The 72,089-nt window shown below is 40.3% G+C and overlaps 1 long non-coding RNA gene across 1 annotated transcript; it reads left to right on the top strand.

Moving 5' to 3' along the window:
* Positions 1 to 43,959: 43,959 nt before the first annotated feature.
* LOC108946309 (uncharacterized) lies at positions 43,960 to 46,809 on the top strand. The gene is made up of 4 exons (XR_011408467.1): positions 43,960 to 44,229; positions 44,310 to 44,852; positions 46,434 to 46,483; positions 46,573 to 46,809. It is a non-coding gene; the product is annotated as an uncharacterized lncRNA (long non-coding RNA).
* The last annotated feature ends 25,280 nt before the right edge of the window (positions 46,810 to 72,089 follow it).

Raw genomic sequence — 72,089 nt, 5'->3', positions numbered from 1 at the left:
ACCAATTTAAGCTCGGTGAATATATGCAAGAATTCATAGTGGATTGGTCTTTAGGAGAACCTCTCTTGGTTATCCTCCGAACTAGGTCTAAACAATAATTCAACTAGCCTCTTTCGATTACTAAGAAGAATTAATGAATTCAACCAACAAGATAATGCAAAGATATCACAAGTATGCCTCTCTCGATTACATGAACATGTGAATATAGATGCAACAATTAAAACACCCAAAATTATTCAATGCATAAAAACTAGAGTTAATATCCATAAACAAATAGCAATACATCAAATCGATCAATCCCTAAAGAGAACTACTCCATAAATATGGATTAATTCATCACAAATATAAAGAAAAATATAAAATAATCCAAACTCTTGTCTTGAGTGAAGATTGAATGATGAATCCCTTGTGCTTTCCCTTATCCACCTTATCTATAGCCTCCTTAGTTCTTAGATGTATCAAAAGTCCTTATAATAACGAGTTTACATGTATTTATACTAAGTAGGGTCGGGCCCAGATGAAAATACCTTTTTCTGCATGAACTGGGATAATAACTCTGTAAAGATTGCACAGGCACGCCGCATGGGGCGACGCACCATGCGGGGCGGTTGTGGGAAAGTTCAGAGAGTTGAAATCTATCAGGCAGCCGAATAATGTACAGGCGCGGCATGCCGCGGGTGTACACCTTTCTCAGAGTACGGCTTTTTCTTGCTTTTTAGCTACCCCGACGTGGTTCTCGACCCCCGAAATCGATCCCGGCTTATTCCCTTGGGCTTTTACTCATACTTCAATGCTCCAACATCAATACTCCACACATAAATCATTGCTCGTCCTCGAGTAATCAAACTACACTTCATATAGACATGACCTTTTTAAACAACTCTCATAACTCATCATACCAAGAATACTTAAAATTGATTAAGCACAATAACGTAACATCATAGCCTCAAAATTCGACTCAAAAGCACCAAGCATTATTTATAACCTGGTCAACTACTCTAACGCTGAGGTCAATGACATTACCTTTCCTTTATGAATTAAGTGCCCTCACATAACAATAGAGAGAAGTTCCGCACACAATCAAATTTAAGAACAATTAGGAACTTAAGATAGAAAGAATTCACTCACTCACATAAACAACATTCATATGCCACAAAATATGTACCATAGGCTTGCCCGTAGTGTACTACTCTACTAATTGAGTTTATTCAGTAAAGGATCAAGTACGACTTTAACTGGTTGTAATGTAGGCTGCGGGACATGTAGGATATATTTAGATATAAGAGTGACTACACCTCTCTAAGCACTTTAATACATACAATTTAACATTAAAAACCCCACACTTATGTCAAACTATACTCCACCTTAAAATCATTATACATTAACTCCCACTTCTTCAAGCACAATTACAGCAAGAGTTACTACTTATCAAAGAATATTTTGCACAACAAACACTTTTTTTCTTTCTTTCTTTTTCAATTCAAGTAGCTCTTACTTTTTCAAAACATTGCACCTTTCTCCTTATTTCATTAGTTCCACTCAAAAGTCAAACCAACAACCACACACTTCAACTTTTACAAAGTTCATAACAAATTCAAGTGCTCAAGAGAGGTACAAGGTTCAAATAGATGGTAAATTCAAACAAATGGGTAGGGCTTGCAATGTGGTTTCCAAAGAAACAGGATTACAGGCTCAACGAGGTTAACTACTATACATAATAATTAGGTGGATAATAACATATAATTGGCTCAACAAAGAAATGTCTATATAACTTCCATCGCCTTTGGTGCTATTTAATAAACGTAAAATAGTATTTCATTGATTATTAAATATTCTTGGAAGTCTTATTGAAGTTTAACGTCAGAGGATAGAATTGAACATAACACTAGCATAGTTGAATTACGTGGGGTTTATTTTAATATCACATGTATATAATATTATTTAAATAAGAATTTATGATTAATAAATAGTTTCCACTAAAGTGATCTATTTATTTGGAATCATTGGACATTCCTAGAAATTTATACATGTGAAAATTATTATACATGGATTGAGATATATGTTTAATAAATAGATTCCACCATAAGTGGTCTATTTGTTTGAATCATTAAAATATTCTCAGTATATCATGTCTAAATTGTCCTTGAAAGGATACATTAGTATTTGAGGTTATTTACCTTTTGATACTAGTAAGATATTATGTTTCTACCCGAAGAATGAAGCTTAATATCTTGGATTCTCATCTATATAAAAAGATAAGGAAAATATTTGTTGTAAGAGGAGGTTTTGTGTCTCTTACCAAAAGGAAGGATATAATGTATGCCTTGGACTCTTGAATAACATCGGGAGGAGGTTTTGTATCTCTTGTCTAAAGGTGAGGATACAATGAATGCCTTGGACTCCTTGATTTTTAATAGGGGAGATAGTTGCATCTTCCATCCAAAGGAGGAGTGTAATGGATGTCTTTGCCTCTTTTTATTTATATATTCATGCCCATAATTTTATGTAATTTTTGTGTTGTTCCCCTGTGGTCCGGCCCTTTTCGGACCCCGCACATAGCGGGAGCTTAGTGCATCGGGCTGCCCTTTTATGTTGTTTGCTTATACATATGTTAACAACATGACTACTTAGTTGAATTACATTGAAACTCTAACTAATAGCAACTACGAAACAGGATGTTGAAATAATGTTAGGCCTGATGGACCTGGACTTTGCATGGAATGGACAGAAACCTATTGAACCTGCAAATAGTAGCGCTGCTAATAAAAAGGCTAACAACCTATCCCACTAGTGATATTTTTAGCTTTGAGCCTAGGCCTGCATGACTTTAAGATGTGTCATTGGGGTCTAAGGCATGTCTACTTATATACCCAGCATCTCTCCCGTAATTTGTCGATGTGGGATTCAACTAGGGTGTCACATACACCCCCCTTAGGGACTCAGCGTCTTCGTTGAGGTTTGCCCCGCCACCGTTCTAGGTTGCATGCAGAGTGACGTTTATGCCATATGTAACAGCACAACCCACTAGTGATTATGAGGAATGGATGATGACTAATAAATTGAGTCTTATGATCATAAAGAGATCCATTTCTGATCACATAAAAGGTGCAATAAAGGATAATGGAAATGTGAAGGATTTCTTGAGTGCCATTGGATAAAAATTTCTAGAATCTGATAATGCTGAGATAGGTAGCCTGATTGATTCCCTGTCTACCATAACATATGACCTTGTAGGTAGTGTCGGTGATCATATTATGAAATTGATTAATATTACTACCAAACTGAATAATTTAGGTGTAACTATTGTCGATGATTTTCTTGTTCATCAATCCCTAAGGTCCTTTTCTGAACAGTATGATTAGCTTAAGACAAAATATAATTCACAAAAAGATAAGTGGAGTATTGATGAGCTTATCACCGTTTGTGTGGTTGAGGAAGGGAGGATTCGAAAGGAGAAGGTTGTTGTGAACCTTGTTAGTTCATCTAGATCAGCTGATTATCCCTCTTGTAAAAGAAAAGGTGGACCCTAATTTTATAAAATGAAACACTATCAGTCTCATCATCCAGGTGGTTATAGTGTTCATGCTAATAAGCCTGGTGGTAACCGGTATCAGTCTCATAATCTTATTGGTCCTCAAGCTGTAACTAAGAAAGAAACCAAGTGCTAGGATTGCAAACAAGTAGACCATAAGAAAGCTGGTTGTTCTCTGAAAAAAACATCCGGTAATCTTTTGTCTTTTGTCTACTTTGAAACTTTTCTTGTTCATGTTCCTTTAAATTCCTGGTGGTTGGATAGTGGTGCAACAACTCATGTAACCAATGACTTGAAGGATCTAGTAAGCAGGCGGAAGCCAAAAGAGGATGAAGCCAGTATTGTTGTGGGATATGGACTCAAAGCAAAAGTAGAGTTTATAGAGACTGCTATTTTTCCTTTTAAAAACAATTCTAGTATTCGCTTGCAAAATAATGTTTTTGTACCGTCTATGAGACGAAAATTAGTTTCAGTTTTACTTTTAGACAAATCTGGTAATTCATTTCAACAAAATAATGGTATTATTAAGATTTCTTATAATTTACAAATTGTTGCTGATTCTTTTTTATGTGATGGTCTGTATCACTTGAATATGTTAAATAAAAAAAATTCTGCAATTCACGTTGAAAATATTGCTCACAAAAAGTTTGCTATGAGTAAAACGTCTTACCTACTATGGCATAGGCGTCTTGGTCATGTTTCTAAAGAAATAATTGAACGATTGGTAAATGAAAATATTTTCCATGTTCTTGATTCAAGGGATTTTAAAACTTGTATGGATTGTGTTAAAGATAAAACGACCAAGGTTAAGAGAAAGGGTTCCACTAGGAGCTTTGAGTTCTTAAAAATTATTCATACTAATATTAGTGGACCTTATGTACCTACTTTGACAAATCATAAGTATATTATTACTTTTATTGATGACTTTTTAAGATATTTGTAATGATTCGGCCAGTCGTTTTGAGTGTTGTAGCCCCTTTCCCCCATTTACTGCCTATTTTATGCTCAATTTCTGATATGTGACTTGCCGGGGTAGTTGGTTTGGGTCCAGGGATGTTGCGGAATGAATTGGGACACTTAGTCCTAAGGTTGGAAGCTTAAGTTGAAAAGGTTGACCGGATTTTGACTAGTGTGTAAATGACCATGGAATGGAGTTTTGATTATTCTGATAGCTCCGTAGAGTGATTTTGGACTTTGGAGTGTGTCCGGATAGTAATTTAGAAGTCCGTAGTTGATTCTGGTTTGAATTGGCAAACATTAGAAAAATGGAAGTTTGGAGAGTTGAGAGGTTTGATAGAGAGTTGACTTTGTGGTTACCAGGTTCAGATTTTGGTTGCAAAAGTTAGAATAGGTTCGTTAGGTCAATTTTGACTTGTGTGCAATATTTGAGGTTAATCGGAGTTCATACGTTGCTGCATCGATTGTAGAAGTTTGAATTTCTTAGTTTTTGTTAGGCTTGAATTGAGGTGTGATTCATGTTTTTGATGATGTTTGATGTGATTTGAGGCCTCGACTAACTTCATATCATATTTTAGGACCTGCGAGGTCGCAAATGCGGCGTATTGGGTGCAGAAGCGAAGCTCAGTGAGGAGGCTGAGGAGCGCAGGTGCGGAGGAAGTTCCGCAGATGCAAACTCGCATCTGCGCATGTGTTAACGCATAAGCGAAGGCAGGGCCTTCAGGAGAAACCGTAGAAGCGGAGGAAATGTCCGCACTTGGGAGACGCAGATGCAGTTAAGTGGGTCGCAAATGCAAAAGCACTGGCAGTATACATTTCGAAGGATTTTCGAGATTTTATCATTTTGGACTTTTAAAGCTCGGTTGGATGCGCATTTTGCGAGGAATTTCGAGGTGGGTTTTGAGGTAAGTAACTTTTTATCATTTTTATGCCATAATATTGTTTCCCCATTGTATTTCCTACCTAGTTTGTGTGTTTTTGAGATGAAGTTTTGGGAGTTTTGGGCTAGGGATTTGATTGACGATTTGGTGTCGGAATTTGGTAAATTTGATATGGTTGGACTTGTGGTTGAATGGGCTTTTAGATTTGGTAACTTTTATTGGATTCCGAGATGTGGGCTCGGGGGTTGACTTTTTGACTTTTGATTAAGAACTTAGCATTTTCATATGGAATTGATTCATATAGCTTGAGTTGATGGTATCGAATTGGAGTAGAGATTTGCACGGTTTGAGGTAAGTAACACTTCTAAACTTGGTTTTGAGGGTATGGATCCCTGAAAGTACTATTATGTAATTGGTGTTGAGGTGATACGCATACAAGGTGACGGGCGTGTGGACATGCACCGTAGTAACTGTGATTCAGTCAATTCTGTGGAACCGTGTAGTTATCTTACCTGAATATTATCACTGTACTCTTTGTGTTAGAGAATTTGAGCTGTGATTTATGTTAGAAATCATGTTTAGGCTATGTGTTGGTGCTATTGGGACCCACAATGGTCGTTCTTTGCTGTTGAGTTATTTGCTTAATTGCAATTATGTACTCAGTCGCGTTCATCATTGCATATCATATATAAGTCTCTGTTATCATTGATTTGGGCTGCTTAGCATGAGTGTTGTGAGCCCGAGAGACTGGAGAGACTAATTAATGAGTGAGTGTTACGACCCAAAATTTCCCACCGATGGGACGGTGATGGCGCCTAATATTTCACTTGCTCGGCAAGCCAACGTTAGAGAATCATTTATCAATTCTTTATTTCCATTCAGTAATTAGCAATAATTAACTACGATGAAATATAACAAGTGCAGAATATCATAAATCTCTATTAACTACTACCACCCGGATCTAGAGTCATAATTCACGAGCATTCTAGAATTTACAACATGTAATAGTCTGAAACAAATACAACTGTCTGAATGAAAGAAAATAGTAAGGCATAAAGGATAGACGGGGACTTCAAGGTCTGTGAACGCCGACAGATCTACCTTGAGTCTCCGGACAGCGGACTAGTAGCAAATCTTGATCAACCTGAGCCGGTATTACTAAAGGAATCAGTTATATTGCATAAATTAAATTTTCCAAATTTTCCTCCAAAAATTAAAAAATTCGACCCCGGGCCCGTTTGGTCAAAACCCGAGGTTCGGACCAAAATCCTTTTACCCATTCACCCCCGAGCCCAAAGATGTAATTAGTTTTGGAATCCGACCTCAAATTGAGGTCTAAATAACTAAATTCCCGAAATCCCTAGTTTCTACCCTAACCTCTAATTCTACCATGAAAACTCTAGTTTTTTGGTTGAAAATTCACGAAATGTAATGGGTAATTGAAAGAAAATGGTTTAGAATCACTTACCAATAATTTGGGGAAGAAATGACTCTTGAAAAATCGCCTCTCACCGTTTGGTTTTTGAGAAAAAAATGAGTTTTTGGCTAAAATCCCGTTTTTGGGTTCTGTTAAGTGCTGGGCGACAGTGTTCATCGCGTTCGCGAGAGCACTGTCTCTTTCACGAAGTGCATGGGCTTCCAAGCCTTCGCGTTCGCGAGACAGTGATCGCATTCGCTTTTGCTACTCTTCCCTGGTCTTCGCATTCACGAGTCATTGTTCGTGTTCGCGATGAAGAAAAGTTGCATGCCCCTCCCCAGTGCCTAACGCTACGCGTTCGTGAAGGGTAATGACCCCATCGCTTCGCGTTCACGACCAAGCCTTCGCATTCGCGAAGAAGAAATCCTCAGCTGCTCAGTTTACTCTTCGCGTTTGCGAGAGTACCTTCGTGAACGCGAAGAAGGACATGCCACAACACAAATTCTGCAGAAAAACCAGATTTCTAATGTCCAAAACGTCCCGTGGCCTATCCGAAACTCACTCGAGCTCCCGGGGATCCAAACCAAACATGTACACAAGTCTAAAAATATCATACGAACTTGCTCGCGCGATCAAATCGCCAAAATAACACCTAGAACTCCGAATTTAGCACCAAATCGAATGAAATTCTCAAGAACACTTTAAAATTTCTATTTTCTCAACTGGACGTCCAAATCACATCAAATCAACTCCGTTTCTCACCAAATTTCACAGATAGGTCTTAAATATCATAATAAACTTGTAGAGGGCTCCGGAACTAGAATACGGACCCGACACTAACAATGCCAAACATCAATCAATTCTTAAAAATAATTAATTTTCAGACTTTTAATTTTTATCAAAAATTCATAACTTGAGCTAGGGACCTCCGAATTCGATTCTGGACATACGCCCAGGTCCCATAATTCGATAGGGACCCACCGGGACCGTCAAAATACGGATGCGGGCCCGTTTAAAAAAATATTGACCGAAATAAACTAAAATCAACTTTTAAGGCAAAAAATTTTATTTTTATTAGTTTTCAACATAAAAGCTTTCTGAAAACCTTCCCGGACTGCGCACGCAAATCGAGGAGAGTAAAAATGAGATTTTTAAGGCTTAAGAGCGCATATTCAAGTTCTAAATCATAAGATGACCGTTTTGGTCATCACAATCTCCACCTCTAAAACAATCGTTCGTCCTCGAACGGACATAGAAAAGTACCTGGCTGGTGAAAAGGTGGGGATATCTACTCCGCATATCGGACTCGGACTCCCAAGTAGCTACCTCAATAGGCTGAACTCTCCACTACACTCGAACTAAAGGGTAACCCTTTGACCTGAACTGACGAACCTGTCGGTCTAGAATGGCCACCGGCTCCTCCTCGTAAGTCAAATCCTTCTCCAACTGGACAAAGCTGAAATCTAACACGTGGGATGGGTCACCATGATATTTCCGGAGCATAGACACATGGAATACCGAATGAACTGAGGATAACCCTTGAGGCAACGCAAGTCTATAAGCTACCTCTCCAACTCTCTCGAGGATCTCAAATGGCCCGATATACCTAGGGCTCAACTTGCCCTTCTTCCCAAATCTCATAACACCATTCATGGGCGATACCCGAAGCAATATTCTTTCTCCAACCATGAATGCAATATCACGAACTTTACGGTTGGCATAACTCTTTTGCCTGGACTGAGCTGTACGAAGTCGATCCTGTATAATCTTGACCTTGTCCAAGGCCTCCTAAACTAAATCTGTACCCAATAACCGAGCCTTCCCCCGGCTCAAACCACCCAATTGGCGACCTACACCGTCTACCATATAATGCCTCGTAGGATCCATCTAAATACTCGACTGGTAACTGTTATTGTAGGCAAACTCCGCTAACGGCATAAACTAATCCCAAGAACCTCCAAAGTCAATAACACAGGCGCAAAGCATAGCTTCCAAGATCTGAATAGTACGCTCGGACTGCCCGTCCGTCTGAGGATGAAATGTTGTGCTCAACTCAACCCGCGTACCCAACTCACGCTGAACTGCCCTTCAAAAGTGCGAGGTAAACTGTGTACCTTGATCAGAAATGATAGACACGGGCACACCGTAAATACGGACGATCTCCCAAATATAAATCTATGCTAACCGCTCCGAGGAATAGGTAACTGCCACAAGAATGAAGTGGGCTGACTTAGTCAGCCTGTCCACAATAACCCAAACTGCATCCAACTTCCTCTGAGTCCGTGGGAGTCCAACAACAAAATCCATAGTGATACGCTCCCACTCCCACTCAAGAATATCTAGCCTATGAAGTAAACCACCAGGTCTCTGATGCTCACACTTTACCTACTGGCAATTTAGGCACCGAGCTACATAGGCAACTATATTCTTCTTCATTCGCCTCCACCAATAATGCTGCTTCAAGTCCTGATACATCTTGGCAGCGCCCGGATGAATAGAATACCGGGAACTGTGGGACTCCTCAAGGATCAACTCACGAAGTCCATCCACATTAGGCACACAAATACGACCTTACATCCTCAACATTCCGTCATCTCCAATAGTAACCTGCTTGGCACCCCCATGCCACACTGTGTCTCTAAGGACAAGTAAATGAGGATCGTCATCCTGCCGATCTATGATGCTCTCAAACAAAGAAGACCGAACAACTGTACAAGCTAGAACACGGCTGGGCTCAGAAACATCTAACCTCACGAACTGGTTAGCCAAGGCCTGAACATCCAATGCAAGCGGTCTCTCACCAACTGGAATATATGCAAGGCTACCCATACTTACTGACTTCCTACTCAAAGCGTAAGCCACCACATTGTCCTTCCCGGGATGATACAATATGGTGATATCATAGTCTTTCAATAGCTCCAGCCACCTCCTCTGCCTCAAATTGAGTTCCTTCTGCTTGAAAAAATATTGCAAGCTCCGATGATCAGTGAATACCTCACATGGCACGCCATAAAGATAGTGCCTTCAAATCTTCAGCGCGTGAACAATGGCTACCAGCTCTAGATAATGAACAGGGTAATTCTTCTCATGAACCTTCAGCTGCCGTGAAGCATATGCAATAACCTTGCCACCCTGCATCAATACCGCACCCAGACCAATACGAGATATGTCACAATATACTATATAAGATATTGAACATGTGGGTAACACCAATATCGATGACGTAGTTAAAGCTGTCTTGAGCTTCTGAAAGCTCACTTCACACTTGTCTGACCACCTGAACGAGGCACCTTTCTAGGTCAATCTGGTCAATGTGGCTGCTATGGATGAAAACCCCTCAACAAATCGACGGCAATATCCCGCTAAACCCAGGAAACTTCGGATCGCTATAGCTGATGTAGGTCTAGGCCAGTTCTGGACTGCATAAATCTTTTTAGGATCCACCTAAATACCCTATGCTGATACAACGTGACCCAAGAAAGCAACTGAACTCGACCAAAACTCGCATTTTGAGAACTTAGCATATAACTGGTTGTCTTTCAGAGTCTGAAGAATGATCCGAAGGTGCTGCTCATGCTCCTCTCGACTGTGGGAGTAGATCAATATATCATCAATAAACACAACCGCAAAGGAATCCAAGTAGAGTTTGAACACCTAGTTCATCAAATCCATGACTACTGCTGGGGCATTTGTCACCCCAAATAACATCACTAGAAACTCATAATGCCCATACCGAGTTTGAAAAGCTGTCTTAGGAACATCAGATGCCCTAATCCTCAATTGATGGTAGCCAGATCTCAAATCAATCTTTGAAAACACCATGGCACCCTGAAGCTGATCAAATAAATCATCAATCCTCGGCAATGGATATTTGTTCTTGGTGGTAACTTTGTTCAACTGCCGATAATCTATACACATCCTCATCGATCCATCTTTCTTGTTCACAAACAACACATGTGCACCCCAGGGCGAGACACTAGGTCTAATGAAGCCCTTATCCATCAAATCTTGCAACTTCTCCTTCAATTCTTTCAACTCTGGCGGGGCCATGCGAGATGGCGGAATGGAAATAGGCTGAGTTCCCGGAGCCAAATCAATGCAGAAATTAATATCCCTGTCAGGTGGCATCCCCGGCAGGTCTGCAGGAAACACCTCTGGAAACTCACGAACAACCGGCACCGAATCTATGGAAGGAACCTCCGCACTAGAATCCCGGACATAAACCAAATAAGCAAGACACCCCTTCTCGACCATATGCCGAGCCTTCACATAAGAGATAACCCTGCTGGTAGAATGGCCAAGATTTCCTTTCCACTCTAATCGAGGCAACCCCTGCAATGCTAAGGTCATTGTCTTGGCGTGAAAATCTAATATAGCATGACAAGGTGACAGCCAATCCATACCCAGTATGACATCAAAATCAACTATGTCGAGAAGTAAGAGATCTACACGAGTCTCAAGACTCCCAATGGTGACCACACACGAACGATAAACACGATCTACAACAATAGCATCTCCCACTGGTGTGGACACATACACAGGAGCACTCAAACAATCATAGGGCACAACCAAATAGGAAGCAAAATAGGATGACACCTAGGAGTAAGTAGATCCCGGATCAAATAGAACTGAAGCATCCCTACTGCAAACGGAAACAGTACCTGTGATAACAGTATCAGATGACTTAGCCTCAGGCCTGGCTGGGAAAGCATAACACCGGGGCTGGGGCCCACCACCCTGAACCACGTCCCTGGGACGACCTCTAACTGGCTGGTCTCCGCCTCTAACGGCCTGACCTCCACCTCTAACAGTCTGGCCTCTACTTCTGGCTACCTGACCCCTGCCTCTAGCTGGCTGAGTAGGTGGTGCAGCAACTAGTGCCGAAACCATAGCACGAGAACTCTGATGCTGTGAGCTGCCCGTTTCCCGAGGGAAAAATCTAGCAATGTGCCTCGGATCACCACAAGTATAACATAACTTCGGCTGCTGTGACTGCTCACCCTGAAACTGACCCTGTTGACCTGAATAACCACCCTGATAACTCTGGAGTGGAGGTGCACTAATAGGAGCTGGTGGTGCACCGTAGGCTAGCTGGTCGGAATAATGCATCTGGGGGCCACGACTACTTAAGGCACCGTGGGATACCTGGAGCACTGAATGAAACGACTTGGGAGGATGGCCTCTACCAAAAGTACTCTTGCTTCTAGATGAGGCACCACTGAACTCACCGGAATGACGAGGTCTTTTATCATACCCCTGACCTCCCTGAGTAAGAACTAGTGAAAAGAAATGGTGATATTAGCAGCCGCCTGAAAAGAAATCTCACTCCCCGTCTCCTTAGCTATCTGCAATCTGATAGGCTGAGCAAGTCCATCAATAAACCTCCTCACCCTCTCTCTCTCTTGGTGGGAAGCAGAAGAATATCATAACGGGCCAAATCCACAAAACGGGTCTCATACTGAGTAATAGTCATGCTGCCCTCCTGGAGACGCTCAAACTGACGGCGACGCTCCACTCTTAATGTGATAGGCAGAAACTTCTCTATGAAGAGCTGAGAGAACTCGTCCCAAGTAAGAGCAGGCGACCCAGCTGGTCTGGACAACAAGTAATCTCTCCACTATTTCTTGGCGGAACTCGTCATCTGAAATGCAGCAAAATTGACCCCATTGGTCTCCACTATACCCATATTCCGTAAAAGCTCGTGACAGCTGTCAAGATACTCCTGGGGATCTTCTGAAGGAGCACCGCTGTAGTGAACAGGAAAGAGCTTGATAAACCTGTCTAATCTCTATAAAGCCTCGGAAGACATAGCTGGCCCATCTCCGACCTGTGCCGCAATAACCGGCTGAACTAATCCGATTAGCTGAGCTGCTGGAGCCTGATACTGGGGAGCTATCTGCTCTAGAGCGGGAGTGGTAGGAGTTTGGGATCCTCCTCCAGCCTGAGAGACTGCTGGTGCCATGGGAAATGCGCCAGTTTAGGCCACACTCTCCATAAGGCCCGCCAAACGGGTTTGGACCAAAGCGTCTTGAAGTACTAGGGTAGCAATGAACCCCTCCGGAACCTGAGCTGGTCCGGTAGGAACTGTCTGGGCAGGGACCTCCTCGTCAAGCTCTATCTGAGGCTCCACTGCTGGGGCTACAGCTCGGGCCCTAGGCTGAGCCCTGCCCCTGCCTCGGCCTCGACCTCTGCCCCGCATAGGAGTTGTCACTGGACGCTTTGGCTGCTGCTCAGTTGAGGAAGCAATACGTGTTCTCGCCATCTGCGAGAGAATAAGTATTGAGAAAGCAAAATCGCACGACAGAGGAGAATAGAACTGAAACTTATTCCTAAACTTCATAGCCTCTGGAAGATAAGCACAGACGTCTCCGTACTGATCCTGCAGACTCTACTAAGCTTGCTCACGAATCGTGAGACCTAAGCAACCTAGGGCTCTGATACCAACTGTCACGACCCGAAATTTCCCACCGACGGGAAAGTGATGGCGCCTAACATTTCACCTGCTAGGCAAGCTAACGTTAGAGAATCATTTACCAATTCCTTATTTCCATTCTGTAATTAGCAATAATTAACTACGATAAAATATAACAAGTGCGGAATATCATAAATCTGTATTAACTACTACCACCCGGATATAGAGTCACAATTCATGAGAATTCTAGAATTTACAACAAGTAATAGTCTGAAAGAAATACAGTAAGACATAAAGGATAGATAGGGACTTCAAGGTCTGTGAACGCCGACAGATCTACCTTGAGTCTCCGGACAGTGGACCAGTAGCAAATCTCGATCAACCTGAGCCGGTATCAAAATCTGCACAGAAAGTGCAGAGTGCAGCATCAGTACAACCGACCCCATGTACTGGTAAGTGTCGAACCTAACCTCGGCGAAGTAGTGACGAGGCTAAGACAAGACACCCACATATAACCTGAACAATATAATCATGCTAGTGGCAACAACAATAAGTAAAGCAATAACGCAGAAATAATGGGAGGGGAACATACAGTGGGGGAATACAACATAAAGACTGAGAATAATGAAAAGACAGAATTAAACCGGAAATCCTTAAACGAATTGAGCAATTAATACAACAAGGAAAACTGTACGGCATCACCCTTCGTGCTTTTAGTCTCAACCTCACCAAATAACAAATAAGACTGCACGACAACACCCTTCGTGCTTTTAATCTCTTCCTCACAATATAAATAAATTATGCACGACATCACCCTTCGTGCTTTTCACTCTTCCTCACAATATAATTAAATTATGCACGACATCACCCTTCATGCTTTACACTCTTCCTCACAATATAAATAAATTATGTACGGCATCACCCTTCGTGCTTTACACTCTTCCTCACAATATAATTAAATTATGCACGGCATCACCCTTCATGCTTTATACTCTTCCTCACAATATAATTAATTTATGCACGGTATCACCCTTCGTGCTTTACACTCTTCCCCAAAATATAAATAAATTATGCACGGCATCACCCTTCGTACTTTACACTCTTTCTCACAATTCACAAAAACAATAACAACGGATAGAGAGAAGTTTTACAAGAAATCAATATTTCATAAATGATTACTTTCACAATTTAACATCTCAACCTCGAATCAATATTCACAATTTTATCGACCTTGGTTGAATCGGATACAAGTCTCCCAATATTTCAACGACAATAATAAGCATGAATAACAAGATTTAAGACTACAAATTTGCAAGAAATGGAATTTCACTCGCATGCTATGACTCGACCATGATGTATAGATGCTCGTCGCCTCAAATATACGTTGTATGCAATAACAAAACACGCAGCAAATACTCACACAATACCTATTCCCTCAAGCCAAATTTAGACACTACACTTACCTCGTTCCGAAAGTCACTTAATTCTCAATCACATCTTTTCCTTTGGAATTCACCCCAAACCACTCGTATCTATTCAAAAATGGCTCAATAATATCAAATATTACTAAAGGAATCAGTTATATTGCATAGATTAAATTTCCCAAATTTTTCTCCAAAAATTCTAAAAATTGATCCCGAGCCCGCTTGGTCAAAACCCGAGGTTCGGACCAAAATCCTTTTACCCATTCACCCCCGAGCCCAAATATATAATTAGTTTTGGAATCCGACCTCAAATTGAGGTCTAGATCCCCAAATTCCTGAAATCCATATTTTCTAACCTAACCCCTAATTCTACCATGAAAACTCTAGATTTTAGATTGAAAAATCAAGAAATGTAATGGGTAATTGAAAGAAAATGGTTTAGAATCACATACTAACAATTTGGGGAAGAAATGACTCTTGAAAAATCGCCTCTCACCGTTTGGTTTTTGAGAAAAAATGAGTTTTTGTCTAAAATCTCGTTTTTGGGTTCTGTTAAGTGCTGGGCGACAATGTTCTTCGCGTTCGCGAGACAGTGATCGCGTTCGGGTAGGCTACCTTTCCCTGGTCTTTACGTTCGCGAGTCATTGTTCACGTTCGCGATGAAGAAAATCCGCCTGCCCCTCCCCAGTGCCTAACGTTACGCGTTCGCAATTGGCTTGTCGCGTTCGCGAAGGGTAACGCCCCTATCGCTTAGGGTTCGTGGCCAAGCCTTCGCGTTCGCAAAGAAAAAGTCCTCAGCTGCCCAGTTTACTCTTCGCGTTTGCGAGAGTACCTTCGCGAACGCGAAGAAGGACATGCCAGAACACAGATTCTGCAAAAAAAAATAGATTTCCAAAGTCCAAAATATCCCGTGGCCTATCCGAAACTCATCCGAGTCCTCGGGGCTCCAAAACAAACATGCACACAAGTATAAAAACATCATACAAATTTGGTCGCACGATCAAATCGATAAAATAACACCTAAAACTCAAAATTTAGCACCAAATCAAATGGATTTCTCAAGAACACTTTAAAATTTCTATTTTCTTAATTGGACGTCCGAATCATATCAAATCAACTCCGTTTATCACCAAATTCCACAGACAGGTCTTAAATATTATAATAAACCTGTACCAGGCTCCGGAACCAGAATACGTACCCGGCACTAACAATGCCAAACATCAATCAATTCTTAAAAACAATTAATTTTCAGACTTTTAGTTTTCATCAAAAATTCATAACTTGAGTTATGGACCTCCGAATTCGATTCCGGGCATACGCCCAGGTCCCATAATTTGAAACGAACCTATTGAGATCGTCAAAACACAAATTCGGGCCCATTTACAAAAATATGTTGACCTAAATCAACTAAAATCAACTTTTAAGGCAAAAATTCTTATTTTCATTAGTTTTCAACATAAAAGCTTTCCGAAAACCTGCCCGGAATGTGCACACAAATCAAGGAGGGTAAAAATGAGATTTTAAGGCTTAAGAGTGCAGATTTGAGCTCTAAATCATAAGATGACCTTTTGGGTCATCACAGTGAGGCTGAGCGCCTGTTTATGACTGATACTGATGGGATCGGGTTGCACGCCGTAGCGGGTACTATTGATTCATGATGGGATTGGGTTGCACGCTGCAGTAGGTATTATTGATTCATGATATGATCGGGTTGTGCGCCACAGCGGGATTTATTAGTGTTTGGGTTAGATCCGCCCCTCCAGAGTTTGCACACCCACTGTGAGTGCAGTTGCTATTAATTCATGATCGGATTGGGCTATACACCACAATGGGTACCGTATAGAGCCGAGTAATTGAGTGAGAATTGAGACAGTCAGGTTGAGTACTTTGAGAGTGTGAGTACGTGAGGCTTTCATTATGTTGCATCACCTACGATATGCATATTGGCATGTAGATATAGAAATGTCATTTTCCTCATATCATTCAGACTCGGCATATTTTATCTGTATTGAGCTTAACTGTTAAACCTGGAAACATGTCTACATTCCTATACAGGTACCTGCAGATTATGAGTTTTTCTTTGAGATATTATTGTCATAATTTTTGTCATTTCTGTATTGCTTAATTCTGTATATGGACTAAGTTGTTCGACCTCGTCACTACTGTCAGCCCAAAGGTTAGACTTGTTACTTATTGAGTTGGTTGTACTCACGCTACACTCTACATTTCGTGTGCAAATCCAGGTATTTTCGGGCACGGTGGTTGCTGATTTCTGGAGCTTCAGCAGTCGGAGATTATCGAGGTAGCTGCCTTGGCATCCGCAGACCTTGACTCTCCTCCTATATCTTTTAGTTTTGTTTATATTATTTTACCTTCCTGGACAACGTTTCATTTGTCAGAACGTGTTATTGTATAGATGCCCATGTACTCCGCGACACCTAGATCTTTTGGGGCATTATGTATTGAGTTGTGACATTTTCATCCAGTTCTTATGATATTTTTACTTGCGTAAACCTATTTCAGTATAGTTTGAATTTAAGATGTTGATATGTGTGAGTTGTCGGTTTGCCTAGTATCATGATAGGCGCCATCACGACACTGGTGATTTAGGGTCATGATAAGTTGGTATCAGAGCCTAGGTTACATAGGTCTCACGTGTCATGAGCAGGTTTAGCAGATTCTTGCGGATCGGTACAAAGACGTCTGTACTTATCTTCGAAAGGCTGTGGAATCCTTAGGAAAAATTCACATTCTTGAATTCTTATCATGCAAAATGTTTGGTTCCAGAAACTAAACTTCTGTTATTCTATTCTCTCATACATGGTTAGGACACATGCTACCGGATTGGGCGGACGACCACCAGTACCACTAGCTAGGGCCATGAGAGGTCAGGGTCGTGGTAGAGGTCGAGGTGCAGCTCGTACAATAGCTAGAGCAGCACCTGTATACCCATTAGTTGCTCCAGCTCAAGAGCAAATTCCAGATGTGGGTGAGCCGGTGGGACCAGCTCAGGCACCAGCTATGCCTATTGTAACCCCCCAAATATTTTTGAAGTATTTAAGCGCTATTAAGAAAGTTGATGTGCGCTAATTATATTATTTTGTATGAAGACAAGGGATATTATAAGATTTTTATCAATTGATCATGATAATATATGTATGAGGTGCATTAAGAAGTGTTTATGGTCAAAGACGAGCCCCAAGGCTAAGTCAAGTTGAAAATTTTATGGTAGGATAAAGTTTCAAGTGAGTTCGCACAAGATCTAACTTTAAACAAGCATACCTCTCTTTATATGAAGATTTATATGGTTTATTACCTATCAAACAAAAGGTCTATGTATCTAGTTTCCAACCCTTCAAACCGTTTGTTATTTGGACACTGCTACAAGAAGTTATGACCAAATTACCAAAGGCTGGATCTACAATCAATTTCGCGACCGCAAAATGGTTCTGCGGACCGCATACGCATCACAAAGTGGAGCAGAGACGGACAAACTATTATGCTGCAATTATGTTGTCACATAATTGATTATACTGCAAGTCTGCTGCCCACAAAACGATTATGCTATAGCATAATTGCACCACATAATTGACTTCGGGGGTCATTTTTGAAAATTTTCATATCCGATCCAATTTTAATATAAGGTTTTAGGGGGTCATTTTAGAAGGTAAAATGTGATTTTGTAGAGAGAGGAGAGAGCTATCTTAGAGAGAGAAAGAGAAGACCTAGCTATTTTGTTCATCAATTCTTACTCAAGGCTTGAAGATTTCACAAGATCTTCATCTAATAGGTAAGATTCTACTCCCTAGACCTAAATTTCGGGATTTTGATTAAAAGTAGGTCATGAGTGTTACACCCTATATTTTCGTATGTAAAAATGCGTCGTAAGCAAACTAATGTAGGACAAAAAAATGAGATAATATTTAAAAGTATATAAAGTAAGTTAATCATGTTACCTCTGAGGTTACAAATATTGAAGATCATGAACAACAAGTACAAAGAGGGTTGGACAGTTCAGAAGCTAAAGCAATTAAATAAAACAATGTTTCATCGAAAGTCGACAAGTTGGGAATGTTATAACATGTACCTTTGGGGTGAGACTAGGGTGATTAACATGATAAAGAGATTATGTTATGATTTATATTAGTCGTATTACATCCGTGTGTTATGTTTTTAAGTCAAGCGAGTTGTGGAACAAAAGTCGATGAAAGTCATCACAAGTTACATTCATAAGTTTTACTGAAACTTTGGGTCAAATGTAACTGCAATTTTCTCCCAATATACTTAGAGTTATGGTGTGTTCCACACATCAAATTAAAGATCTATGAGTCTATTTTCCAACGCATTAAACCATTTGTCAATACGACATCGGAGTAGAGAGATATGTGCATTTTTGCGATACTGCGCAAGCTGCTAGGTGACAAGTAGGTGTGTCACCTACTTGCTTAAATGAAAGCCCAAAAATGGGCCATTTCGGGTCGTCCAAAGAGGCCTTTTAAGGGCCTATTTTCTTCATATATTAGACTTAAAATAGAGCATAATAACCAGACATAAGCTCTGCAAAGAATCCTCCCAAACATTTCCCACAAACCCTAATTGATTTTCTCTCCCTTTCAAGTTCCAATTGGAGGTAAAACTTAGAGTTTGAAGAACCAAGATAGGAGCTGAGTTATCCAACAAATAAGGTGAGTTTACTGCTCTCTTTCATCCATTTTTTCTTCTGTAAATTCATGGTAAGTCGTTCTATACTTGTAAGAACTCACGGGATGGTGATCGGAAGCCGTGAGTTCGAGTTATTCACTTGTAGCGGACTGTTTTGTGGACTGTTTTGTGTTGCTGTTGGGCTGCGTGTTTTATTACTATTTTGTGGAGTTTTGGAGGAGGAAGGGGGTTTATAAACACCATATAAATGTAGGGTGGTTGGCTGGTCGTTCGTCATAACATTTTCGGGTCGTTTGACACTACTACGGTGGTCGTTTTGTGTACGAAGAGATTGGGGTGTGTTGGGCTGTTTTGTAGTATTTGATGGTGTATATAGGGCTGGAAAATGATGTATATATGTTGTTATTGTTCTGTCCTTGTATTGTTGGTGTTATCTTGAAGTTGGAGGAAGGGCATATTATAGGGGAGATGCTGCCCGTTTTAATACAAAATAGGTTTGTCGTTCGTTGTGCGATAGTTGTACCTTTCGTAACTTAACGATAGTATTATTATCATTCTTGTAGATTAAGGTGCGAAGAGGTGAGTTCAACTTGGTGATTGAAAAGATTGTGATAAGGTATGTCAAGGCTAAGCCTTCCTTCATTTTGGCATGATCTCGTAGCTACATGTGTTAGTAATGAGACAAAAAGAGAAGTTCATATTCATGAATTTATTCACACTATTCTAGTCTCATAAGTTACAATATTATTCCTTATCGAGACTCTATATTCAATTTTAGTATTGTCTTCTTTCAGTCAAGAGAGCAGCAAGCCTATATATACAGTATTACAGTATTTTCATTACCATCGAGCTATAATCGATGGGCAGGCCCCTATTGGGCAACCTCTGATCAGATGGAAAGTTATATACCGAGCCTACTGTGGCCGAGCGCCTATGAGCGAGCCCAGCATGGTCGAGATACATAGCCTAGTATGGCCGAGCGCCTATAAGCGAGCCTACTATGGCAGAGCAGTTATATATACCGAGCCTTATAAGGTCGTACAATTATTTTACTTACTATATTGAAGGAGTTGAGTCAGTATCAGCAGGTAAGTATATCTCCAGATCATCTTTGACTCCCAGTTAATTTCAGTTATCATATTATCAGTTCAGTTTCAGATTTCAGTTATTTTATTGCCTTACATACTCGGTACATTATTTCGTACTGACGTCCCTTTTTGGGGGCGCTGCATTTCATGCGTGCAGGTTCAGACAGACAGACGGGTAGACCTCCTCAGTAGGTGTTTTCCGAGTTCCGCCTGATCGGTAAGCTCCACGTCTTTCGGAGTTGCCAGGACTAGAGTTTTGTGTACATCTTATGTATATCTGTATATATGTTATGGGTAGGTCGGGGCCCTGTTCCGATCACAGTACATCTATCAGTAGAGGCTTGTAGGCATATCCTGTTGGTTAGTGCAGTATGTTGGGTTTGTATAAATTGGTGGTTTGTCAGCTATAGTAGCTATGACGGCCTTGTCAGCCTAGCTTTATATTGATATTTAGTTAGTGCTAGTTTCCATTCAGTTTTATATTTTGCTTCGCAAATTATCTTGCAAGGTGGCCCCATGGCCAAAGTATGACATTATGTGTTCAGAGTCCCTTAGTCGCAATTTGGTACGCCAGGTTAGGTGAGGCACGGGGTGCTTGTCTCGCTCCTAGGTTCGGGGCGTGACAAACTTGGTATCAGAGCAGTTCTGTCCTAGGGAGTCTACAAGCCGTGTCTAGTAGGGTCTTGTTTATAGATGTGTTGTGCACCACATTATATAAGCAAGGAACTACAGGGCATTTAGGAGTTGGTTACACTTCTTTGAAATCTAAATCGTGCTATAGAACTGAGTTATAGGAAATTTGAATTAAACTTATGTGTTGGTGTTTGCATGCACAGATGACGGTGACTAGGAAGACTACGGCTAGCCAGAGGAGAGATACAGTAGTAGGTGAGGGGACCAACAGGGTACCCCCAGTAGATGGGGCCCAGTCTGAGGCTCAAGGGGAGACCCCTACTCAGCCATTACCGGCTCCTCCACCAACTACGGAGATTCCTAGGGAAACCGCACATCCAGTTCCCCCTCCACTTCCATCAGATCAGGACTTAAGGAGTGCGGTGCATTTGTTGACACAGTTGGTAGCTACCCAGCAACATGCTAGGGCATCAGCTAGTGCAGGAACTTCTGAGGGGTCTGGGAGTTCAAGGGTCCGAGAGTTTATTGCTTTGAGTCCCCCAGAGTTCACGGGGACAGATCAGAGGGAGGACCCGCAGGATTTCATAGATCAGCTTCACAGGATCTTTCGTGTTATGCATGCCACGGAGAAAGAGGCAGTTGAGCTAGCAGCTTTTCGACTCCGAGATATAGCCATCCTTTGGTATGAGGGATGGGAGAGGTCCAGGGGACGTGATACACCTCCAGCTATTTGGGAGAATTTTTCAGATGCTTTCCTTGACCAGTACTTACCGCGGGAGATCCGACAGGCTCGAGTCGATCAGTTTCTAGCCCTCAAGCAGGGTAATATGAGTGTTCGAGAGTATAGTCTCCGTTTTGACTCATTGGCCAGATATGCACCATCCATAGTTTCTACTATGCGGGACAGGATTCACAGGTTTATAGCAGGGTTAGCCCCAGAGTTAACCGAGGCATGTGCCACCGCTGCATTGCAGGATAGTATGGATATCTCCCGGATTCAGGCATTCGCCCAGAATATAGAAAGGGGTAGGCGTCGGCAGCAGGGTACAGAGAGGGCTGAGCAAGGGCAACGTAAGAGGATGAGATTTCCCAGGTCTCAGGAGCAATCTCAGGGTAGTTATAGGACCCAGTACTTCGGACGGCCACCTAGGCCTCCGCCACCTCAGTTACAGGGTTACGGGTATGACCGCTATACTCAGTCAGGACCAGGTGAGAGCTCACGGGCGTCGGGTTTGCAGCGACAACGAGGTTCTGCGCAGACATGGTCATTTCCTCCGCGGTGTGACATCTGTGGTAGAGGACACTTGGGTCAATGCCGAGCAGGTTCTGATGCTTGTTATACATGTGGGCGTCCGGGGCATATGATGCGAGATTGCCCAAATAGAGATTCTGGGGGAATGGCACAACCAGCGAGTTCAGCAACAGGATCGTCTATGTCTGTGCATCCTTCAAGGCGTGAGTCTCAGTCTTCGGCTGGTAGAGGTCGAGGCAGAGGTAGAGGTTCCAGTTCAAGTGGTAATCAGAACCGTATCTATGCTTTAGCGGGTCGACAGGACCAGGAGTCTTCACCAGACGTTGTGACAGGTATATTAACCATTTTCTCTCACGATGCTTATGCTTTGATAGACCCAGGATCTACTTTATCGTATATTACCCCATTTGTCGCGAGGAAGTTTGGTATAGTGCCTGAAATACTAAGTGATCCTTTTGCGGTATCTACACCGGTCGGAGAATCGATTATTGCTAGATGGGTTTACCGAGGTTGTACGGTGACAATTTGTAGTCGTTAGACCTCAGCTGACCTAGTTGAGCTAGAGATGATGGACTTTGATACGATCATGGGCATGGACTGGTTGGCAGCTTGCTATGCCACAGTTGATTGCTGAGCAAAGGTAGCCAAATTTCATTTTCCGGGTGAGCCAGTCCTTGAATGGGTAGGTAATACACCAACACCCAGAGGTAGGTTTATTTCCTATCTGAAGGCGAGGAAAATGATCGCAAAAGGGTGCATTTATCATATTGTGCGAGTTAGAGATGCAGATGCTGAGATACCTACACTTCAGTCTATTCCCATAGTCAAAGAGTATGCAGATGTGTTTCCAGATGAGCTTCCAGGTATTCCTCCAGAGCGAGAGATTGATTTTAGCATCGATTTGCTTCCAGGAACTCAACCAATATCCGTCCCTCCGTATAGAATGGCACCTGCCGAATTGAAGGAGTTGAAGGAGCAGTTAAAAGATTTGCTGGAGAAAGGTTACATTAGGCCCAGTACCTCACCTTGGGGTGCACCGGTACTATTTGTGCGGAAGAAAGACGGCTCGCTGAGGATGTGTATCGATTATAGGCAGTTGAACAAGGTAACTATTAAGAATAAGTATCCACTTCCAAGGATCGATGACTTGTTTGATCAGTTGCAGGGAGCTAGATGCTTTTCCAAGATTGATTTGAGGTCGGGGTACCACCAGGTCAGAGTTCGGGAAAAAGATATTCCGAAGACAGCCTTCAGGACCCGATATGGCCACTTCGAGTTCCTTGTCATGTCCTTCGGGTTGACTAATGCACCCGCTGTATTTATGGACTTGATGAATAGCCTATTCCGGCCATTTTTAGATCTGTTCGTGATAGTATTTATTGATGATATTCTGGTTTATTCCCGTTCAGAGGATGAGCATGCGGACCACCTGCGAGCGGTACTCCAAACCCTCCGTGATCGTAAGTTGTATGCTAAGTTTTCTAAATGTGAGTTCTGGTTGAAGTCTGTAGCATTCTTGGGGCATATTGTATCAGATGAAGGGATAAAGGTGGACACTCAGAAGATTGAGGCCGTGAAATCTTGGCCTAGACCTACCACTCCGACAGAGGTTCGTAGCTTTCTAGGCTTAGCAGGATACTATCGGAGGTTCGTAGAGGGTTTTTCTTCCCTTTCGGCACCATTGACGAAGTTGACACAGAAAGAAACTAAGTTTCAATGGACAGAGGCTTGTGAGCGGAGTTTCCAAGAGCTTAAGAACAAGTTGACCTCAGCTCCAGTTCTAACACTTCCAGAGGGTCTAGAGGGTTATGCCGTGTATTGTGATGCATCAGGTGTCGGGTTAGGATGTGTCCTGATGCAACATGGGAAGGTAATTGCATATGCTTCAAGGCAGTTGAGGAAGCACGAGAGGAATTATCCGACCCACGACCTCGAGTTAGCTGCGGTTGTCCATGCACTTAAGATATGGCGGCATTATTTATATGGTGTTCATGTTGATATATTTACTGATCATAAAAGCCTACAATATATTTTCAAGCAGAAAGAGTTGAATTTGCGACAGAGGCGATGGCTTGAGTTATTGAAAGATTACGATGTTAACATTCTCTACCATCCAGGGAAAGCTAATGTTGTAGCAGATGCCTTAAGTCGCCGATCTATGGGTAGCTTAGCACATGTAGAGCCCGAGAAAAGACAATTAGCTAGAGATATTCATCAATTGGCTTCGTTGGGGGTTCGGTTAGTAGATTCTGAGGATGGTGGAGTTGTAATCCAAAACACTGCAAAATCATCCCTCATAGCTGAAGTCAAGGAAAGGCAGTACGAGGACCCAGAGTTGGTCGAGTTGAGAGAGCGAGTTCCGCAGCAGAAGAAGCCATTGTTAGAGCTCAAGGGAGATGGGGTTCTCAGATACAAGGGTCGTTTGTGTGTTCCAGATGTAGCAGGGCTACGAGACAGGATTATGTCAGAGGCACATTATTCATGGTATTCCATCCACCCTGGATCGACGAAGATGTATCATGACATTAAGGATATGTACTGGTGGAATGATATGAAGAAGAACATTGCTGAGTTTGTCGCCCAATGTACTAGTTGCCAGCAAGTGAAGGTAGAACACCAGAAGCCCGGAGGGCTAATGCAGACTATAGAGATCCCGACATGGAAATGGGAGGCGATAAACATGGACTTTATCATGGGTTTACCTCGTTCTAATCGTAAGTTCGATTCCATATGGGTGATAGTCGATAGGCTCACGAAATCAGCTCACTTCCTACCGGTCAGATCTACATATACAGCAGAAGATTATGCAAAGTTATATATTAAGGAGATAGTGCGGCTACACGGAGTACCAGTTTCTATTATATCTGACCGTGGGGCTCAGTTTACAGCACATTTTTGGAGGTCATTTCAGAGAGGTCTAGGGACTCAGGTGAATCTCAGCACAGCTTTTCATCCACAGACTGATGGACAAGCCGAGCGCACAATTCAGACGCTCGAGGATATGTTACGAGTATGTGTGTTGGATTTTAAAAGAAGTTGGGATGAACATCTACCTCTTATCGAGTTTGCATATAATAACAGTTACCACTCCAGTATCCAGATGGCTCCGTACGAGGCTTTGTATGGGCGTAAGTGCAGATCTCCTATAGGGTGGTTTGATGTTGGAGAATCTGGGTTACATGGGCCAGACCTGGTTCAGCAGGCCGTAGAGAAAGTAAAGGTTATCCGGGAGCGACTGTTGACAGCTCAGAGTCGTCAGAAGTCATATTTTGACGTGCGGCGACGAGACTTAGAGTTCAGGATTAATGACTGGGTATTCTTAAAGGTATCACCTATGAAGGGCGTGATGAGGTTTGGCAAGAAAGGAAAGCTTAGCCCACGGTATATTGGGCCTTATAGGATCATTCGGAGAGTGGGCCAACTAGCTTATGAGTTAGAGTTGCCCTCAGAATTGGAGTCTGTCCATCCGGTTTTTCACGTATCTATGCTACGGAAGTGCATTGGCGATCCTACCCGAGTGGTGCCCACGGATGATGTACAGATTACAGAGGACTTGTCATACGAGGAAATTCCAGTTGCCATCCTAGACCGACAAATCCGCAATCTACAAAATAAGGAGGTAGCTTCCGTAAAGGTTTTATGGAGGAGCAAGAATGTAGAAGAGATGACGTGGGAATCGGAGGAAGAAATGAAGTCTAAATACCCCCACCTATTTCAAAATGAAGATATGGTTCGAGATGGGACGCTACAACATAGCTCTATGTAGGCTAGCAGGTCATCAGGTAAGCTTTTATTTTTCACTTTCAATATTTATGATTTACGATCGGTGAGGCAAATTGCTGCTATTTATAAAGATTGGCCATGTGTGGCATGCATAGTATGTTTCTGGCTACGTGCAGGTTGGTTTTAACCTAGTGTACGAAGGATACTCTGGAAAAAGTTTCCAAAGTCTCCAAGAGTAAACATTCGAGGACGAATGTTCCCAAGGGGGAGTGATGTTACACCCTATATTTTCGTATGTAAAAATGCGTCGTAAGCAAACTAATGTAGGACAAAAAAATGAGATAATATTTAAAAGTATATAAAGTAAGTTAATCATGTTACCTCTGAGGTTACAAATATTGAAGATCATGAACAACAAGTACAAAGAGGGTTGGACAGTTCAGAAGCTAAAGCAATTAAATAAAACAATGTTTCATCGAAAGTCGACAAGTTGGGAATGTTATAACATGTACCTTTGGGGTGAGACTAGGGTGATTAACATGATAAAGAGATTATGTTATGATTTATATTAGTCGTATTACATCCGTGTGTTATGTTTTTAAGTCAAGCGAGTTGTGGAACAAAAGTCGATGAAAGTCATCACAAGTTACATTCATAAGTTTTACTGAAACTTTGGGTCAAATGTAACTGCAATTTTCTCCCAATATTCTTAGAGTTATGGTGTGTTCCACACATAAAATTAAAGATCTATGAGTCTATTTTCCAACGCATTAAACCATTTGTCAATACGACATCGGAGTAGAGAGATATGTGCATTTTTGCGATACTGCGCAAGCTGCTAGGTGACAAGTAGGTGTGTCACCTACTTGCTTAAATGAAAGCCCAAAAATGGGCCATTTCGGGTCGTCCAAAGAGGCCTTTTAAGGGCCTATTTTCTTCATATATTAGACTTAAAATAGAGCATAATAACCAGACATAAGCTCTGCAAAGAATCCTCCCAAAAATTTCCCACAAACCCTAATTGATTTTCTCTCCCTTTCAAGTTCCAATTGGAGGTAAAACTTAGAGTTTGAAGAACCAAGATAGGAGCTGAGTTATCCAACAAATAAGGTGATTTTACTGCTCTCTTTCATCCATTTTTTCTTCTGTAAATTCATGGTAAGTCGTTCTATACTTGTAAGAACTCACGGGATGGTGATCGGAAGCCGTGAGTTCGAGTTATTCACTTGTAGCGGACTGTTTTGTGGACTGTTTTGTGTTGCTGTTGGGCTGCGTGTTTTATTACTATTTTGTGGAGTTTTGGAGGAGGAAGGGGGTTTATAAACACCATATAAATGTAGGGTGGTTGGCTGGTCGTTCGTCATAACATTTTCGGGTCGTTTGACACTACTACGGTGGTCGTTTTGTGTACGAAGAGATTGGGGTGTGTTGGGCTGTTTTGTAGTATTTGATGGTGTATATAGGGCTGGAAAATGATGTATATATGTTGTTATTGTTCTGTCCTTGTATTGTTGGTGTTATCTTGAAGTTGGAGGAAGGGCATATTATAGGGGAGATGCTGCCCGTTTTAATACAAAATAGGTTTGTCGTTCGTTGTGCGATAGTTGTACCTTTCGTAACTTAACGATAGTATTATTATCATTCTTGTAGATTAAGGTGCGAAGAGGTGAGTTCAACTTGGTGATTGAAAAGATTGTGATAAGGTATGTCAAGGCTAAGCCTTCCTTCATTTTGGCATGATCTCGTAGCTACATGTGTTAGTAATGAGACAAAAAGAGAAGTTCATATTCATGAATTTATTCACACTATTCTAGTCTCATAAGTTACAATATTATTCCTTATCGAGACTCTATATTCAATTTTAGTATTGTCTTCTTTCAGTCAAGAGAGCAGCAAGCCTATATATACAGTATTACAGTATTTTCATTACCATCGAGCTATAATCGATGGGCAGGCCCCTATTGGGCAACCTCTGATCAGATGGAAAGTTATATACCGAGCCTACTGTGGCCGAGCGCCTATGAGCGAGCCCAGCATGGTCGAGATACATAGCCTAGTATGGCCGAGCGCCTATAAGCGAGCCTACTATGGCAGAGCAGTTATATATACCGAGCCTTATAAGGCCGTACAATTATTTTACTTACTATATTGAAGGAGTTGAGTCAGTATCAGCAGGTAAGTATATCTCCAGAGATCATCTTTGACTCCCAGTTAATTTCAGTTATCATATTATCAGTTCAGTTTCAGATTTCAGTTATTTTATTGCCTTACATACTCGGTACATTATTTCGTACTGATGTCCCTTTTTTGGGGGCGCTGCATTTCATGCGTGCAGGTTCAGACAGACAGACGGGTAGACCTCCTCAGTAGGTGTTTTCCGAGTTCCGCCTGATCGGTAAGCTCCACGTCTTTCGGAGTTGCCAGGACTAGAGTTTTGTGTACATCTTATGTATATCTGTATATATGTTATGGGTAGGTCGGGGCCCTGTTCCGATCACAGTACATCTATCAGTAGAGGCTTGTAGGCATATCCTGTTGGTTAGTGCAGTATGTTGGGTTTGTATAAATTGGTGGTTTGTCAGCTGTAGTAGCTATGACGGCCTTGTCGGCCTAGCTTTATATTGATATTTAGTTAGTGCTAGTTTCCATTCAGTTTTATATTTTGCTTCGCAAATTGTCTTGCAAGGTGGCCCCATGGCCAAAGTATGACATTATGTGTTCAGAGTCCCTTAGTCGCAATTTGGTACGCCAGGTTAGGTGAGGCACGGGGTGCTTGTCTCACTCCTAGGTTCGGGGCGTGACAATGAGAAGTATGATTCTTGGGTGTGAGAGTATTATGCATACATATATGTTCCAATAAGGTTTGTGGGGAGATTGTTGAGCTTAAATAAGTAAAGATTGAGTTATGGAATGAAGGAAATCTTGTAGAAGAACCTTGTAGTTAAATTTGCACACCTAGTGTTTGATGAAATGCTCAAATGATCTGAGATCTTTAATATCTTCCTAATAATGGTTCAATTTTGTTATGTCTCAAAATATATTAGGATTGCTAGAATTTTCGAAATGTTGTAGTAATTTAAGGAAAGCTCAAAGCAAGGTATGTTGGCTAAACTACTCTCTTAGAATTGAATTCAATGATGTTCTCATAATTTTCATGTATGGTTGTCTCAAGTTCCTTATTCTATTTTTCGAGTTGTTCCCAATTAATTCGATTTTCCCGAATAAACCAAGTGTCAAGAATTAAGTATTCAAAACGTGTTCTGAATGTTCCTAACACATTATGTTATCCTTTGGGAATGTGTTCAAGAATGATATGTGTATTAAAATGCTATGTCTTTGAGTTGTGTATCAAATGAAGGTTAAGATTCCAAATTGTGTGAGAAAACTCAATTTGCTTAAGACTCTTAATTGCTCATATGTGTACCTAAAACCTTGATTAGAAATGTCATAATGTTGATAACCTATAAAGATATGAAAGAAGTATGAAATGCGATGATTGATATAAGTGAAAGTTATACTCATGGCAAATGGTGCCACTAGAATTAAAAGATGTGAAAAAAGTAAGAAATGCGATAATTGATATAAGTGAAAGTTATACTTGTGGCCAATGGAGCCAATGAAATGAAATGATGTGAGAAAGATTATGAAATGAGCCTTGATTCAACTATTCTATATTGACTTCAAAAATAGAATTGCCTAAAAGCCTATAAACTCAAGTCATGCTCATATGTGGTTGTTTTAACAGACGTTATGATTTGTGAGTATTTTCAATGTGTTTTGCATTCTTACATATTCATGAGTGGAAATTGTGTATTTCCCCCGGTGGGGAAAAATGTGTCAAGAATAAATGGTGTGTCATTTGCTGATGATTTTAACTTGTGCATCAATTGCTAATCATTTTACTCTATTTCTCGGAAAGAAATCTATTGTGCTTAAATTGTTCATTTCTAATGAACTTCAAGTTGTGATTTTCGGAATAGTATATGTATGTTGATATTTATGATGATGATACATGAAAGGGAAGAAATGAAAGTGTGGAATATGAAATATGGCCACCGTGCCTTGAACAAAGAATCTTGGGAATGGCCAAAAGAACCAAGGAAATATTGTTGTTGTTATTGGTTGAAAATACTAGTGGAGATTTATATAATGTGAAAGATTATGAGGTAAATACATTTGCACCTATGTTATTTTTGTGAATTATTTCCCTTATTTGGGATGAGATTGATTTGATAAAATTATTCCTCTTAATTGAAATTGAGATTTTGGTTGATGTCTTCAAATGAGACAGCCTAGCCGATCGGATCGTGATCAGACTCCGTGCTAAAGTTACGGTGGTATTGGTATTGATAGTAATTGTGGTTAATTCTCTAAGGATATATCCTAGCCGATCGGTTCGTGATCGGACTCCATGCTAAAATTATGTTGGTATTGGTATTGATAGTAATTATGGTTGATTCTCTAAGGAGATAGCCTAGCCGATCGGGTCATGATCGGACTCCGTGCTACAATTACGGTGGTATTGGTATTGATAGTAATTGTGGTTGATTCTCTAAGGAGATAGCCTAGCCGATCGGGTCATGATCGGACTCCGTGCAAAAATTAGGTGGTATTAGTAATGACAGTAATTGTGGTTGATGTCTCTAATGAGATAGCCTAGTCGGTCGGGTCGTGATCAGACTTCGTGCTAAAAGTACGATGGCATTGGTATTGTGAACATCGGTATTGTGAACACTGGTATTGTGAACATTGGTATTGTGAACTTTGGTATTGTGAACAGTGGTATATCGGTGCTAAAAATCTCCCAACAAAAAATTGTATATGAAGTTCGTATTTTGAAAATTATTATGTTTTTAACTGGGCATTTGAATAGCCTTGATTGTGACTTGTTGTTTATATGGATTTCCCTTTCTTACATTGGCATTCTATTTTGAAAGAGGACAGTTAGCTTTACATACTAGTACTATTCCATATGTACTAACATCCATTTTGCCTGGGGCGCTGCATCTTCAATGGATATAGGTGATTCATCAACGGTGCAGCTTTGGTCGTCGTTAGCAGTTATTCCCTATTCAGTAGGTTTTGGTGAGCCCTACTATATTCCGGGCCCGATGTCACTTGATGTTACACTTTGTGTCCTGAGGTATAGCAAGGTCATTATTGCCAGCACTTCCATACTATTCTTCTGTCATATTTAGAAGCTCTGTAGACAGGTTGTGGGTGGTGTATGATGTTGTGAATTGAACTAGAAATGTTACTATTTGGCAAACATATTTTTAATTATATTTATAAACTTGTAATACTTTGGAAATATGAATGAAGTTGCTAATGGAATGAAATTAGAGTTGTTAATAAAATATTTTCAGTGTTTGATTAATGGAGTGCATCTCCTCTTTATTCATGGATGAGTTTGGGTAGAAGGGAATCTAATAGGCTTGCTCGGCCGGGTTCACTCAATTGAGCGCTGGGCGCGCTCCCTGAGTTTGGGGTGTGATACCTATTGTGATTCCAGGCCTTCAGAAGGCTTTGGCCGAGATATTGACTGTTTGTACTAACCTTACTCAAGTGGTTTTGGTTCAGGGAGCACCAGCCTCTTCTCAGAGGGGGGAGGTGCTCAGACTCCCGCTGCCCGTACTCCAGAGCAGGTGGTGCAGAAACTCCAAACACCGGGGGTACTACCAGTTGCTTAGGCCCAGGTGGGTCCCGTTATGAGTGATGAGGAGCAGAAGAGACTATAGATATTTGGGAGGTTCAAACATCCAACATTCAGTGTGACTGAGTCTAGGGATGCTCAATACTTTTTGGACAGGTACCAACGAACTCTTCGCACGGCGGGTATTCTGGAGACTAGTGGGGTCTCACTTACTACTTTCCAACTGACAGGGGCAGCATTTCGATGGTGGAAGGCTTTTGAGAGGAGCAGGCCATCCGATGCTGCACCACTTTCATGGCATGAGTTCTCTATTCTCTTCTTGGAGAAGTTTGTGCCACCGACTCGCAGGGAGAAGTTGTGTAGGTAGTTTGATGAGCTACGCCAGGAGGGCATGTCTGTGACCCAGTATGAGATAAGATTTTCTGAGTTGGCTCGTCATGCACTTTGGTTGGTTCCCACTGAGAGGGAAAAGATTAGGAGGTTCATTGATGGCCTCAGCTATCAGTTGTGTTTTGTTATGACTTAGGAGAATGCATCAGGTGCTAGGTTCGACGAGGTGGTTGATATTGCTCGGCGGCTAGAGTTAGTACGTAGTCAGGAGAGTGAGGAGAGGGAGTCCAAGAGGCCTCATGGTTCGGGTGGTTTTAGCAGTGTTTCTTCTAGGGGTCAGTCCCACCACAATAGAGGTCGTCCTTATAGGCCAACTCATATGGCTCATCCAGTTCATTGTGGCGCATCAGCTAGCCATGGTTCATACAGTGCTCGCCCGGGGAATTCATCCCTCAGTGCACTCCCAGCTTAGAGTTCATCCTGTGCTCCTTCAGTTCAGGGTTCATCTGCACCAGGTTCCTCTGGTAGTTATTCTGGCTCTCAAGGTCCACTTCAGTATTTGCTGCCATTGTCAGAGCGTGGTTGTTTTGAGTGTGGGGAGTTTGGTCATGTGAATAGGCATTGTCCTCGCCTTTCGGGAGGTCCAGTTCAGTAGAGAAGTCAGGCTGCGACTTCCGCACCAGTTACTTCACCACCTGCTCAGCCAGCTCGAGGTGGGGCTCAGACAGCTAGAGGACTCCCTAGAGTGGGAGGCCGATCATGTGGCGGTCAGGCCTGATTCTATGTTATTCTTGCTAGGCTAGAGGCCGTTTCTTTATACAGAGTGATCACATGTATTGTCTCAGTATGTTACAGGGATGCTTTTATATTATTTGACCGTGGTTCCACTTATTCGTATGTATCATCATATTTTGCTCGTTATTTGGATATGCCCCGTAAGTCCTTAGTTTCACGTGTTCATGTATTTATGCCGGGAGGCGATACTATTGTTGTGGATCGTGTATATCGGTCGCGTGTAGTGACTATTGGGGTATTGGAGACTAGAGTTGATCTCTTATTACTTAGTATGGTCGATTTCATCATGATTTTGGGTATGGATTGGTTGTCTCCATGTCATGCTATTCTGGATTGTCATGCTAAGACCGTGACATTGGCGATGTCGGGGTTGCCAAGGATCGAGTGGAGAGGTTCTCTAGATTATGTTCCCAAGTGAGTGATTTCATATTTGAAGGCCCAACGGATGGTTGGGAAGGGGTGTCTGTCATATTTGTCCTTTGTGATGGATGTTGGTGCTGATATCCCTACTATTGATTTTGTTCCGGTAGTGCAAGACTTTCCGGATGTGTTTCTTGCAGACCTTCCGGGCATGACACTCGACATGGATATTTAATTTGTTATTGACTTGGTGCGGGGCACTCAGCCCATTTCTATCCCTCTGTATCGTATGGCACCAATGGAGTTAATGGAATTGAAAGAACAGCTTCAGGAACTTCTTAATAAGGGATTTATTAGGCCTAGTGTGTCGCCTTGGGGTGCACCAGTTTTGTTTGTGAAGAAGAATGATGGTACTAAGAAAATGTGCATCAACTATAGGCAGTTGAACAAAGCTACAATTAAGAACAAGTATCCTTTGCCGCACATTGATAATCTATTTGACCAACTTCACAGAGCGAGAGTGTTCTCTAAGATTGATTTGTGGTCTGGGTATCACTAGTTCAAGATTCGGGAGTCGGATATTCTAAAGACGTCATTCAGGACCCGCCATGGTCACTATGAGTTCCTCGTGATGTCCCAACGCCCTAGCAGCATTCATGCATTTGATGAATAATGTATTTAATCCATATCTTGATTTATTTGTCATAGTTTTCATTGATGATATCCTAATGTACTCACGTAGCTAGGAGGAGCATGCCCAGCATTTGAGGATTGTACTACAGTGGTTGAGGGAGAAGAAGCTTTATGCCAAGTTCTCCAAGTGTGAGTTTTAGTTTAGCTCGATGGCGTTCTTAGTGCATGTGGTGTCCATTGATGGAATTAAGATGGATCCAAAGAAGATAGAGGCGGTTCGGAGTTGGCCCAGACCGTCTTCAGCCATTGAGATTTGGAGTTTCCTCGTCTTGGCTGGATATTATCATTTCGTAGAAGGTTTCTCGTCCATTGCAGCGCCTTTGATCAAATTGACCCAGAAGGGTGCTCCATTCAGGTGGTTGTATGAGTGTGAGGAGAGCTTTCAGAAGCTCAAGACTGCCTTGACCACAACTCCAATTCTTGTTTTGCCTTCAGCGTCGGGCTCTTATACAGTGTATTATGATGCTTCTCGAATTGGAATTGGGTGTGTCTTGATGCAGGAGGGTAGCGTGATTGCTTATCTTTCACGCCAATTGAAGCCCCATGAGAATAACTACCTTGTTCATGATATGGAGTTGGCAGCCATCGTTCATGCATTGAAGATTTGGAGGCACAATCTCTACGATGTATCTTATGAAGTATTTACGCATCATCGGAGTATCCAGCACTTATTTAAACAAAAGGATCTAAAATTGAGGCATCGGAGATGGTTGAAGCTGCTAAAGGACTATGATATTACCATTCTGTATCATCCCGAAAAGGCCAATGTGGTAGCCGACGCCTTGCGTAAAAAGGCGGTGAGTATCGGTAGCTTGCATTTATTCCTGTTTGTAAGAGGCCGCCTCCATCAAATGTTCAGGCCTTGGCCAATCAGCTCATGAGATTAGATATTTTGGAGGCCAGTCGGGTTCTAGCTTGTGTGGTTTCTCGGTCTTCCTTATATGAAAGCATCGGAGAATGCTAGTATAATAATCCACAATTGCTTGTCCTCAAGGACACGGTTCACCACGATGATTTGAAGGAAGTTACTATTGGGGATGGTGGGGTGTTGAGGATGCAGGGTCAGATTTGTGTACCCAATGTAGATGGACTATATGAGTTGATTTATGAGGTGGCCCACAGTTCACGGTATTCCATTAATTCGGGTGCCGCAAAGATGTATCAGGACTTGAGGAAGTACTATTGGTGGAGAAGTATGAAGAAGAATATAATGAGGTTTGTAGCTCGATGCCTAAATTGCCAGCATGTGAAGTACGAGCATCAGAGAATGGGCGGATTGCTTCAGAGGCTTGAGATTTCGGAGTTGAAATGGGAGCGTATCACCACGAATTTTGTAGTTGGGCTCCCACGGGCTTCGAGGAAGTTTGATGTTATTTAGGTGATCGTGGATCAGTTGACCAAGTCCATGCATTTCATTCCAGTTGGGACTACTTATTCTTCGGAGCAGTTGGTTGAGATCTATATTCGCGATATTGTCCGCCTTCACGGTGTGTCGGTGTCCATCGTTTCATATTGGGGCACATAATTTTTGCATCACAGTTTTGGAGAGTAGTGCAGCGAGAGTTGGGCACACAGGTTGTGTTGAGTATATCATTCTCCCCTCAGACAGACGGACAGTCTGAGTGCACAATTCAGATATTGGAGGATATGCTATGCGTTTGTGTCATAGATTTCAGAAGTTCATGGGATCAGTTTCTGTCGCTTGCAGAGTTTGCCTACAACAACAGCTACCAGTCGAGTATTATGATAGCTCTGTATAAGGCTTTGTATGGGAGATGGTGTTGGTCTCCATTGGGATGGTTTGAGCTGGGTGAGGCTAGGTTGTTGGGTACTGACTTTGTTCAAGATTCTTTGGAAAAGGTTAAGTTGATTTACGACCGGCTTCGCACGGCGCAGTCTAGACATAAGAGCTACGTCGATCAAAAAGTTTGTGATGTTGCTTACATGGTTGGGGAGAAGGTACTGCTCAGAGTTTCACCCATGAAGGGTGTTGTGAAGTTCGGGATATTTGGCAAGTTGAGCCCCCGGTACATTGGTCCGTTTGAGGTGCTTAAGAGGATTGGAGAGGTGGCTTACCAGCTTGTCTTGCTGCCTAGTCTGTCGAGTGTTCATCTATTATTTCCTATTTCCATGCTCTGGAAGTATGTCAGCGATCCGTCTCATGTTTTGGATTTCAGCACGGTTCAGTTGGATGGTGATTTGACTTATGATGTAGAGCCGGTGGCCATTTTGGACTGGCAGGTTTAGAAGTAGAGGTCAAAGAACATAACTTCAGTGAAGGTGCAGTGGAGAGGTTAGCCAGCCAAGGAGGGTACCTGGGAGACCGAGCGGGAGATGGGGAGCAGATATCCATGCCTATTTAATACTCCATGTATGATTCTAGACCCGTTCAAGGACGAACGTTTGTTTAAGAGGGGGAGTATGTAACGACCCGGCCGGTCATTTTGAGTGTTGTATCCTCTTTTCCCCATTTACTACCTATTATATACTCAATTTATGATATGTGACTTTCTGGGGTAGTTAGTTTGGGTCCGGGATGTTTCGGAATAAGTTGGGACACTTATTCCCAAGTTTGGAAGCTTAAGTTGAAAAGGTTGACCGGATATTGACTTGTGTGTAAATGACCCCGTAATTGAGTTTTGATGGTTCTGATAGCTCCGTAGGGAGATTTTGGACTTAAGAATGTGTACGGATAGTAATTTAGAGGTCCGTAGTTGATTCTGGATTGAATTGGCAAAAATTGGAAAAATGGAAGTTTGGAGAGTTGAGAGGTTTGACCGAGAGTTGACTTTGTTGTTACCGGACTTGGATTTTGGTTCCGGAAGTTGGAATATGTTCATTCTGTCAATTTTGAGGTTATTCAGAGTTGATTTGATAGGTTCAGCATCGATTGTATAAGTTGGAATTTCTTAGTTTTCGTTAAGCTTGAATTGAGGTGCGATTCATGTTTTTGATGTTGTTTGATGTCATTTGAGGCCTCGACTAAGTTTGTATCATGTTTTAGGACTTGTTGGTATATTTGGTTGAGGTCCCGAGGGCCTCGGGTGGATTTCGGATGGTTAACAGATCGAATTTCGAACTTAAGGCATGGCTGGGCAGAGCTAGACTGGTGTGATCGCACATGCGAAGGTCATGGTCGTAGGTGCGAGGCCGCAGGTCACTAAAGCCCAAGAATATTGCCACCAAAACATCTTTAATGTCTCCACGTCATTATTACCCAAAACAACTGAGCACGCCATTACCATACTAGTCTAGCCTACTACCCAGTTGTCCTATTTACTTCGAGTTTATTCTGAATTAACCTCAATTTGATATTTCTCCTTGTCAGAATTCCACGATTTTTGCCCAAAGCTCACTACATGACACCCTAACATAACATCACACCACCATAAGGCTCGTAAGCCATTGTACTCTTCTTAAGTACCTCCATAAATACCGCAACTGTAACGCTCACTCTGAAAATACCTTATGTGTATTTTAAAATTATTCTTCTTACCTTTCTTATACTAAAGTGTAGAATCTATAATCATACAAGATTACCGAAATTCCCGGCACCATTAAGTGTAATTTCAGATTCTAAATTGCACCGCCCAAACAGGCTGAAAGACACGTGCCTCATTAGCATATCAACGCTCGAAGGGGTAACCCTGCCTTAACACCACCGATCAAAATCACACTCCGTGCTCACTACATCCTTCAAAATAACAATTTAATCATTTCATGATTTTTTCATAAAGTGCAATATAACCCGCAGTCAAAAAATTTCCTACTCAAGTCATCCCCGATATCAACCTCTACAAGTCATAACAAATCAACAAGTATGCCTCAGCCCAAAAACTAATACCGTACAAAATTATGCAATCAAATCATAGATAGCAGACTCCCCCACGTGGCTGAAGGCCATATAACAAAACATCTGATAACTCACCATACCCAAGATAACATCTAAATTGACAATATTAAGCAATAAGAGATCTTCTCTAGTCTCCAGACTCTCAATATTCTCCACACATGACCGATATACACGGTCCAAAATGAAAGTATCGCCCACCGGCGTAGACACATGAACTGGTGAAACTAGAGACTCAAGGGCGATATCCAGATAATGAGCGAAATGCGAAGACACATATGAATAAGTGGGACCAGGGTTAAACAATACAGAGGCATCTCTATGGCAAACTAAGACAATACCTGCAATCACAACATCCGAAGCAATGGCATCTGGTATTGCAGGGAGTGCATAGAAACGAACCTGACCACTACCTGATCGGCCTCCCCCTCTAGGGCGACCCCTAGCTGACTGAGCTCCACCCCGAGCTGGTTGGGCAGGTGGTGAAGTAACTGGTGCCGATGTCGAAGGCTGACTCCTCTACTGAGATGAACCTCCTCCGAAAGGCGGGGACATTGCCTCTTGATATGACCAAAATCTCTGCACTCAAAGCAACCTCTCTCTGCAAATGGCGGTGGGGACTGAAGGGAACCCCGAGCACCGAAATAACTGCTAGAAGGTCCTGACACAGATGAACCCTGAACTGATGGTGCATGAGACGAACTCTGAGCTAGTGGTGCACTAAATAAAGACTGGCCCTGCTGATAGATGTGTGCACCATAGCCAGATGATGCACCACGGTGAACCGGGCGAGTCGTCTATGTATGTCTGAAAGGACGAACCCTACCGTGGTGGAACTGACCCCCAGAAGGAACACCAATGAATCCACCCTGTCCACGAGGCCTCTTGGCCTCCCTCTCAACCCGCTCCTGGCCGCGAACCATCTCAGTCTAATGAGCAATATCGATAATCTCATCAAATGTAGCACCAGACACACTCTCTCTCTAGTCATATGCTATCGCAGATGAAAAGTGAGGCCATCTATGAACCTTCTTATCCTTTCCCTGTCTGTGGGAACCAACCAGATAGCATGACGGGCCAACTCTGAAAATCTCATCTCATACTGCGTCACAGACATATCACCCTTACAAAGCTGCTCGAACTGCCTACGCAGCTCCTCTCTGCGGGACTGAGGCACGAACTTCTCCAGAAAGAGAACGAAGAACTACTGCCAGGTAAGTGGCGCTGCACCAACCCGCCTACGCCTCTCACAAGTCTCCCACCAGGTAAAGGAAGCTCCAGTCAACTAAAAAGTGGTGAACGAGACCCCGCTAGTCTCTAGAATACCTGCTGTACGGAGGATCCTCTGACATCTGTCCAAGAACACATGTGAATCCTCTCCCTCGGTACCACTGAAAGATGGAGGCTGGAGTCTCCCAAACCTCTCCAATGGACGCTGCTCATCATCGGGCATGGCAGGAACCACATAGTCCTGAGCAGCTGCAACCGGCTGGGCTGGTGGTGCCCTCGTGTCTAGAGTCCCTATACCACCTGCTCTAGTGTGCGGGCAGCAGGAGTCTGAGTGCCTCCCCCGGCCTGAGAAGTGGTTGTTGCGGCCAGAACAGAGACCACCTGAGCAAGACTGGTGCACATGGTCATAATCTGAGCTAAGGCCTCCTAGAGGCCTGGAATCATAATGGGCACAGGAGGTGCATGAGCTAATCCCACAGGCTCATCCACCACTGGGGCCTTCTCCTAAACTGGGGCAACTGGCGGATCTGCAGGTGCTGCCATAGCTGCAGTGCGAGCTGCACCTCTGCCCCTACCGCGGCCTCTACCGCGACCTCGGCCTCTCGCGGCCCTGACTGGTGGTACTGGTGGTTGTCCATCCTTCACCGTCATACGCATCCTCACTATCTGTGAGAGAATAGAACAATAAATTTTTGGTTACCACAAACAACAGATTTGCACGACAAAAATTCAAGAATGTGAAGTTTCTTAAGGGTTCGGCAGCCTCTCGAAGATAAGTACAGATGCATCCGTACTGATCCGCAAGACTCTACTAAACCTGCTCATGATTCGTGAGACCTATGTAACCAAGGTTTTGATACTAACTTGTCATGACCCACAATCTAACCATATTGATGGCGCCTATCGTGGAACTAGGTAAGCCATAACTAAACATCTCAATACAGAAAAATCTTTGAACATAAAGACTGAAGCAATTTAATAATTTAGGAAAGCCTTTTTGAAAACAGAAATATCCAAAATAGGATACAATCCATCCCAAAACCGGGGTGTCACTGAGTACATGAGCGTCTAAATCAGAATACATTCCACTACAGTGTTTAGAGAAATAAACTGAAAACTACAACTAGTGATATAGAAGAAGAGTCAAGGCCTATGAATGCTGTGCAACTACCTTGGTAGTCTCTGAACTCTGAAGTCTCGATCAGCAACTGCCGCCGTGACCAAAAATGCCTGGATCTGCACACGAGGTGCGGGGACTAATGTGAGTACATCCACTCAGTAAGTAACAAGTCCAAACTTTGGACTGAAAGGTAGTAACGAACTCAATTGTACAGAAACGTAGCTATGCTTCCAAATTAAATAGGCAACTCAAAACAATAAAGTGAAGCAGATCCGAATAGTGTAAAGAATATAACTCTGCTATCTCTACATGCCAATGCACATGCGGTATGTGATGCACCAAGCTATCAGCCTCATGTGCTCACACTCTCGAATGCTCAACCACTCGGTACTGTATATGGCCCATACGACCCAGGGAAGATCCATCCCGGAACATATATATCACTGACTATAAGTCACTCAGTACCGAGGAAGGCCAATCTAGCCTCGTGGAGAAGATCCATCTTGAGGTATCAAGTACTTCGGACAAGATCCACGTCCAGGGAAGATCCATCCCTCAATAATATCAACCGCGCTTACTGGGGTGTGTTACAAACTCCGTAGGGGCTCCTACAGCCCAATCGCTATCATAAAATCTGTATAACCGCTGCGGCGTGTAACCCGATCCCTTAACTATCACTCATAATCAGGCTCCCAGCCTCACTCAGTCATCAAACTCTCCAGTCTCACTCACGAGCTCACAATATCATGAAAACTAGCCCGAAACAATGATATGATGTATTAATAAATAACAACTGAGATGGAGATATGATGTGAAATGCATGAACATAACTGAGTACATAATATTAATAAAATCGGTGAGATGCCAGCAAGAAACGACCACTAGGGGTCCCAACAGTACCGGCATAAAGCCTAAACAAGATATCTAGCATGATTGACAGCTCAATTACTTTATCACAAGATGAAAACACGGATATCAACAAAATAGAGTCACAATACAGTGCCATGGAATCAACTAGGCCACAATTCTCACAGTGCATGCTCGCACGCCTGTCAGTTGGCATGTGCGTCACCTCAATACCAATCGTATAGCACATAGTTCGGGTTTCGAACCCTCAGAACAAAGTATGAAAGCGTTACTTACCTCAAACCAAGCAAATACAACTCTGAAATGTCATTGACCCTCGAATCAATCTCCAAATGCCCCGAAGCTAGCCACAACAGTATAATATAATTAATATAGGCTAAAGGAATCAATTCCACAAGAAATATACGAAATTATAAGCCAAAATCCGAAATAGGCTTGACCCAGCCCCAGGGCCCACGCCTCGAAATCCGACAAAAGTCACAAAACCCGAAAGCTTATTCACTCACGAGTCTAACCATATCAAATTTATCAAAATTCGATACCATTTGGTCATCCAAATCCCAAAAATTCACTCTCCAATTCTCAAGCCCTAAACCCCAAAATTACACTTTAAAATCTCACTAATTAGGTGGGGAAATCAGTGGGGAAACAAGTTTAATGATCCAAAACGAGTACAAGAAGCTTACCTTAATAATCACCTCGAAAATTTTCTCCAACATTGCCTAAGTCCGAGTCCAAAATGTTGAAATAAGACTAAAATTGCGAACCTTTGCTTTTAAACCTTCTGCCCAGACTTTTCGCATCTGCGGACCTATTGTCGCACCTGCGACGCCGTATCTGGGTGAAAATACCGCTTTTTCGGAAGTCACTTGCACCTCCAGGACCCACACCTGCGCTCCAGGTTCCGCACCTGCGAACGCACATTTGCGGCCCTGGCCTCGCTTCTTCGTAGTCACTCTCTCCCAGCTGCACCCGCACCTGCGCCCAGTTGTCCGCATCTGCGCTACCGCAGGTGCGAGAAATTCTTCGCACCTGTGACCCCTGTCCTTCATGGCCTTGCCCCACATCAGCGATTCATGCCACGCTTCTGTGTGCTCGCACCTGCGGTGCCCACTCCGCCGGTGCGGTTACACCAGTAGCAGCAGCACTTCAGCTGCTTTATCAACTCAAAACTCAAGTCCGTTAACCACCCGAAATCTACCCTAGGCCCCCGAAACCTCAACCAAATATGCCAACAAGTCATATAACCCAATACGAACATAGTCGAACCTTCAAATCACTAAAAACAACACCAAAACTCCGATTACACCTGGATTCAAGCCTAAAGAACTTCTAAACTTCTGAATTCTACAAACGATGCCGAATCATACCAAACCACGCTCGATTGACCTCAAATTTTGCACACAAGTCATATTCAATATTACAGACCTACTCCCACTTCCGGAATCGGAATCCGACCCCGATATCAAAAAGTCAGCCCCCCGGTCAAACTTCCAAAAATTCGATTTTCGCCATTTCAAGCCTAAATCAGTTACAGACCTCAAATTCACAGTCCGGGCACGCTCCTAGGTCCAAAATCACCCAACAGAGCTAACGGAACCGACAGAACTCCATTTCGGAGTCGTCTTCACAACATTCCAACTACGGTCAAAATCCTAAGACTTAAGCTTCTGTTTTAGGGACTAAATGTCCCAAGACACTCCGGAACCAAAACAAGACCTCCCGGCAAGTCACATAAGCAGAAACAGATTCGGGAATGCAGTAAATAGGGGATCAGAGCTAATACGCTCAAAATGACCGGCCGGGTCGTTACACATTATTGAAAGCTTTTTATCAAATTAAAATCCATAATTAATTTAGTTTTAACAGTGTAATTAATTTAGTTTGAACAATGCATTATTGTAATTTAGTTTGAACAGTGCTATTGAGGTTGTGCTCATTTTTGCCGTTTATTAGTATGGTGCTGCAAACCTTGTGTGTTAGTAATTGAAGCAATATCCAATTTCAAATTCAAAAAGATGTCCAAACTGAAGCAATAAAAATGTCCTTTTCTAGAAAAGTTAGCACCTCCAAACTGGTAAGTCAATCCTTCTAATTTCAAATTCAAAAAGATGTGGTTTTGCAAAGTTACTTGGTGAGGGGTGTACAAACTTCTTACTTATGCGAAAGCTAGGAGTCTAAGAAAGGACATTACTGCTAGCAACAGAAAGAGGTATTTGGCAAGGTTGATGCAAAAATAAGCAAAGCACTAGATGAACTGTTAGTAGTAGAGCAGACGTCTGTCTTACACAAGCTGAAAAATATAAAAGACTGAATCTGAAATTGAACTGCCAATGAAATTAGTATTAAAAACAGAGCTGCCTGCAAAAGTAGATTGTTTCATCTGGGCTGCACTTATTCTAAAGCTTGTTTGACTCAGGACCTTTGCAAAAGGAATATGCAGCCAATAAACAGATACTACAGCATTTCTATGCTTGGTCTTTCTCTTGTTCAATGAAATACTTGCTTACAATATGTATGAAGGTTTGGGTTTGTACCATTTTTTGTACTATCACTATTATTCTAGTCCATTTGAATGTGTAGTCCCAAAGATATTGTTTTGTTAGTTATGTTATACTCATCCTGTTCCAGAAGATTTGCCATTTATGTTATGAAAGATCCAAAATAATATGTATTTTGAAGATTTTATCATATGGAGTTTTCCACCGTCTTGCTCTCTAGATGTACTTTCATGCAACAATAATTAACAGTCTGGAGTAGCTTATCAAATTTAGTGCTTGCATATTAGTTTGAACAGTGCATTATTTTTCCACATAAAAAAATTTCTATGATCAACAGTGCATTATTTATCTTGTAATGCATTAACTCAATGGATATTTTGATTATTGTATAATAAATTTGAGAGTGTTGACATAATTAATCATTGTGATCATATATTGGGATGGATGAAAGAGTTATGAAATAAATGGAGAGGACACTTGCATGTCAACTATGTGAAGGATAAGCCAATCTATCAAGCTCTTAGGAATCTTTCAAAGGGAGTAGACAAGAAAGAATGAGAGTGGTTAGTAAAGGAACATTTTTCTTCAAAAAGTTTTCAGGTATGCCAAGTGATTTAATATTCTATTTTGCCAAAGCATCTGTAGTTTGCCCTCCCTAGCACCATATATCTTTTCTTCGCTATACCTGGAATCAAACCTAAGTTTACTATTTAAGTTTATTATAATAATTATATTTAAGCTTATTGTTTCACAAAGGCGAGAAGCAACAGGAATGAAGCAAACCGATCAAAGTTGAAAATGCTTCATCATATTGGTCGCAAGCCTATTCGAGAGATGATTTATTAAAATGTATTATCATAAAATTTCTATTTTTTCAAAAGGAAGTATTTTCAAGGTGTTTTTTTGACATGGTTGCCTTTGATGTGAAGGGCGGAAAAGATGGCAATCCACTAGATTTGACAATAATTTTCTTTGAGACTCGTAAGAAAAATAACAAGCTTATTGAACCTGAAGCAATTGAAAAACATGTATGTTTGGTAAATTAAATATGTAAATTAATTAAAATGATATGGATTCTGGTATAAAATATTTCTTTGTATGTTTTGTAGGCTCAAATTGAAGAAATGGTTCAATCGAATCCATCTCCACCTAGCATAGAGATAGTAGAAAAATGTTGTGGACCTCAAACTCGTAGTCATGTATTTGGCTTTAGGGATGGAGTAACGGCGAAAGACTTGAAATGTGGCACTTCTTCAAAGGTTGAATTATTGTCCGCTCTACGTTCAACTAGAGAGGAAAATAAATCTTTGAGTGAGGAAAACAAATCCTTACATGATTGCTTGTCTACCGTAGAAGATGAGATGAAAGAAATGAAGAAAATAAAGGAATTATTTGCTGCTCAACAATCACACGCCTCGCCTACGACATCGCTCGTTTCAACTGAATGATCACTATTTTTGTCTGCTGACCAAGTTAGTAACAATATACTCTGCTTTTTAATTTTTTTGTTGATTTTTATTTAGTCATTTCTGTCTTATTGCTATTTCTGTTGCATTCATGAATTTATATTCCTTCAAATTAAAAAATATGGGCAGACGAACTCAACTGGTACAAATAGAAAGGCTCGTCCAGTGAGTGATGACACTAGCGAGTAAACTACGAGTTTTATACTCCTGTTATCTGTCATGTTTGGTGGAGGAAAATCCCCTTCAAACTCCCCTGCATTCTGTGGTACTATATATGCTTAGGCAAAGTAAATTGTATTGTGCTTAAGGATATTTCTGAATTAACTTTGCCATGTTCTGTGATTCCGAGACTGATTCTAGACCAGCTATGATGAAAATACTATTCTAAAGGAATTTGGATTGAGGAAGCTCTTCACCTTCTTACATAAAGATAATGTAAGACAAGAGGGGAATAGATGAGTAATCTCGTAAAGTTCAAAGCAAGTTTGCAATTCCTTGAAGCAAAGTAACTGGCACAAAACTTTATGGCAAATGCCAGAGGTCTTGTTCTTATAGTTTTTGTAAGTTGATCAAGTGTTCATGAATTGCATCTTCTTTTACAAAGGAGTAATAGTTTTGAAAACTAAAAGAGGTTGACTGGATTTTGTTGTTCCTTTCATATCCTTCCAGTAACTCGAAGTTCTGGTTGACTCGAAGTAACTCGAGGTTGACTGAGAGGAGAATTGTTCTGGTTCCACTATCTTAAGAGGCAAAACTGGAGTTATTTATAATGCATACTGACTACTGACTTTTTAATAAAGTAGATATGTACTAGATGAAACACATAATCCAATTTGGGTTTATAAAATTTCATATTCTGTTGATGATCCTATTGAACTGTAATGTTCTTAATGGTAAAAAGAGGTTAGCTAAGTATCGTAATATATTCTAGAACCCAGTTATATATCATGGAAGTTTCACCGCTTTACCATGATATTCTTTCATTATCAGGAATGTTAGGATAAATAGCTAGCTTGCATAGAAACTACCTTCTGCATGTATCTCTCAAACCATACACCTACTTCAATTTTCCACCTTATTGTAAAAATGATTATATAATGTTTGCCACCATAAGATGTCTAGAGAAAAACTAAGACACATCATGCCTCAAAATTCTTCAAGTCTCTATAGCAGTAATATAATCAAGCAAATATTTTTGAATTGCAATTACTTCGTCCGCCATTTTTGCTTCTGCCATTGATTTTAAGTCCTTGAGCAGGTTCATCTACAAATAATTAGTTGTTTCTTGTTTCAAGTTTCACATGTGACTTGTTACTCTAAGAGCCTAAATTGCCAATTCCAACAAATTTCGATGAAGAATGTAGACTTTGACTTTGGAAAAGGCAAAAAAACATACATAGCAAAATAAGAAGGAAGAAGGAGAAAATATTCTATTAGTTGCACTTGCCGCGACACATGATATATTCTAGTGAAAGCAACTGGACTTATACAAAATAACAAAATAAACCTTCTCCTCGTCTTTTATCGAACCGAAGTTTAATTTACGGTTCCAAAACTTTTCTAATTAATTTTTTTATATTCTTGTAGCCTTGTTGATGTTGCTGGATAACACCTGATGAATTTAGACTGCTTTTGGGGTAAGTGGTTTAACCATTTCTAGCGTAAATTTACATATATTATTTTATCAATAGTTATTTATTGTTTTTTCAAAATTTTGTACTTGCAGGTTTTGAAAATTGAAGCTACAAGCCAAGATACAAGTTTAGAAGAAACATAAGCTCATTATTATTTTGCTAGGAATGTTATGTAAAATATAATTTCGTAGTCTAGCTCAGGATGTTAGCAAAGGTTTTTTAAGGTGTTGAGAAAATATTGATACTAACATCATGGGATGTTAACATTGTAATTAATAACTTTTTATATAGCAATTTGACATTTATTGATAAAAATTAATGTTTTGCTACATCGAGCTTTAGGACTACTTGACAAGAAATATGGTCGTTATAGTTACTACAATTGTTTTAAATAGCGACTAGTGCTGCTCGTCTCAAAAAGATAATCTACGACCAGTTAAAGATTGGTCGCTAAAACTGGTTAACGACCGAAAAATATATATTTTTTATAAAATATTTCTTCAAGTAATGATAATCAAGAATGAAGGAGATAACACGAATAATAACTTCAAATAATGATAATTAACAATAAATATATAGCATGTAACAATAAAAGATGCATCAAGTTCAGCTAAGGCATGAGAGCAATTTATCAAGTAGGATGTAGAACAAGTTTTAAACAAGTCAATTAAGGCATGTACGAATAGATTACCACAAACAAGAATAGATTAACTAAGAGAATTTAGAACATCATATGGCATTTCAACTAAATCCTGAAAAATTGTCTAAGTAGCCTAAACCGGCCAAATATCACGTATAACCCGTGTACCCACTCGTAACCATGCGTACATGGCATTCACATAGCACAAATGAATCAATCAATACCAAACCTAAGGAGTAGTTCCTCCGCACAAAGTTAGGCAAGACACTTACCTTAACTAGGCCAACTTAACCCTCCAAAATTTCTTTTCCCCTAAAATTGCCTCCACACGGCTCAAATCTAACCAAAAATAACTTAATAATATCAAACAATGCAAGGGAAACCAATTACTATAAGTAAAACTATGATCTTTACATTTTTCCCAAAAAGTCAACCAAAGTCAACGTCGGACTTGCCTTGGATTCCGAATCCAAGCTCACCCTAGCAAAGCTCGAACCAATACAAGCTTACACGAATGAAAACCGACTCAATCGAAGTCCGATAGCTCAATCAATTCGCTAAAACATCGCTCTTAGTTTTCATAACCCAAGAGTCCAATCCACAATAGTTAGGTCCCATATATCCCGAAATACTCATCCAAAATTCGCCAAATTCTAGTATATTGTTCTCCGAATAGAGGAGAACAAAATTCCAAAAGGAATCAGGAAATAAACGCCTCTAACTCATTTTTAATTTTTTAAAATATAGGACATAACCCTAGGTCTTAATTTAAAGAATTAAATAGATTTTCAATTAAAATCATGGATTAAAGCTTAAACTAAGGGAATGAATCAAAGTAAAATACTTAGGTTATGGTTTAGACCTTACCTCGTGGAAGAAATTTAAAGAACATCCTTGAATTCTCCCAATCCAAAACTTTCAAAACGAGAAAAACTCCAACAACAATACTATCCAAACAATGCCCAGTTGTTTTGCCACGTTTCTTATGCCAAACGATCCCGAAACTCACTTTTGATGCCTCAATGGATTCTTCGTGAAATGCCAGTCAAGTTAGGGTTTTGAATCACTCCATTTTACCTTATAATAAAGGAGATATATTGGTTTCAATATTTGAAAATAGTAAAAATTTTAAAATACTAATTTAGTGGCAATTGCGTAATAAATCTGAACAATCTAGCTACCCAATACTTAGTAAAATGACCATAAATTCCTCATACGATGTCGAAACTTGATGATTTCAGTTGCTATGGTTCTAAAATTACGATAAGATATAATGATATAGTCGAAATACGAATCAAAGGTCGTTTTCTCAATATGGAAACCTTTATGCTCAAATCGAAGTCGAAATCGAAAACAATCACTATACAACCCAAACTTATCCAAAAATAATCGGAATTTAACCAAACTTTGTGAACATGTCCAAAATCATCGTATAAACTTATTGGAATAATTAAAACCCGATTCCAAGTCTGTTTACCCAGAAGTCAACTCTTGGTCGACTCTTCCAACTTAAAGCTTCTTAAACGAGAATCATTCTTCCAAATCAACCCTGAACCACTCGAAAAGCGAAACCAAGCATATAGGCAAGTCATAATACATAATATGTAGCTACTCAAATTCTCAAACCACGAAATAGAATGTTAAAGCTCAAAACGACTAGTCGGGTCATTACAAAACTACCCTAAGCCAGGGAACGTGGTCTGCCACCTGCTAACGTGATGCTAAAAATCAACTGGACTATGTGATTGAGATCAACCCATCTGTATGCAAAGTCTTAGCCCTAGCCGGCTCCCAACCAGGATCACCACCATGTAAACGCGAGCACTTCGCGTGCGAATGCATAGACCAGTGGTGACAACACTTCACAAACGTGATGCCGAGCTCGTGAACGCGAAGAACAAAATACTATTGCGCCAGAATATATCTTCGCACTCGCGAGACTTGTTGTGCGTTTGTGAAGCACACCAGGCACCAACAATCTTCAGTAGTTCAACAAGCTCAAAATGATCTGAAATCCATCTGAAACACTTCGAGCCCTCCGGGTTCCCGCCAAAAAATACCAACTAGTACAAAAACATAACACATACCTAGTCGAGGTCTCAAATTACCCAAAGTAACATCAAAACTACAAATAACACCTCAATTCAAGCTTAATAAACTACCCAACTTCCAACTTTTAAAACTCATGTCTAACCACGTCTAACCAACTCGGAATAACTCCAATTTTGCACACAAGTCCCAAATGATATAATTAACCTATTTCATCTCTTAGAACAACAATAAATGAATGTTCTAAACCTTCAAATCTTTGACATTCACCAAATAGAGCCAAATCAACCTAGGAACCTCAAAATCCAAATATGGACATATATCAAAGTCCAAAATCACCACACAAACCTATTGAAACCATCGAGACACCATTGTGAGGTCGTTTATACAAAAGTCAAACCTCGGTCAACTCTTATAACTTAAGCTTCTAACGTTGGAACTAAGTGTTCCAATTAACTCCAATACTTTCCCAAAACCAAACAACACATCCCCGTAGGTCACAAAGCAACAAATAAGCATATGGGAAGCATCAACTGGGAACGTGGCTCAAGTACACAAAATGACTGGCTGTGTCATTACATTCTCCCGCTTTTAAACAAACATTCATCCTCGGACGAGTTTAGAATCATACGTAGAATAGAAAAAGTAAGGATATATGCTCTACATATCATGCTCGATTTCCCAAGTTGCCTCCTCGACCGCTTGACATGTCCACTGAACCTTCATTGATGCAATATTATTAGACCTCAGCTTCTGAACGGCCACTAGCTCCTCATCGTAAATCAAATCCCTGTCCACCTGAACCGAGCTAAAATCCAACATACGTGATAGATACTCATAGTACTTTTGAAGCATGGAAACATGAAACACAGGATAAACTCCCAATAAGATAGATGGCAAAGCAAGTCTGTAGGAAAACTCACTGACTATCTCTAACACCTCGAATAGACCAATATAGCAAGGGGTTAACTTCCCCTTCTTCCCAAATCTCATCACGCCCTTAATTGGCGAAACTCGAAGCAGAACCTTCTCACCTTCCATGAAAGCCACATCACAAACTTTCCTATCAGCATAACTCTTATGCCTGGACTGCGTTGTATGAAGCTACTCCTAAATCAATTTTACCTTCTCTAAAACATCACGAACAACTGTGCCCAATAGTCCAGCCTCACCCGGTTCAAACAAACCAATTGGAGAACGACATCGCCTCCCATATAAGGCCTCATATGGAACCATCTGCATACACATTCGATAGTTGTTGTTTTAGGCAAACTCCGCTAGTGGAAGAAATTGATCCTACTGACCTCTGAAATCTATGACACATGCTATAAACATATCCTCCAAAACTTGAATGGTCTGCTTGGACTCCCTGTCCGTCTGAGGGTGAAATGCTGTGATAAACTCAACCTGCGTGCCCAACTCACACTGAACTCTTCTCCAAAAATGCAAAGTATACTAAGTACCTCTATCTGAACAATAGACGCAAGCACCATGCATAGGGAAAATCTCCCTAATATTGATCTTAGCCAACTGCTACGAAGTGTAGGAAGTAATAAGTGGACTGAAATGTGCAGACTAGGTCAGTCTGTCCACAATGACACAAACAATATCAAATCTCCTCAATGTATGTAACAAACTTACCAGAAAATCCATAATGATTTGCTCCCACTTCCACTCTGGTATATCAATCTTCTGAAGTAGCCTGTTGGGTCTCTAATGCTCATACATGATCTGCTGACATTTAAACACCAAGAAACACATCAAGCAATGTCTTTTTTCATCCTTCGCCACCAATAATGCTGCCTCAGATCACGGTACATCTTCGAAGCACCCAAATGAATAGATTATCGTGAGCTATGAGCCTCCTGAAGAATCAACTCTCTCAACCCATCCACATCAGGTACACAAACCTGGCCCTGGAGCCGCAACACACCATCATCACCTCCTTAGCACCACCTCGCTGCACTATGTCCTTGAGAACAAGAAAGTGGGGATCATCACAATGACGAGTGTTGATGCGCTCAAATAGGGATAACTGAGATACAACACAAGCAAGAACCCTTCTAGGTTCCGATATATCACATCTCATGAACCTGTTGGCCAAAGATTAAACATCCATAGCCAAAGCCTCCCCCCCTCGTATAAATGCTAAACCCCCAAAACTCTCTATCTTTCTACTCAAGGTTTCTTCTACCACATTCGCCTTGCCCGGATGATAAATAATGGTGATATCATAGTCCTTCAATAGCTCTCACTACCTCTGTTACCGCAAGTGCAGATCTTTCTGTTTCAATAGATGTTGAAGACTCTAGTGATCCGTATACGCCTTACAAAACTCGCCATCTGAATAATGGCTCCAAATCTTGAGTGCGTGTACAATATCTGCTAACTCCAAATAATGCACTGGTAGTGTTTCTCAGTAGGCTTCAACTAGCATGATGCATAGGCAATCACCCTCCTGTATCACAATAGACCATATATTACCCCGATCCTAAAGGCAAAACCAACACTGGAGTTGTAGTCAAGGCCGTCTTAAGCTTCTGAAAGCTCTCATCACACTCAGCCAACCACCTGGACAGAGCGCCCTTCTGAGTCAACTTAGTTAATGGAGTTGTAATAGATGAAAATCCCTCTACGAAGCGATGGTAGTAACCATCGAACCCTAAGAAGCTCCTAATATCTGAATTGCCTCAATCTTTTTCAGGTCCACCTTGATCACATCACTAGATACCACATGACCCAATAATGCCACCGAGTCTAACAAAAACTCACACTTGGAGAGAACTTAGAATATATCTTCTTCTCCCTCAAACTCTGGAGCACAATCCTCAAGTGCTGCTCGTGCTCCTCCCTACTACGGGAATACACCAATATATCATTAATGAACACAATAACAAAAGAATCAAAATTGGGCTAAAACACATTGTTCATCAAGTGCATGAAAGCTGTTGGAGCATTATTCAACCCAAATGGCATCACCAAATACTCATAATGCCCATTATGAATCTGAAAAGCAGTCTTACGAATGTATGAAGCCCTAATCTTCAACTGGGGATATCCTAATCTCAAGTCAATCTTCAATACCAACCTGGCACCGTGGAGCTAATCAAATAAGTCATCAATGCGCGGCAATGGATATTTGTTCTTGATAGTCACCTTGTTCAATTACCGGTAGTCAATACACATTCTCATAGACCCATCCTTCTTCTTAACAAACAACATCGTTACACCCCAAGGTAAAACACTAGGCCAGATGAACCCCTTATCTAACAACTCTTGTAATTGTTACTTTAGTTCCTTCAACTCCGCTGGAGCCATACAATACAGAAGATAAAGATAGGCAACATGCCCGTTGCCAAATCAATGCCAAAATCATTATCTCTATCGGCTGGCATGCCTGATAGATCTACTAGAAACACATCTGGAAACACCATAACTATCGGAACTGACTCAATAGTAAGAGTATCAGCACTAACATCTCAGACAAAGGCTAGATACGCCAAACATCTCTTCTCAACCATCTGTTGAGCCTTCAAGAGAACCATGATGAATTTCCAAACAAGAAGCAAAGTATGATGACACATAGGAATAAGTTGAACCAGTACAATACAAAAGCATCCTTATGGCACACAAAAACAATACCTATAATTGCTTCATCAGAAGCAACAGCCTCAGTCATCCCTGGGAAAGCATAACATATGGCCAGACCTCCACTAGACTAGGCTACTCCTCTTGGGCGACCACATCCTAGATGACCTCCACCCCGAGCTGGCTGAGCGGGATGTGTAGCAATGGTGCGGGAACTATGGTTTGAACTCCTTATTGTAATGGACCTCTATGAAAATGGGGGAAATACATCTTGATATGCCCCAACTCTCGGCACTCATAGCAACCTCATATTGCGATAGAATGCAAGGACTGAGTCGAACCCTGTGATCCGAAATAGCCACTAGAAGAACCGGGTACTGATGAACATTGAACAAATGGAGTGCGATGAGTACTCCGTGCTGGAAGTGCACTAAATAAAGACTACATAGAAGTTCCTTGTTTGGGTGGTAGTGAATGATAAGCCGACCGGCTAGACTGGCCTCCCCTGAACGTCGGCACCTTTTGTTCGTACCCTACATCATCTCTCTAGTCACAATGCGAATGCGCTCAATACGATGTGCTATCTCCACAACCTAGTGAAATGGAGTCCCGATCTCCACCTCTCTAGATACAACAATGATAATACCATGATAAAAACCATCAATGTATCTCTACACTCTCTCCTTCTTAATGGGTATCAAAACAATAACATGTTGGGACAACTCTATGAACTTCATCTCATACTCAGTAACTAACATTGGACCCTGCTGAAGGTACTCAAACTACCTCTTCAACTCATCTCTCCTAGTGCGGGGTATGAAATGCTCCAAAAAGACCCTTGAGAACTAAACCTTAGTAAGAGGAGATGATCCTGTTGGTTGACCCATCTCGTAAACCTGCCACCACCTCTTGGATAGGCCCTGCATCTGGAAGGCGGTGAAGTCAACTCCATTGTAATCAACAAGTACCAAATTTCATAGAATCTCATGTCAATGATCTAAGAATCCCTGAGTATCCTCTGAAGGCGTACCATTAAAGTAAGGAGGATACAACTTCGTGAACTTGTCTAACCTCTTCAGCTCATTATCTAACATCGCGGGCCTATCCTCAGGCAAGGCGACAATAGTAGGTTGAACTCCCCTAACTCGTAACATAGCAAATGATTGATAACTATGAGCCACCTGCTCTAAGGTACGGGTAGCTGGAGCCTACACTCTTTCCCCTTGACTGGGAAGTAGCTGGTATAGTAGGAAATACCTCGGCCTGAGCCAAACTCTCGAACAACCCAACCATATGGACCAAAGCATCTTGAACAACTGGCGAAACAAATAAGCCGTAAGGAACCTGAGCCAGTACCTCCAGCTCATCCTCATAGTCATGAACCGAATCCCGAACAGGAGATACTAGTGATTCCATAACAGCTGTACAAGCAAGGGATGTAGTTGCGGCACGTGCTCTACCCCTACCTCTACCTCGACCCCAGCCTCACACGTCCCCAAGCTGGGGTACCGACGCCTTCTCGGTTGCACCCAATGATCGTGTCCTCACCATCTATGAGAGCATATGAAATATAGGATTCAGTCTTAAGGATAATCAAATCTGCACGATAAAGAATGGACAAAGTGAAGTTTTCCTAACAGCAGTGTAGCCTCTTAAAGATAAGTAGAAACGTCTCTTTATCGATCCATAAAAATCTACTAGACTTGCTCATGACTGGTGATACCTAAGCAACTTAGTGCTCTTATAGCAACTTGTCATGATCCCAAATACCACCAAAATCATGACGGCGCCAAACACTGCTTGCGAGGCAAGCCAACATCAAATATACAGAAATAAACTCTAACAATAATAAGAAATATCCCCGAGAGCAGAATAAGATAGATAACTAAATCCATATAGCGATACAACTGCAATACCATCCCAGAACATGGTGTCAACAAGTGCATGAGCTCTATATAATAATAAGTACAACTGTCCAAATAATAATACAATCTTGCCTAAGGTGCATAAACAGTAATAACAAAAGTTAAGGTAGGGACCACAATGCCTGCGGACGAAAATAGCAGTGCTACCATGAAATCACTAGCAGGAACCAGTGCAACTCTCTAACAATCAGCTCTATCAACAACACCTGGATCTGCACATAAAGTGCAGAGTGTACTATGAGGACAACAACTCCATGCACTTAGTAAGTAGCAAGCACTGATGGGATCCAAAATTCAACAAATATCATAACTCAGCCCAAATGGCCTGGCGCACGCCTCACCTCAATTTCAATACCACTTATCCCAATATGGGGCCTAGCGTACGTGTCACCTTATTATTAATATCAGCAAGGCTCTATGGCCCTAGTTCAGTCATTACTCTGCTCAAACCACAATGTACCAATATCTAACAGTATCAGAAATCATTAAACCACACAAATTATACCAACGCCAAGTGATATAACAAGTAAGAAGTATATAGAAATGGTGAAATGGCACGCAGATATAATATCATGAGTGAGAAGTATAACTATAATCAAGGAGAGCAGCACAATATAGAAAAATAGCCCTTTCATGTCTCAAACGGATAAGCACATAGCCTAGACATGATTTCTAGCATGAATAATAGTGCAAGTATTCATACAACTAAAGAAAATATGGTAACACAAAGGCATGATAGCAAAACAAGGCACATAACAGTCTAAGGTCTACTCGAATCATGAATAACCCAAATATACGCAAATACGCTCGTCACCACATAGGTGCATCACCCATAATACATAGCAAGCATCGAAATCTACAGAGGAAATACCCTCAAGCCAAGTCTAGGCAAGATACTTACCTCAAGCGCGAGAATCAATACTCCAAAATGCCATTGCCTCTCGAATCAGCCTCTGAATGGGTCAAATATGGCCAAAAATAACTCAATAGCATCAAACATGGCTATAGAAATTGTTTCCAAGTAATAAATCAACATACTTTATGAGATAGCAAAATTCAATCCAAAAAGTCATCCCAGACTCGCCTTTCGAACCCCTACAAAAGTCACAAATCCCGCCTATCCATTCGAATATGAGTCCAAATATATAAGTTTCATTCAAATCTGAGTCCGATTCGAGATTCAAATCTCCATTATTTATTCTCCAAAACCATAGTCAAAATTCTCAAATTTCTCATTAAAACCCCATGATCTATGTGTATAATCCATGGATAATCAAGATAAAATGTTAAGATCAAGTAGAAATTACTTGCTGATAACGCAACAGATGGGAATCTAGAAACTTGAGTATAATTTAGAAATGGAATGTGGAATCTAATATAAAACGAATAAACATAATTACAGAATTAAAAAGGATATGGGAAGATCAAAGGGACTAGCTTAGAAATTCAAAGAACACGATAATTTTAAGGTTTTGACTAAATACAAGTAATAACATATTGATTATTAGATAAATCAAACGCCTTCACTTCAGAACTGAATCAAAAATCATATTTGGATCTTGACCATAAAATCAATGACTCAAGACAATGAACAAATAATGAAAAATATTAGTCACCTTGTTAAGAACAACACCAAGGAATTAAAGATATCAAAAAAGAAGTTATCTTACTACCAAGAACTATGCACTAGCTTAGGCTGAAAGATAAATTCCAAAGTAATAAATCACAAAGGTTCAACGAGAACTCTTAGATATATTAATATTCTGAAAATAGTTGATTGAAATGAAGAAACAAAGCACCCCTTTATATAGAAAGAATCCTAGAAGGGTCAAAAGCAATTAAATAATAATGCATGTTTATAGGTGCATACAAGACTATAATGCAACTCCCTAAATGCATAGAGGGCAACCAACACTTTAAGGTAGTCAAAAATGTCTTAAATACAGCATAAACATCAGCTTGGGACATTCACATATGATAGCGATTTGGTTGTTCACACTAGAGCTTCTAGAAGCACTAGTTTGGGCTGCTAGACTTGCTCCTTTGTAGTGCAGATTTTTTGTGCCAATCCACTTGTTCTTGGACTTCAATTTGAGCCTCTAAATAGTTTTAAGAGTTGACCAAAAAAGCTTCCTTTGACTTGAGCTCTTCTTCCATCATAAGACACATTTTTATTGCTTGTTGAAGCCCATTCAACTTGGACTGAAACTTCCTTGTTTGGGATCTTATCACTGACCTTTTTGGAGCTTCCATTGCTACATCCTTTTCCTTTAATAGTGTTGATCTTCCATGGGTACTATCATTCCCCTCTTCTTGAAGAGAATTCCTCCTCGAATTCAATCCTATATCAAATAAAGAAAGATCATAAATATTGAAAGTGGTATTAACTTGATACTCACTAGGAAGATCAAGTTTGTAAGCATTGTCTCCAATCCTTTCAAGAACTTTAAATGGCCCATCTCCTCTAGGATCCAATTTAGATCTTCTTTTGGCAGAAAATCTTTCCTTTCTCATATGCACATAAACTAAATCTCAAGGCTAAAAAATAATAGATTTTCGGCCTTTATTTCCCTTCAAGGCAATTTGTTCATTCTTCTTTTCAATTGAAAGCCTTGTTTGTTCACGAATCTTCTTCTTCATTTCAGCTTTTTTCCCACCACCAAGATTAATAATGCCATGAGTGGGAAAAGGTAGCAAATCAAGGGGAGTGAGAGGATTAAACTCATAAACAACTTTAAAAGGAGACTTATTAGTAGAAGAGTGAATTTTTCTATTATAAGAAAATTCTACCATAGGTAAATGTTCTTCCCAAGAAGTTATTTTTTCTTTTAAAATAGGACTTAACATATTCCCTAATGTCCTATTAACTACTTTCATTTGCCCATCGGTTTGTGGGTGACAAGATGTAAAAAGTAGCAATTTAGTTCCCAACTTTCCCCAAAGAACTATCCAAAAGTGACTTAAAAATTTAGCATTCCTATCACTAACAATAGTTATAGGTATACAATGCAATTTAACCACTTCCTTCACAAACAAGTCAGCCACATGAGATGCATCATTTGTCTTTAAACATGGAATAAAATGAGCCATTTTGGAAAATGTATCAACTACCATAAATATGCTATCCTTACCATACTTAGTCCTTAGCATCCCTAGCATAAAATTGGTAGAAATATCAACCCAGGGGGAAGTAGAAACAGGCAAAGGAGTATAAAGACTATGTGGTAACACTTTAGACTTGGCTTGTTTACATTCAAGAAACTGCGAACACATTTTTTCGACATCTTTTCTTATGTCAGGCCAATAAAAATATTCAACAAGTCTATCCAAAGTTTTGGATACAGTAAAGTGTCCCATAAGTCCACCACAATGTGCTTCCCTAACAAAGAGTTCATGCAAAGAGAAGTTAGGAACACACAATTTATTTTCCCTAAAGAGAAATCTATCTTGAAGATTGAACTTATCATAAGGACCCATCTTACATTCTGCAAGAACTTTTCCAAAATCAGAATCATTAGCATAAAACTCTTTGATTTGATCAAATTCCATCAATTTAGAAGTAAGAGAAAGGCTAAGGCATACCTTCTTGAAAGTGCATCAACAACCACATTCATTTTTCCTTGCTTGTAAGAAATCACATAAGGGAATGTTTCAACGAGTTCAAATCCATTTCGCATTCCTACGACTAAGCTTACCTTGGCTCTTCAAGTACCTCAAGGATTCATGATCAGTTTTAACCACAAACTGTCTAGACCACAAATAGTGTTTCTATGTAGCTAAAGCCCTAACTAAAGTATATAGCTCTTTGTCATAAGTGGAGTAGTTCAATATATATCCATTTAGTTTTTCACTAATGTATGAAATAGGCTTGGAGTCTTGCATCAAAACAATACATATTCCCTTTCTAGAGGCATCATATTCAACCTCAAAAGACTTAGAAAAATCAGGTAGCTGCAAAATTGGAGCAGAACATAATTTTTCTTTAAACATGTTAAAAGTATAATCTTATTCTTTAACCCATGTAAAAACCTTATCCCGCTTAATAACCTCATTTAAAGGAGCAGCAATGGTGCTAAAATCACTCACAAATCTTCGATAGAAACTACCAAGACCATGAAAACTCCTTACTTCAGTCACACTTTTATCATCTTGATTTTCTCCTCGTCAACTTCAACTCCCTTATAATTTACCACAAAACCCAAGAAAATTATGCAATCCACAAAAAGTACACTTCTTGAGATTAGCAAACAAGTGTTGTTTTCTAAGAACTTCAAAAACTAGTTTTAGGTATTGTACATGCTCATCAAATTTTTTGGAAAAGATCAAGGTATCATCAAAATACATCACAACAAATTTTTCATGAAAATCTTTAAAAACATGATTCATTAATCTCATGAAATTGCTTGGTGCATTAGTCAAACCAAAAGGCATAATTAACTACTCATAAAGCCCATATTTGGTCTTAAAAGTAATTTTCCATTCATCTCCAGGATTCATTCCAATCTGATGGTAACTACTTTTTAGCTCAATTTTTGGAAAGCTTTTAGACCCATACAATTGATCTAGCATATCATCAAGACGAGGAATAGGATGACGATACTTTACCGTAATGTTGTTGATAGCTCTACAATCCACGTACATCCTCCAAGTTTCATCCTTTTTGGGCACCAATAGGATAGGAACAGAACAAGGACTCGTGCTTTCTCTCACAAACTCTTTTTTAAGCAACTCCTCAACTTGCCTTTGAATCTCCTTTGTATCTTCCGGATTAATCCTATAAGCAGACTTATTTGAAAGTTATGAACCATGCACAAAATCAATTTGGTTCTCAATACCATACAAAGGTGGCAAGCCTTTAGGAACATCATCTAGAAAGATATCATCAAAGTACTGCAAAAGAGAAGAAATACTAATAGGCAAAGAAGAAGTTGTGTTAGAGTTAATCAAAACTTCTTTGTATGTAAGTAGTATCATGGACGTCCCCTCTTTTCTTGCGTGCAAATACTCTTTGGCTTTTATATACAAACTGTCTTTTTTCTGTTCCTTACCCTCTTTCGTCTCACCAAGACTTTCTATTTTTTCACTCAACCCCTCTTTTACCTCTTTATTCAAGTTGCTTCCCTCTCACTCTTTTTTGTCCATCTTTATTTTCTTCTAATTCTTTTTCTTTTTTATTTCAAGCTCACTTTTTTTCTCTCCTCTTTGTTTTCACATTGTTTTCCTCAATCTCTTTTTATCTTCAAACACTTGAGAATGAGTTAAAGGTTCAAAAGTATAGTTCATGCCATTATGCTCAAGAGAATATCTATTCTTTCTTCCATAATTCATAACTCTTCTATCAAATTGTCATAGACGGCCAAGCAAGATATGAAAAGCCAACATTGGAATAACATCACAATGAACTTCATCCACATACGTCGCATATTGAATGGAATTATGCATTGCTTATTGACCCTTAGCTCATTACTATCATTCTATCTATAGGGAGTAGGGTATTTTATACAAGAAAGCCCTAGTTTTTCCATCAAATATGAACTCACCATATTAGCACAACTTCCTCCATCAATGGTCATATAACAGGTTTTCCCCTTTATCCCATACCTCGTATGGAATATGTTCTCCACTTGTTCTTTATTATTATTCCCCAGGTTTATATTCATGACCCTCCTAACTACACCAACCAAGCCATTATTAAAAGGCAATTCTACATCATCTTCACTCACACCTTCCGCTTCTTCTACTTCTTCACTTTTCTCACCCTCATATTCTCCATCTATAAACCTCCAAACTAACCCAAACATACCAGCATTAGGAAGTTCTATATCATCTTCACTCTCTCCTTCCTCTTCCTTCTCTTCCTCACTTTTTTCACTCTCATATCCTCTATCATCTCTCAACAGAATATTTCTTCTATTTGGACATTCATACATCATATGCCTTCTTCCATGACATTTGTAACATTGAATGGAACTAAAAGGTTTAGCAGATCTAGAATTGAAAGCTTTACCTTCCTCTTTCTCATCAACTTTACCTTTTCCGTTATATTCTTGAGGTCTAGAAATCACTTCTTGTTTTGGCCATGGCTTCTTGGAATTGGCATTGGCCGACTTCTACATGAGCTAGATTGTTGCCTCCTTTTATTTTTCCTTTCAACTTTACATCAAGATCTACTAACTCATCTAAAGTTATATATTATTTTATTTCCACTACATCAGCTTTTTTCATATATTTAAACCATTAAGAAATCTAGCCATTGTAGCCTCCTCATCTTCAATATAATTATATTGATCATAGCCATATCCATAGCTTTAAATTAATCATCTACATACATAGACCCTTGCTTCAAAGTTTGAAGGGGTTGTTGTAGATCTCTTTGAAAGTATTATGGCGACATACTTCCTCAAAACCCTCTTCATCTCTTCCCAAGTAGCAATGGGAGGTTCTCCTTCTTGTAGTCTTTCCCTATTAAGATTTCTCCACCAAATAGAAGTATAATCTGAAAAGACGTCATCTTTATCTTAATACTACTAAGGTTATCATCACCTATTCTACCCCTTTGTATCCTCCTATCTCTTTCTCCCGTATTTGAATTTACATCAAAATCATCATCAAATTCATCAAAAGGGTTTTCTATATTTACAATGGTGGCTTGGGGTATATTTTTCCTATTTTGGGGTTACACAACAAGTTGATTACCCCTCCTAAGTACTGCTACAGTATCATTATTCTCATCTATATTGTTCCTCATCACTTTGAATTCCCGTTGTATCCTTTGGAATTCTTGTTGCATTACACGCAATGTGAAAGCATCCCAAGCTTCTTGTTCAGCTCCATTTACAACCCTTTCATCAACGTCAGACATCTTTTCAAAAGAAAGATCAAATAAGAATGGAAAAAAGGTGTATCACACAATATTTTGACTTTTTTTGTCAAATGTTCTCACACACTCAAATAGCAACAACAATGACGACACAGTAAAATCCCACTAGTGGGATCTGGGAAGGGTAGTATGTACGCAGACCTTTTCCCTACCCCGAAGGAGTAAAGAGGTTATTTTCGAAATACCCTCGGCTCAAGAAGACGAAAAGAGACAATATCAGTATCACTAATAGAAACCATAGAAAAAATAACATCATGGAAATGAGAAAGTAGATGCAAAGCAAACGCGATAGACAATACATAGACCCTGCACTATCTTAAATGAATGAGTAGTAAGATACAACATTGTCACTAGCTCATATCAACAAAGACCTACCAGACTAGCCTTACAAAGGTAAGAAGTAAGGGAGACTCAACTACCTCCTAACCAACAACCCTAATACCCGACTTTCACAACTTCCTATCAAGAGCCATGTCCTCGAAAATATGAAGCCTCTCCATGTCCTGCCTGATCACCTCTCCTTAATACTTATTAGGTCGTCCTCTACCTCTTCTTGTGCCCTCTAAAGCCAGCCGCTCACACCTCCTTACCGGAGCATCTGGGCTTCTCCTTTGTACCTGTTCGAACCATCTGAGACTCGCTTCTCATATCTTGTCATCAATGGGAGCCACACCCACCTTACCCCGAATATTTTCATTCCTTATTTTATCTATCCTAGTGTGACCGCACATCTACCTCAACATCCTCATTCTACTACTTTCATCTTCTGGATATGTGAGTTCTTAATAGGCCAACACTCAATCCCATACCTCATGGCGGGTTTAACCACCGATTTGTAAACTTACCTTTGAGTATTGGTGGCACTCTCTTATCATACAATACTCGAGATGCTATCCTCCACTTCATCTACCCCACCCCAATACGGTATGTGACATCCTTGTCAATCCCCCCTTCCCTCTAGATAACCGACCCAAGGTACTTGAAATTGTCACTACTTGGTATGACATGTGATTCAAGCCTCACTTACACACCCACTTCCCTCGGTTCTGTGTTGAACTTACACTCTCGGTATTCCGTCTTCGTCTCGCTCAGCTTGAAACCCTTAGACTCAAGGGCATGTCTCCAGACCTCCAACATCTCGTTAACACTGGTTCGCGACTCATCAATCATAACTATGTTATCAGCGAATAATATACACCATGGCACATTCCCTTGAATATGGTGTGTTAAAGCGTCCATCACCGGGCAGATAAGAACGGGCTGAGCGCAGAACCTTAGTGTAACCCCATAACAACTGGAAACTGCTCAAAGTCACCTCCTACAATCCTAACCCGAGTCTTAAACCCATCATACATGTCCTTAATTACCCAAATGTAGGCAGCTGGCATGCCTTTTGCCTCTAAGCATCTCCAGAGAACTTCCTTCTTGTAGCCTTTGGGAAAAATACTTTGCAAATTTACAATTAAACCCAAGTTGTATCAAGCTTGTAGTAGTAAAATATGGCATCTTGGGGAACAAAAAGAAAGTTAAGAACCAAATCCTATAAATAGGATTGCGGTTGAAACTAGATACGAACAAAGGAGCATCTAGAACTAGAGCACAAAATATAAAAAAAAAATAATTTTCTTCTAATCTTTATAATCTAAGATCCCCTCTTCATGTTTCCTTTCTTGATTGGAAAGAACAATAAAATAGTAAACTTTGATCTCTTGAAGAGCAATATGATTGTCTTTGTTTTGATAAACTTTTGTTTTTGTTTTTTTAAGAATTACTATTCGCGCTACAGTAATTTCTTATTTTGTTTTGTTCTTTTAATAAATATTTTTGCTTTTTTGTTCATGAAATCCCCAAGATTATCAAGAAATGAATCTCGATAGAACCGCTCTGATACCAAATGATAATGCAACGGATGGGAATCCAGAAACTTGAGTATAATTTAGAAATGGAATGCGGAAGCTAATTTAAAAACAAACAAAACTAATTACATAATTTAAAAGGATATGGAAAGATCTAAGGGACTAGCTTAGGAATTCCAAGAACACGATAATTGTAAGGTCTTGACTATATCCAAGTAACAACGTATTGATTGTTAGATGAATCAAATGCATTTACTTGAGAAATGAATCAAAAATCAGATTTGGATCTTGACAGCTAAATGAATGACTCAAGACAATGAACTAATAATGAAAAATATTAGTCACATTCTAAAGAACAACATCAAGTATTCAAAGATATCAAGAAAGAAGTTATCTTACTACCAAGAAGTATGAACTAGTTTAGATTGAAAGATAAATTCCAACGTAAGAAATCACAAAGGTTAAAAGAGAACTCTCAAATATATGAATATTCTGAAAATAGTTGATTGAAATGAAGAAACAAAGCACCCCTTTATATAGAAAGAATCCTAGAAGAGGTCAAAAGAAATTAAATAGAAATGCAAGTTCCTAGGTGCATAAAAGACTGCAATGCAACTCCCTATGGCCCTAGAAGGCTACCAACACTTTAAGGTAGTCAACATAGTCTTAGATACATGATAAACATCAGCTTGGAACGTTCACACATAATAGAGATTTGACCGTTCACACTAGAGCTTTTAGAAACACTAGTTTGGGCTGCTAGACTTGCTCCTTTGTAGTGCAGATTTTAGCCCAATCCACTTCTTCTTTGACTTCAATTTGAGCATCCACATAGTTGTAGTAATTTCCCAAAAATGCTTCCATTGACTTGTGCTCTTCTTCCATCATATGAGACTTTTTGAATGCTTGTTGAAGCCCATTTAACTTGGACTGAAACTTCCTTGTTTGGGATCTTGTCATTGGCCTTTTTGGAGTTTATATGTCTACATCCTTGTCCTTTTGATAGTGTAGAGCTTCCATGGCTTCTATCACTTACCCTCTTTCCTTGTATGAAAGTTCTCTTCAAAAATCGCCCCCTTCTAAGTCTAGGGCACAAAATATGAAATAATGGTTTTAAGTCGTGAAATTAGACAACCTAAAAGTCTGCCCAGAAATACTGTTCCCGAATGTGGCCCATGCCTCGCTTTTGCCAAGAATAAACTGCCCCAGAATAAACAATGGTTTTAGCAAATGCAATCTGCTACGTGCGAACGTGATTCTCAAAATCAACAGGCCTACGCGAACGCGAAGGCTTAGCCCCAGCCGGCTCCCAAGCATACAAGACACCACTATGTAACGCAAGCACTTTGCCCGCGAAAGAGAAGACCAACTCTGCCAACACATTACGATAGCGAAGGCGAGATTAAGGACGCGAATAAAAAAGCACAGTTGCCCCAAAATAAGAATTCGTGGTCGCAAGAAAAGCTCTGCGATCGCGAAGCATACAAGACACCAGCAATCTTTAGCAATTCAACAAGCTCAAAATGATTTGAAATCCATCTGAAACACTTTTGGGCCCTTCGGGACCCTGCCCAAGTATACTAACCAGTCCCAAAACATAACACAGACCTAATCGAGGTCTCAAATCACCCAGAGTAACATGAAAACTACAAATCGAACCTTAATTCAAGCTTAATAAACTACCCAACTTCTAACTTTCAAACTCAAGTCGAACACATCTAACTAAATCGAAATAACTCCAAATTTATACACAAGTTCCAAATGACATAGCTGAACCTTTTACAACTCCGGAACAACAATCTGCATCCGATAATATTAAATTCAACTCCCGGTGAAATCTATGAAATTTCCAACCCTTAAAATTTCTAACTTTTGCCAAATAGAGCCAAATCAACCTAGGAATCTCAAAATTGAATTCTGGACATATGCATAAGTCGAAAATCACAATACAGACCTATTGTAACCATCAAAACACAATTCCAAGGTCGTTTATACAAAGATCAAACCTCGATCAACTCTTATAACTTATGCTTCCAATGCTGGAACGAAGTTTTCCAATTCACTCCAAAACTTGCTAGAAACCAAACCAACCAACCCCACATGTCACAAAATAGCAAAGAAGCATACAGGAAGCATCAAGTAGGGGAATGAAACTCAAGTACAAAAAATGACTTGTAGGGTCGTTACAATTATATGCCTTAATTTGCTATTATTCTCCTTTATTTTCATTTTTTCTCAACTTGTATGACTACAACTTGAGCTATTATTCATGCCAGAAATCATGTCTAGGCTAGGCACTTACTTGTTTGAGACATGATAAGAATATTCATACTATATTGAGCCATTTGCCTTGATTGTAGTCATATTCTCAGTCATTATATTATATTCGTGTGATATATCTCTGTCTCTATGCATTTATTATTAGTTTATCTCACATATTATTGATGTCCTTATATGTATAATATAGTTTGATCTGGGTACTGTGAGATGTGTATATTTGAGACTTGAATACTGCCTTCCATAGCAAGTAGTGTTACGCGCTGTCACAGCTTTGATGGGATTTGGGGTTGCGAAAAAGAGTTTATGGAAGTGAGTCTTCCATCTACATCGGATATGCATTTAATTTGGTTCAAATCGCTAGCTTTCATCGCTCTTAACTGGGCTAGTCTGTATAGCTTCTTATCCCCTCCTTTACCCCCAAGTTCTTCATAAAATGTCCAAACACTGCAGTCTTAGCTATTGTAACTGCTAACTGTACCTCCTTCTTTGCCAACTTATAATTCTCCCTATTCGTCCTCTTCTCCTCCTCATTTATGCTCTCCACTAGCTTCATGTACAGTGTTTTCTTGGCTTCTACTTTTCTTTGGATCTCTACATTTCACCAGGCACCTTTGTGAACACTAGGGTATCACTTTGAGACCCCTAAAAACACTCTAACAGCTGCATAATGTGGTTCACAGTCGTGGTCCACATACGAATCATGTCCCCATTACTACACTAGGCCCGGTAACCTGCAACCAACTCCTGAGCTTTATCCATGGTCAAGGCTCTATACTTGATCTTAGGTTGACCTTACACAACCCTCTTCCTCACTATCTCAAGGTCCATGATCAAGAGCCTGTGTTGGGTCGTAAGGTTCTCACTCGGGATGACCTTGCAATCCTTGCAAAGACCTTTATCCGACTTCCTGAAGAGTATATAGTTAATTTAGGTCTTGGCACATGGAAAACTCGAGATAGTTATAACCAAGTCAAAGGCTTTCCAAAAATCTAACAGCGAAGTTCCTCCTACATTTCTATTTCCAAAACCGAAGCTGCCATGCACATCATCATAACCCCTAGACGCCGCCCAAATATGGCCATTGAAATATCCTCCCATAAAAAGCTTCTTTGTGTGTAGAATACCACACACAACCTCCTCCAGATCCTCCAAGAAACTTCTTTTGACCTTCTCTTACTTGGGGTGCATACGCACTACACGTTTAAAGTATATCTTCTTCCGACCATCAGGCTATTATTCACCCTCCTAACCTCCACCACTAGCTCCCTGAGATCCCTATCAACCAAAATGCCTACCCCATTCTTTGCCCCCACGCGGCCTGCATACCACAGTTTAAACCCGTCTATACCCCATTCCTTAACTCCTATCCATCTAGTCTCCTGGTCAGAAGCTATATTTACCTTCCTTCAATGGAGAAGCTTCTCTAGCTCTATAGACTTCCCTATAAAAGTCCCTATGTTCCAAGACCCAACTCTCAGCATGGAGGCTCCCTACACACCTTTAACCCTCTGCCCCTCACCCCCACCCCTCACCCTCGAACATCCCCCTAAGGGCATGACCTTATCCTACCTTCGTTAAACATAGCTAACGGGACAAAACATAGGGAAACTACTAAGGAATATACTAGGAACTATAGTACAAACAAGATATGTGAGACTATATACATGAATTGATGATAAAAATCCCCCAAACAAGTGATCAAAATAGAGCTTACTAAATCAAGAAATAAAGGAACCTGGATTGTAGACGGATTGCCAAATCAAAAGTTGCTACTCCTTGGGGAGCGAAATTGATGTAGATGAACCTGGTAGGAGGATGATGAAAACCACGATGCTCGTCGGAAGACTGACCCGAGGGTTTGGACCTCGATGAATAAGAAGGAAACATCTGATCTGCAGCAACAACAACCACGGTGAAAGAGATCATCGAAAAACTATCTGCACTGATGTCCACTCGCCGGTGCGTGGCTGGTTCGTGCTGAAAAATCATTTTCAAACTTATTCAAAAACAAAAACACATATGCACATGCACCTACAGATAGAGGGAGAGGGGGTGTAGGAGGAGACAGAGGACGACAAAGAGGGAGGAAAAGATAAAAAGGATTGGTAGCATAGTATCTAGGGCACTAGCCGATCTCAGTCGGTCTCGCTTTAAAAATAATAAGATGGAGAAGAGAGAAATATAGAGAAGAGAGGATAAAGATAAGAGAGGATAGAGGGAGGAGAAAGGTGATTTTCTTACCTATACCGTCGCCGATGCGGCGAGCTGAGCAGACGAACGGTAGTTATTTTAAGAGAGAGAGAGAGAGAAAGAGAGAATGACAATATTTCACCAACCGAACACCAAAAATTAGACTATTACTTCCATTCTTACAAGTCCATATACCCTATATGGACTTTTCGAAACGCTCGAAACACCCACGAGAACATCGAATAGAATTTTTCTTTAGTTCATAAATCTTCCCTCTTTCAAAAAAGTATCTGAATCACATTTGACACTACGGATTACTTCCAAACTTTGCACACAAGTTCAATTCAACTATATAGACCTATTCAAAGTCTCGGAACACTAATTGGAATCCAATAACATCAAAATCAACTCTTGATCAAACTTATGAACTCTTAAGTTCTTTAAATTATCAACTTTGGACAAATAGTGTCGAATTCTTCTAGGAACCTCCAATACGAAATCTGAATGTACGTACAAGTTTAAAATCATCATACGCACCTATTGGAACCATCAAAACCCGATTCTGAGCCCGTTTACCTAAAAGTCAAATATTGGTCAACTCTTCTAACTTAAAGCTTCTGTTTAGGAACTAAGTGTTCCAAATCACTTCCAAACCTATTGGGACCAAAATTGCAAATACCCGCAAGTCACAAAACATCAAATGGACCTACACAAAGTCTCAAATCACGGAACGAGATTCTAGAACTCAAAATGACCAGTTGGGTCATTACATTCTTCTCTGATTAAACATACGTTCATCCTCACATATGCCAAGAGTCATTCCAAAGCTATCAAATAGCTATACAAACTCATCCTACACAGTTTCATTGGTGATTCCATGTCACCTTCATCCATATAAATCCTTTAACATATCCTGGATGAAGATTCCTCCTTCAACCTTAGTTTAGATACCTTTAAACCCAACTTCAAGACCCAGAACTTCCTCCAAGATCCTATTCTTGTCTATATTCAGTGTATCAATTCCAATAATATAGATCGAGTTATAAAGTTACTACCAAAATATAACTATAGCTGTCATGACCCTAGTTTTCCTCCATAGGATGCTGTGATGACATCTAATCTCTAAGATTAGGTAAGCCTAACAAACAAGAGAAATAGCAAAAATAATACTAAAACCTCAAATTAAACCATTACACCATTATTATAAAACTCAATATTATACTAGTCAACATTTCCCCAAAACCTAGTGGAACAGAGTCATAAGCTCCACAAGAAAGTATTGTTAGTCTCATAATACAATACTATTTTGAAACAAAAAATAAACAGTAGAATGTCAAAAAAACAGAAGGTGACTCCAAGGCCTGTGGATTTCTAGCAGGTATACCTTGAAATTTCCAAAAGTAGCTCGTCAATCAACCTTTAGCGTCCGGCACATGCCGACGTATCTGGATCTGCACAAATATGTGCAGAAGCGTAGTATGCGTACACCATAACAGTACCTTGTACGGGGCCAATTCAAGACATCTACTAGGACATGATAAACAGAACAAAAATATAATAACAAGAAGTAATGAAAAAACAGAGATATGAATGATAAATAAGCAATTTAATATCGTAAACTAATGACAGAATTCTAAGCGTAAGATAACCAGAAGGAAGCAATTAATGAGAATCATGAATAGTCAAATACAGACAAAACTGGTAAGACAAGGAAGAATAAAAGCAACAAGAATTTGTTCAACCAATAACTCTTCTCAACATGAAATGCACAACAAGAATCACAACAGAGGTACCGCCTTGTATTCCGCATTTCACAATCACAATCACAATATTTCCTTATACTGTCGTGTGAGCCTTGCATTTAGATAGTTTTGAAAACATTTTTCCTAAAATAGCTACACGCACTTTAACCCACCTTATGTTACCGCGTGTCTTCAAGTAATTCCCTTACTAGCAACACGCACATAAATCCCACCTTATGCTGTCGCATACACATTAACCCCTATCCTTATACCGTCGCATCTACATCAATATCACAATACAATAAAAATTCGCACCACAAGTACCCATATGTCACAACTTGCCAAAAATCAACAATATCAATATTTCCACAACAAATACATGGCTCAACCACAGTGTTCTCAAGAATCTCAACAATAACAAAATGAATGTGAATTTGCTCAGCAAGAAATACATCTCAACCATTAACAACTTCACCTCAATGTGATAACGGCTTTCACAACTTCAACACCAATAACTGAACAAGAAGATATTTCATGAAATAACAATTTGAAATAAAAGTAATTCAAAATGTAAGAATGTAGCAAAGCAACAAGGAAATCAATAACTTCAACTAAGCATATACGCGAAAAATAACAAGTAAGAGGGAGAACAAGTGTTAACCATGTCAAATAAAGTATGTTAGGGTAGATTAACACATTTAAGAGTTGATTAACAATAAGGGACACAACATGTTATGACAATTCAATTAAAGGCATGGAAAGAGTCTACATAACCTAAACAAGTCAAACACCACATATAACCTCGTCACCTTGCGTGCATGGCTTCACATAACAAAAATATCACAATCAATCCCAAATCTTAAGGGGTAGTTCCCCCACACAAAGTTAGGCAAGATACTTACCTCAACTAGGCCAACTCAACCCTCAAAAATAACTTTTCCCCTAAAATTCTCCTCTTCATGGGTCAAATATAACAAAAAGTGACTTAATATCATCAAACAATGCAAGGGAAAACAATTATAATAGATAAAGCTTTGATCTTATAAAATTCCTAAAAAGTCAACAAAAATCAACCCCGGGAATGGTCGGTCGGGTCCAAGGGTAAATCCAACAAACCATAGCCCCGCGAGTCCATATATGTGATTGGTTTTGATATCTGATTCCAAATCGATTTTCAAAACTCAAATTCTCATTTTTCAAAACATAGGCAAAATTTCCCAATGTTTCTTCTTTGATTGACATAAATTTGATCTTAAATCTAAGATACATTCATAACATATAGTTGGAAATTGATTACAATCATCTAACCAATATTTGTAGATGAAAATCTCCTCTAAATATTGCCTCCTATCGAGTCTAGGGTTCTAAAAATGTGAGAAATGAGAATAAATCCCAACTTTCCAGTCCTTATGACTAGTTGTAGATGTCGTATTTGTGACACAAGATTTGCATTTGCGAGCCCTCGCAATTGCGAATTAGAGATCGCATTTGTAAACCCTGACATCCTCAACAGAAGTCGCATTTTTTGACAAAGGCTTTGCAATTGCGAAGCTGGATACCATCGCAATAGTAGCCAAGTGGTCGCAGATGCGACCCAAGCCCAAGCCTATTGACTTCGCGAATTTGAAGGTGTAAGTTGCAATTGTGACATCAGAACATCCCCTGCCACCTTCGCAATTGTGAGGATGGTGCTCGCGATTGTGATAACATAGCACCAACAACACACCAGCAATTCCATTTTAAGCTCAAAACAAATTCCGCTACGCGTCCGAAACTCAACCGAGCCCTCGGGGCTCCAAACCAAACATCCACACGAGCCTAAAAAGATATACGAACTCGTTCACGTGACCAAAACACAAAAATAACATCTAGAACCACGAATCAGACACCAAAAGGCATGAATTTCAAAGTAAAGTTCAAGAACCTCTAGAATTGCACCTAAGCATCCGAATCCTATTAAATCAACTCCAAATGACACCAAATTTTGTAGACAAGTTCTAAATAGCATAACATACCTATTTTAAGTCCCAAAACCAAATTCCGAACACGATAACCAATATTCAACATACGGTCAAACCTTTAAACCTTAAATTGTCAATTTTTGGCAACACAACAGAGTTCAACCTACGTGCTTCCTAATTCGATTCCGGCCATATGCCCAATTCAAAATCACAATACGACGTTATCAGAGTCATCAAAACACCATTTTGGGGTTGTTTTCACAAAAGTCAACATTGGTCGACATAGCTAGCTTAGGCTTCTAAGCCAAGAGCCAAATGGTCCAATTCTACCAAAAATGTCATGCCCCGAACTCGGGGAACGCGACCGGCGCTTAACTGAGTGAACCCGGTCGAGCAAGCCTCTTAGATTTCTTTCTACCCAAACTCATTCATGAATAAAGATAATACATATTTTCATTGATTATACAATAAGGTCACCATGTCTGCAATACCAATTTC

The sequence above is a fragment of the Nicotiana tomentosiformis genome, chromosome 6 (assembly GCF_000390325.3).
Source record: "Nicotiana tomentosiformis chromosome 6, ASM39032v3, whole genome shotgun sequence".
Taxonomy (NCBI): Eukaryota; Viridiplantae; Streptophyta; class Magnoliopsida; order Solanales; family Solanaceae; genus Nicotiana; species Nicotiana tomentosiformis.
This window is presented reverse-complemented; position numbering and strand designations above follow the sequence as displayed.